The sequence below is a fragment of the Podarcis filfolensis genome (assembly GCF_964270895.1).
Source record: "Podarcis filfolensis genome assembly, chromosome: 5".
In the NCBI taxonomy this organism is placed as follows: Eukaryota; Metazoa; Chordata; class Lepidosauria; order Squamata; family Lacertidae; genus Podarcis; species Podarcis filfolensis.
This window is the reverse complement of record NC_139608.1, coordinates 68,931,737-69,003,825: the sequence shown is the minus strand read 5'-3', so window position 1 is coordinate 69,003,825 and position 72,089 is coordinate 68,931,737.

The window sequence follows — 72,089 nt, the reverse complement described above, 5'->3', positions numbered from 1 at the left end:
GTGACACAAGTGTAACGGTCAGAAGGAAAGTGGGAGGCTGCGCGCGCGCGCCAAGTTCAAATGTGGAGGAGCGCGGGACAGCAGAAAACCCGGATTGGGAGCCAGGTCCTAAAGCCCGAAAGAGGGGGGGGGAGGAGTCGGGAGAATCAGCGTCAGAAGAATCTCGGAGGGCTGAGACTCCGACTAGCAGAAGGACCCAGAGAAAGAAGGAACAGAGGAAAAGGTGGAGTAAGGCTAGAATCGTAAGCTGGTGTCAGGGGGGAGGAGATTCAGATGGGAGTTCTACGGTCTGACGGACAGATGTAGCGTTGCACGCTGCGCGTCTAGAAATGAGACTGAACTTCAATAAAGACTTTTAAACTTGGGCAAGGAGCAGCGTTGGTCTTGTGTGAGCTGGGACCTTGGGCAGCGCTGACAGTAACTCCCATCCCACTAAACTCTGCAAGCTCACGGAGATAGGTAAAGATGACGACTGAGGAAAAAGTCAAGCAATTGCAGGAAGCGGTGTCAACGCTCTACGCAGAATTGGCTGCGTCTAAGAAAAAAGAAGAAGACACAGCTGCGCTCTGCCAGGATCTGCAAGCCAGGTGGGAAAAATGGGGAAAGGAGGGGCAGCTGGGAGCCAAGCCGGAGGGAGTTAGCCTCGGGAAAAGGGGGGCGAGCCTTGTGACCCATTTTGACGGGAACCTGCAGCAGTACCCTAACTTCAGAGCAGAAGTAGTCTTCGCGCTCAATTTGCTTCGGAAAGATTTTAGAGATGAGGAGGAGAAAGTGGGTTTCATAATAACTCATCTGCATGGGGAAGCTAAGTCGTGGCTGCGAACCTTGCTACGCGAAAATGACCCCGCCCTCAAAGATTCAAGCACTTTTATTGGAGCCATGGACGCTTGCTTTAAATCAACGGTGGATGTGGATGTCGCTAGAAGGGAAATGCATGGATTGCGACAAGGAAGAGCGACGGTGCGCCAGTATCATTCCCGCTTTTTTGGGTTAGTAAATGTGCTGGGCTGGCAGAAGGATTCAGCTGCCGTCAGGGATCTGTTCTGGGAGGGGCTGAATGGAGCCGTGAAAGATGAGCTGGCCAGGGGGGAGAGACCCCAAAATACAGCAGAAGTAGTCCAAAGGGCGCTCGCAATTGGGGTGCGCCTGGAAGAACGCCCGTGGAGCAGGGAGGAGGGGCGAAGAGCAAACACGTCAGCTAGAACGACTCCCTTCCTACCCAGAGAGACAGAGCGCGCTCAGTCCACGCCTCCTCTGATGAGTGGAGAGGAGCCAATGGAAATCGGAGGTGCAAGGGCTCAGACAGCAAGCAGAGCCCAAACACCAGGAGCAGTCAAGGCGAAGGCTCCTAGAGGGAGCAGGAAGTGTTACATCTGCGACAGTGCACAGCACATGGCGAAAGAGTGTCCCCAGAGGCTCCAGAAGCACACTGCAGCCTCAGCAACTGTTAAAGGAGGAATTCAGCAGGGAGTAGAGCAGCAGGGAAAAGGCGACGCCTGGTTGGAGATGGAGGCTCTGGGGCTCAACCAGGCGAGTCAGTGAAGCAGTCCCCAGAGATATTGCAGCCCACAGACCCCCTCCCACCCAAACCAGTGGTGCAACTCACTGCATCGCTCCAGCTGCCCGATGGGCTCACCCTGGAGGTCCCTATTACCATTGACTCTGGTAGCAACGCAGACTTTGTAGGGTTGGACTTCGTCAAGCAGCATCGCATAGCACTCCTGCCAGCCACGACGCCCCTAAATGTTGTCACGGTAGATGGCAGGAAGATACTGGGAGGAGAGGTGGTACAGCAGACACCGCCTCTGGTGATGCAAATTGGGAACCACCGCGAAGTCATCAGTTTCAACGTCACCCACCTGTCGGACACGCCCATAGTGTTGGGCATGAGTTGGCTGGATAGGCACAGCCCGGCACTAGCGTGGTACCAGCGGCAATTGACCTTCTGCTCTTCCTACTGCGCAGCGCACTGCATCCAGACCTGCCAGGAAGAAGAGGGGCAAGAGGATGCACCGCAGCTACACCTAGGCATGGTGCAAGCGGTGCCCAACAAGTACAAGGCCTTTTTGGAAGTCTTCTGCGAGAAGGAAGCAGACAAGCTGCCTCCCCACAGACCCTACGACTGCAAGATTGACCTCCTGCCAGGGGCGACGCTGCCGACTGGGAGACTGTACTCCATGTCTGAAGACGAAATGCAAGAACTCAGGGAGTTCATAGATCGCAATTTGAAGCGGGGATTCATCCGGGAATCCAAAGCAGTGGGGGGCAGTCCCGTGTTTTTCGTGAAGAAGAGAGACACGCCCGAACGCCGGCTTATAGTTGATTATAGGCTCATAAATTCCAAAACAAAGCCCGCAGCATTCCCCATGCCCAAGATCGACGACCTGCTCGCAACGGTGAGGAAGGGACGGATCTTCACCAAGTTGGATCTACGAGGGGCCTACAACCTTATACGCATGCGGGAGGGCGACGAGTGGAAGACAGCCATGTTTACGCCTTTAGGAACCTATGAATACAGAGTCATGCCGTTTGGTCTCCAGAATGGCTCCCATTGTTTCCAAGCTTTCATGCACCACGTGCTAGCGGGACTCCTCTACAAGAAGTGCGTCTGCTTTTTAGATGATATCCTGATCTTTTCGGACTCGCAGGAGGCGCACGAGGAGGACGTCAAGGAGGTCCTGCAGAGACTACGGGAGCACAGACTTTATGCCAAACTGGAGAAGTGCCAGTTCGACACGACAGAGGTGGATTTCCTGGGCTACAAGCTGTCCGACAAGGGACTTGCCATGGACAGCGCCAAGGTCCGCTCAGTGTTGGACTGGAAGAGCCCGCGCAACCGGAAGGAGGTCCAGAAGTTCGTCGGTTTCGCCAACTTTTATCGCAAGTTCATCAAGGGGTTCGCGAAAGAGACGGCGGCCATCACGGACACCCTCAGCTCCAAGAAGAAGAAGTTCACCTGGACGGACCAGGCGGAGCAGTCCTTTCGGAGGCTCAAGCGTCTCTTCGCGTCCGAAGAACAGCTGCTACACGTAAACCCCAGCAAACCGATGAGGGTTGAAACGGACGCCTCGGACAGAGCGGTGGGGGCGGTCCTGTTGCAGCAAGATCCGCAAGGGGACTGGAGACCGTGCGCATTCTACTCCAGGAAGCTCAGCACGTCGGAGCAGAACTACACCATCTGGGACAGGGAGTTGCTGGCCATTCATGCAGCCTTCAAGGCGTGGCGGCACTTCCTCGTCGGAGCCAGACACACAGTGCAGGTCCGCACGGACCACAAGAACCTGGAGTACTGGCGCACGGCGAAGTTCCTGAACCAGAGACACATCCGCTGGGCGGAGTTCTTTGCAGATTTCGATTTCCGGATAGAATACATCCCGGGAGACAACAACGTCATGGCGGATGCGCTATCCAGGAAGCCGCAGTATCTCGAGGAAGCGGCACCGGCAGCGGCCAAACACATTTTCGCACCAGAGGTGTGGGCGTGCGCTTCAGCCGCAGTGGACCTGGACGCAGTCCGTCGCGCGCTACAGGCAGATTCGTTTGCGCAATCCAAGATGGAGGAGGTGCGAAACGGCACAGCGAGGGACGACGAGTTCCAGATACGAGACGGACTACTCCTCCACAAAGGGGCTCTCTACGTACCGGGAGACGACCTTCGCGCGAGAGTTTTGCAGCAGCTGCACGACGCGCCCAGCGCTGGGCACTTCGGCAAGGACAAGACGGCGGAATTAGTAACCAGGGACTTTTGGTGGCCCAAGGTGCGGGGAGAAGTTGCGGATTACGTTTCCAGGTGTGACACCTGCCAAAGGGCCAAGCCAGTACACAGGAAGCCGGCAGGTCTGCTGGAACCGCTGCAGACGCCGCTCGAACCATGGGAGAAAGTGGCCCTGGACTTTGTTACAGATCTGCCCAGTTCGCGCGGCAAAACAGCGGTACTCGTGGTCGTAGACCTCTTCACCAAGATGGCGCATTTCATTCCGTGCGCGAAGGTGGCCACAGCGGAACAGACCGCCAAGTTGTTCATAGACCACGTGTTCAAAGCTCACGGCCTGCCGCGGTCCATCCTGTCCGACCGGGGCCGCCAATTCATCTCGAACTTCTGGCAGAAGCTGCTGGGCATCCTGAACGTCAAGATCAACTTAGCGTCGGCACGACACCCGCAGACCAACGGACAAGCGGAGAGGGTCAACGCCATCATGCAGCAGTACCTGCAATGCTACGCCAATCAACAGCCCTCGACCTGGGTGGACTACCTACCGCTAGCCGAGTTTGCCTACAACAACACGAAGCACGGGTCTACAGGAGTGACACCGTTCTTCGCCAACAATGGGCGCCACCCCAGAACCTTCCCGGGGTTGGAGACCGAGGCAGAGGGGGAGCCACGGGGGGCAGAGCACTTAGCCGCAGAGTTACAGGAGGTCCATGAGCAACTCCGAAGGCACTTGGAACTCGCGAAACACGCCTACAAGATGCAGGCAGACAGGCACAGGAGGGTTGGGGAAGACATACAGGTAGGGGACTGGGTCTGGTTAGCAGCTCAGGCAGTGCCGGCCAGAACGCTAGCTAAGAGGAAGCTAGGACACAAGCAGCTGGGACCTTACCAGGTCGCGGCACAAATCAATCCAGTGGCCTACCGGTTGACACTCCCGGAGGGCTCCAGAATGCACCCAGTCTTTCACAGGTCAGTGCTCACGCCTTACAAGGCGCCCCACAGGTTTCAGGCGCCAGGGACCGCACCAGCTCCACGTAGCCCATCGCCAACAGGGGAGGGACCACAGAGGGCGACCCCACTCAACGAGGTCACACAGATTTTGGACTCCAGATGGGGGGAAGAGGGAGTTGAATATCTCCTCGCCAGGGAGGGTACTCCGGCCAGCGCCAACGAGTGGGTGCCGTGTTACGCCGTGGAGGAGCACTACCTCAAAGACGAGTTCCATGCGATCTTCCCACACAGACCCATGCCGGAGGAGTATTTCGACGACTGGCTTTTCACACCCACACTGTCAGCCAGCACGTTCCAGGGTTTCTCCTCAGATGAGGAGCCGACGCCGGGGAAGAGCTCCCCGGAGGGGTCGCTCTCGGGGTTTGCCACGGACCGCTCCTATTGGTGGGACACTCAACCAGAAGTGGGGTGGAGCAGGGAACTGCTGAGGGAGCCCTTGCACACAGCCTCACCCGAGGGACCGGGTGGAGAGGAGGACATGGACGTGTGGGGGGAGGATCTTGGTTTTGAGCACGACAGCAGAGAAATGGAAGCAGAGGAAGTCGACGTCGACGAACCCATCGTGGGGGGGCCTGATCCCGCTGGCCGGTTGCACACCAGGGGGAGAGAACGGAAGCCAGCACTCACACCCCCAGCGCTGGAGCACCTGGAACCCACACCCGAAGAGGGGGAGGGGGGAAGGGGGGGCTTCGAGGGGGGGATGGATGTCAGAGGCTCAGGAGCAGAAGAGCAGGGGAGAGAGCAAATAGAGAGCGGAGGAGAGGAATCAGAGGGGAGCGTAGGGGAATATGACAGTGGACCGAGAGATTCCATGAGCTTCTCCAGCGAATCTGAAGATTCCCAGGAGGGGGCGCCTATGGTAAGGGCGAGGCGAATCCCAGAGGGGACGATCCATAAACAAGGAACCAGAGGGGAGTTCCAAGGGAGTAGCGGAGCTGTAGGGCCAGTTCCCCCACCAGAGCACAGTGGGGGGGAAGAGTCACGTGAGTCAGGACCAGCTTCTCCTCCATCGGGGAGTGGGGAGACGGAGGGAAGGCCAGGTCCAGCTAGCCTCCCCGAAAGGGGGAGCAGTGACACAAGTGTAACGGTCAGAAGGAAAGTGGGAGGCTGCGCGCGCGCGCCAAGTTCAAATGTGGAGGAGCGCGGGACAGCAGAAAACCCGGATTGGGAGCCAGGTCCTAAAGCCCGAAAGAGGGGGGGGGAGGAGTCGGGAGAATCAGCGTCAGAAGAATCTCGGAGGGCTGAGACTCCGACTAGCAGAAGGACCCAGAGAAAGAAGGAACAGAGGAAAAGGTGGAGTAAGGCTAGAATCGTAAGCTGGTGTCAGGGGGGAGGAGATTCAGATGGGAGTTCTACGGTCTGACGGACAGATGTAGCGTTGCACGCTGCGCGTCTAGAAATGAGACTGAACTTCAATAAAGACTTTTAAACTTGGGCAAGGAGCAGCGTTGGTCTTGTGTGAGCTGGGACCTTGGGCAGCGCTGACAACAATCAAGCCTCATGCCCTACCTAGCCTTGCAATCCAGTAGGATAATGGATTGGGAAGTAGGTCAAGCACATGCCCAATTCTCCTTTTTATATGGGAGTTATGTGAAACAGGCCCACCGTCACATTAGTCCAGGAGATTCAAATCTGGTGAGTCTGTTTTGCAAGTCAAACTCACTGAGGCATCTCTAGGTGCAACCTCGTCTAAATTGTGCTGCTTACCCCCACATTCAAGCCCACCACCAGTTGCTACACACAAATAGTTGCTCACAACTATTAGTTCACTTGACCGTCACAAGCCCTGGGCTAAAGCGCTATCTGTATATCTGTATATTCAGTAGAATGCATGACTCTTACGATTTAACATTTATTAAGTTCCAACAGCGGGCTGTGGGCTGCAAGATGCAAATGAAAGGCAGCAACACTTTAAACATTTCAGTAAAAAAATAAAATAAAATAAAACCCAGCAACAATTAATATTATCTGGCTTGGGTCTCTGCAGTATTCCACAAAGAGATACGGGCAGAAGCAATAATGAGGCAACTCCGGTCTTGTAAGCACTGTGTCCAAAATATCCTCCTATTTAATCAGATACAGTTTAGATCTGCCTTTGTTTGGCCACCCCTGTTTGTGGCAATCATTTTCGGAAGATCACCAAGGGAAAGGAGTCCTGGCAGGCAGAATCCCTGACTCGGTTTAATACACTCCTTTATGGAAGCGTTTGGTCTGGTTCCAATGTGACTGGCCTTATTGAAGTGTCACTGGAAAGCTGTTCATGGTGGTGGCAACCAAGGCAGAAATGGACTTGAGAACCAGCTACCTGCAGGGCTTCCTGTCAGGACTCGATCTCCCTTTATTAGCCCTCATCCAGGGCTAAATTTATATAAATTTATTGTTAAATTTATATGCCACTTACTTGCCAAAATGGCTTCTACTGGTTCAGCTCCTGCATGGCCTCACCTGACTCTGATGACAAAGAGAAGTAGAGCTTACTGCTGACACCTTGCTCCAAATACAGTGATGGCCTCATTCAGTGGCTTCATAAAGATTGGGGTGGGGAAACTGGATCTAGTCAGTGGACCAGATCCTTATTTCCCCCCACCCCTCATGGGTCAAATTTGACAGGTGAGCAGGATCACTCACCTGCCAATTACCTGATGTGGCAATGAACTAGGTGGCAGGTTTTTCTCCATGCAAGCCCTGACAATCAACTGCTTTTCAAGGCTTGCAAAGAACTAAGCATGGCAGATATTAATAGACAAGATAGGCAAGGGTAGACAGGCAGTTGGTTGGCCTTTTCTCTATCACCGATCCCACACAACCTGACAAGACACTGTGTACATGTCCCTAGGATCTGTAGTAACAGCAGCATCAAATTCAGTACAAATTCAATGAATTTAGTCTTCAAAGTGCCTTGCAAACTTGTCACAACAAGCTTCCGAGGGTTCTATCACTTCCACTCCTGGGTCAGATTTAATAGCCCTTTCAGCATCCGAAAAAAACTCTGTTGGATGTCTATTCAAGGACTCGGTTGCAAAGTGAGCTTTATTTGCTGCTGTCACTGCCATATAGTAGGCATGATAATGTGCTCTTACCCATCTTTGGTTGCAGTCCCTGTGACACTTTTGTCACTCAAGCTGTTGCCCTGCTTGTTTCATCACCTGGAGAGTTCCTCAGAATATGAGAGAGTCGAACAGATTCCACCATGCTAGAGAGGGCGCTTTGGGGTAATTGTCTAGCTCACTGTTCCACAGTGATAGACTAGGGGCTTTACATTTGCACCACATTCTAGGGGGCAGACCATATTAATTGGTCCCCCACCCCCTGCAGGAGTCAACTCAAATCTTACCAGAAGGTAGTCTGGCTATGACAACAGAGTTACTGCACTTCCCTAATTCCAGACCACCAACTCCTTGGCCAGTTGCAAGGACCCAGTACAAAGCATGACCTGCCAAACATGTTGGGCCACTGATGTACTGAGACACCTTCATGGTTGTCTTGGTGACCATGAAGTCCTGAGCTGCCAGCCATGACATGAATGTTGAAGTCCCTCAGGACAAGTTCCCATGGGTTCTCCAGCATGACACACTGGACAGCATCTCTGCCAGCTTGCTCAGAGCTATTGCAGGGCAGAAAAGGTTGTGGTAGACGAGCAACAGCCCTATCCTGTCTCTCTAACCCAACATCAGATGCAATGCTTCACATCCAGTCCCTGAGCAGACAGGTCTGCTGACAAGGGGGACTGAATCTCAATGGATTATTGTGCCTCCCAGAAACCTAGCTTATACTGTTGCTGAAGTGACTACCAGGATGGACAAAGCTGTGAAAAATCAATGCCACCCCACTCACCAACCCAGGTCTTAGAAATATGGAAGAGGTCAGTCCTCTCATTAACAAAAAGATCATGGATGATGTGAGTCATATTACTGACCAGCTCAGTAATAGCACCAACAAGCTAAAGGCTGGTTGATACAACCATGAAGTTGATTGGTGGTGTGGCTCCTCCTCAACACTCTCTGACCTCCCATGCTGTTTCTTCCTCTGCAGACCAGTTTTTTAATCGCCTCCCCCTCTCCTGCTGCCCTGACACATATCTTCTATGTAATAAATACTCACCCTTCACTGGTGCGCCCACAAACAATACCCCATAGCAATAATATAATTTACAAAAATATAATTCAGTAATGTACAAGTGCAACAACATTAGCAGTATCACGACCATCAATATAAATAAGTGTGGCGACATAAATAGCAACGGCAATTGATCTTAGATGCACTGGTCTTTGATCGTACAAAGTGCCGTGCAGAAAGAGCAATTGATCTCTCATATATATATATATATATATATATATATATATATATATATATATCCGTGATCTTATAAGAATTATGTGAGAGACTTACATCTATGATCCTTATTTGGATATGCTTTGCTTGTTGGCGTTTTATGTTACTGTTTACTGGAAAATAACTTAAAAACCTCTTTCAAAGAAAATAACCATCTAGTCTAGCTTTCTAACCTCCAACAGTTGCCTTGACAGATGACTTTGGGAACTCAAAAGCAGGGTATACTCAGAAGCATACTGCATGCAGGTTCCATTTAGCCATAACTGGATAGCTCACTACAAAACAGCCCAATAAGGATTGAGCAGGCTCAGTGGTCACAGGTTGACTGTTGAGGATGGGAAAATGGGGGATAGGGGATGGGGAATAGAATGGAATCATATATCCTGAAGAAGGGCTTGGCTGGCTAGCTAAAACTTTGCACTGCAACTTTTGTTGCAGGCCCCACTCATCATAGCTCATCGTTTTTATTGACAGGCTATCCTGCATGTATTTGTTCTGTCCTTAAGGGGGGGAAAGGGTAGCTATTGGCCTTCACTGCATCCTACGGCGGTGCTTTTTCAGTAGTGCTCACACATAGGACAATAATGTTTCAACTGACTTTTAACATTCTCTACTATTTTTGCACTGTTTAAGGATGTCAACGCTCCCTATTATTGTTTGCATTCATTTAGCATGAAATGCAATGCACATCCATTTATAACACCCAAAGTCATCAACAGGGGAAAGCGTGGGCCCTCTTTTCCAAATTTGTCGAATATCTGCCAAATTTTATATGGTGCTGAGTGATACATTTTGTGCTTGACCATCCCTAACATGCACCCACAATGTGAAGTAAGGGACCAAACTAGAGGGAGATTCATGATCAGATCTCCCACTTATTTACATTTTAGAACCTCCCCCTTATGCTGTTTTCCCAGTAATAATTACTACTCTTATATACCCCACCATGGTAGCATGACCCCTCTCTGCCCCTGCTGGTGCTGTGACCCCAACCCAAACTTCCCCATTGATTCCATTTTACAAAAATGTAACTAGAAGGGGAATCCAATCATGAATCTCCATAATCCCATCTAGTTTGCTAACTATCAACCCTCAGAGCGACCAGGCAGGCATGAATTCACATATCTTCCTAGGCTGGGTGCACCTAGAACAGCTCCCTCAAGATCTCAGCAAAAGAGGTCCATGTGCTGCCATAAATCATTAAAAAGAAGTCACTACAGACCCACAGAGGAATTACATCATCTTAATTCAGTCACCTCTTTTTAAAGTTGTGTTGATATATTGTCATGAAGCCAAACAATCTGTCTGTTGCCTTTAATATACACACACACATCCACCCCTTTGTACTCGCAAACAGAGAGGGTGCATTATTCAGTATGACATATGGCTATAAAAATCAACTACTCAATCTCCATCTCCATCCCTTTCCAGGGACATTGGTTTATTGTGTGACCGAGATGGCATCATGAATTGCAAAAATCTGGCTTTCAGCACAGAATCGGGAGCATCCATCAGACACGTTGAGAGCCACGCTTTCATTTGTTAAAGACAACAACAACGGGTTTCTAGCCCTCATGGTAAATGGGAAAGACCCAGAAGGTTAAGAGAGTCTCTGCTATTGTTTTTTTTGGAGTAGAAGTGTTCTCTGAATAGTGTACCAGGGACTAGGAAAGGGTTTATTTAATAATAATAATAATATCAGAAGTTGCACCCATCTTAATAAAGTTAAGCAAGCCCAGGTCTGCTCAGTACCTATGAAACCATTTACCCACCACTGAACTTCATGATAGAAGACAGGTGAGATAGAAATCAGAATACAATTTGTCTATCTGCAACAGGTGTGGGGAAGCTTTGGCGCTCCAGAGGTTGCTGAACTCCAATTCCCATCATCCATGACCACTGGTAATGATTGTTGAGACTGATAGAAGTTGTAGTTCAGCAACCTCTGGGGGGGGCAAAGGGTTCCCCACACCTGATCTACAGTCTGATAGAACTGATCACAAACATTTGATTGATCAGATCAAACCATTTAATTATTTTTTTGCATAATTTAATCGAGATTTGCATGGTGCTCTCTGAACTCCCCTCCACCTCTCCGCATAGTGAATTTGCTGAATATCACTTTTTTTAGTTGGTTGACTAGCAGCACACCAGTTTGTCTCTCCATCACCAGGAGTATTTAACATTTTAGATGGTTCCATGTCTTCCTGACCCATTCTTGCACATCACATTATTTCAAACCTATAAAAGCCTTGCATGCATATGTGTGGTTCTCATACCTGCGTGGTCGAAAGCCCAAGTGGAAGCATTTCCATTGTTTACCATTTTTGGCATCCTTCTGTCTCAGGAGACAACAGAGGAGTGCACCTTTGTAGAAGACATCTGAAGGCAGCCCTGTATTGGGAAGTTTTTTATGGTTGATGTTTTACTATGTTTTATATATGCTGTAAGCCACCCAGAGTGGCTGGGGGAACCCATTCAGATGGGCAGGGTATAAATAAAAGTATTTATTATTATTATTATTAATGAGGTTGGAAGGTTACCATGCCTTCTGTGACTGTAGAGACTGATGTGGGAGAGACATGTTTTGTTGCAGCTGGGGCAGATGAAGGTGTCCGGTTGTGTTGCTGCAGATGCACCATGGCATTTATTCTCCCTGTACTCCTCCCAGTGGTCATTCCTCCTCTGGTCACTGCTAGGAATACATGACCTGATTGTACCTATGTATTAAAATTAGGAGATTAGAAGTACATACTAAGGGGAATCTATGTTTTATGCTGTCAAATCCATTGTTGCAATCATGAGAGCTAGAGACTTTGAAAAATAAAATAAGGTAAAGGTAGAGGACCCCTGGATGGTTACGTCCAGTCAATGGCGACTATGGGGTTGCAACACTCATCTTGCTTTCAGGCTGAGGGAGCTGGCATTTGTCCACAGACAGCTTTCCGAGTCATGTAGCCAGCATGAGTAAACCACTTCTGGCACAATGGAACACCCTGATGGAAGCCGGAGCGCACAGAAATGCCGTTTACCTTCCCGCCGCAGCAATACCTATTTATCTACTTGCACTTTCAAACTGCTAGGTGTGCTTTCAAACTACTGGGTTGGAAGGAGCTGGGACAGAGCAAGAGGAGCTCACTCTGCCATGGGGATTCGAACCACTGATCTTCTGACTGGCAAGCCGAAGAGACTCCGTGGTTTAGACCACAGTGCCACCCGTGTCCCTTTTACCAACCTTAATAAAATAATGGAAACTGGAAATTCATATAATTCTAATAACCTGAGTTTGTAAACCTCATATAGGTGCTTGGGAAGCACATCATGGGGAGACATTTGCTGCTTATGCTATAACATTTTCCACATTTCTTGTGCATTCATGACAAGAAAATTGGTCTTTCAAACGCATGTTAAATGCTTGTACCAATACACATACACATTCAAATATTTTGCAGTCATTAAACCGAAGTGTTCGTCATTCTAAACATGCTCTGTGCCTTCCTCTTACATCCTGCCATGAGCCTCTGTTTAGGACAACTCTCTCTAGACAACAAATGTTATGTCTTACCCAAGATGTCCAGATCACTAATATTTTAGTGTGCCTCTGAGTATTAAATATGCATAGCCAATTCTGAACACATCATGCTTGATGTGGGCACCCAGATAGTTCTTCTTACATAATGATCCTGTGTGTTTGTGCAGCAAATTGATTAGATGCTTACAACTTAAAATGATTTATTTCTGAACAATGTAGTTAAGCCCGTGGATAATCTGTCTCGCAGAGACAGATTCTTCCCCTGAAGGGGTCTCAGTCGCAAATTAGACAGTCGCATTGCATTACTTCCACCGAGTTAGCAGCCAAAGCCTCTCTCCTGTCCCACCAAGTGGATGGGACAGCAGACACACTGATCTACGTAGCACGATCCGGATTGTCCCAAGAGCTGGGTCCTAAATCTCCCAAATCAAAATGGCCCGAGGTGGGAAGTGGTTGAGGGAGCAAGGAAGACGCAAGCAGACGGTGAAGCAAGACCGTTCTGAATGGTCCAAAGTAGTGGGAATTCGTCACTCTGATAAGCTCTCTTTCTCCCCCTCCTCTCTTTGAGCTTCACCATAGAAATTCCCTAGAGAAATTTCACCATGTTCAAGCTAATCTTCTTACAAACATTGTTATTTATTTATTTTATTTTATCTGACATGTGTCAAGCAGGCCTGCTAAGCCTATTAGATCTCTAGGGAGGCTGGGGTCCCCCTCCTCCGCTCCCCGCTCCGCTCCGCACAACCGCCTTTAAAACTGCCTGTCTTCGTGGTTGGCTGCTTTGGACATTTCTCCATCACTGAGAACAGACCAATTTTCTTATAATTAGAACTGGGCCTTACTGGGCTTAGAAGTTAAAGATGGAATAAACACCCACAACTGTAGCTGCTCCTCTGGATGGTTTGAGTAGAATGAGTGACTTACACAGTGCAATCCTAAACATTTTAAATTAATTCATTAGCATTCTGGCTAGCTGGCAATAATGAGATTCACCAGGCAGCTTATAGCACACCAAATATCAAAATACTAGAATTTTGTAAAAGAATGTACAGAATTAAGAGGATGTATAGAAGAAGAGTTTGGATTTGATATCCCGCCTTTCACTCCCTTTAAGGAGTCTCAAAGCGGCTAACATTCTCCTTTCCCTTCCTCCCCCACAACAAACACTCTGTGAGGTGAGTGGGGCTGAGAGACTTCAAAGAAATGTGACTGGCCCAAGGTCACCCAGCAGCTGCATGTGGAGGAGCGGAGACGCGAACCTGGTTCCCTAGATTACGAGACTACCACTCTTAACCACTACACCACACTGGCTCTCATGATTCATCATGATGTGTATACTACAACTCAGTTCTTTCTTTCTTTCTTTCTTTCTTTCTTTCTTTCTTTCTTTCTTTCTTTGAAAAAGGTGGTGTTACTCACCTCAGAGTTGTTATAGTAAGTGCCACACTTCTAACATTTTTAAAAAATGTGCTGGTACTGCATAACCTCGGGTACTCCCAGAATAAAACACTGCTTCTACTGATTTGAAGGCTCCTTTGCTCATGCTTGTGTGCAAGCACTCAACTCAAGTGCAAGAGAGAAGGACCAGCAGAAATGGGGCAATCCTAAGGTATGCACAGTACAGTAACAGAAAGAATCGTCTCCTTGTATAGGTCACTTCTAGGTTTCCACTGAAACCTTCATTTTGATGAAGATGTGTCCTTACACATCAATAGGAACGTCCAAGATTTTAACATAGCTGGGATTGTGTCTCCAACCCTGTCCCACCCACCCCAAACAAAAAATTTAGTGGCACAAAGAACAGATCCTGTCCTTTGTAATTTGGTTATTCACGTGAAACATTAAGAAAACTCATCTAATGCAAATTCTGAAGGAAATGCGGCATCAACCTTTTGCAATTCAAAATGGAGGAGGAAAAACAACAACGAATCAGGCCAATGAAGACTAAGCATGCAAACTGAGTGTTGAACATTGACTGACTACAGAAGGGGTGGAGGTGTAGGAAACCCTTTTGAGAGAAGGCATGGAATGGAGAGATTTGAATCTTGAACTGAAGCACTTAGCATGGCAGTGCTTTGTTACAAGGCCTCACTTGTTCCAATACAAAAGTGAAAAACTCACAGCCCACTTGATAGCATTCAATGGCCCACTGGTGGTGGCGATCTTCTCCTGCCACCTTTTTTTGCACTCCAATGGCATCTCACTGAGAAGTACATACAGAGTAGCAGTCCTTGATAAAATAGCTCTATGAGTGGCACTCTTTAAAAATACTTTATGACAGTTTAAGAGGTGGCATGAGAGGAAGCAGAATTAATGGAGAACATACCATAATGTCGCATTTGTCAACCATGTATGCTGTAGACAGTGGCAGAGTTTGGGCTCTCAATTGTGCCCTGTGCCTCTCATGCTCCATTCTACAGCATTGTTTTGGTGCCCCATGCAGCACAGCGTCCAACTTGCCCTTGCCTGATCTCTGAAGTCGGCATGGCTACCAGAAAATATCTGCATGTCCAGAAGTACTGAAATGTGTTGTTGTTGTTTTTGAAATATCCTTACCCTTTCGTGCTGTACTAAGAGGAGATGAAAAAATGTACAGTCAAGTGTTAAAAAACCCATTGACACCAGTTCTTGTGGGTTCATCTTTCATAACGGCTCTGTGATTAGATGTGGGAAGATAGATGGGGAGATGGTTGGACAAGTGAGCAACATTCTGCTCCTGTGCCAGGGACCTTTGTTTTCTTATTAGTGTGCGCACAGGGTGTGGATGAAGAGATAAATTGTTCATTCTGGACAGAATCATCTTGGACAGAACGAAATTTATCACTGACCAGAGGAAGGGACAAGATGGAGAAAACGATTCTTTAAGTGGTCATCTTGCAGAGGAAATGTCAGGTGATCACCCTTTAATGGAAGATTAGAAATACAGAAAGAGTTAATGATAGATGCACTTGCACGCACACACACACACACACACACACACACACACTGCTTCGTACAAAAAAAAATCAGTAGGAGCTTATCGGGCTGCAGCAGAGTTGGGACAATTAAACACATGCCACACAGCCTCGCAGTTATTGAATTTAATTTGGGAGTTGTTCTGATCAGTGCACGGAATAAGGAGACAAGGATCTCTCTAAGCTCGAGTTCCCTTATGGATGAAACAAGCAAGGAAGCAACAATAAAACACTAACCATCTATTGCCAGAGTAAAACCTTTCTACCTTTTCTGTTTACTGCTGTGCCTCCGCTGTCCTCTGCCACCTAAATGCCTACCACAGTCCATTATTCATTATGGATATATTTTTGAGCCAGGTCTGAGCCTGCCTGCATCCTTTGTTTAATGTTCATGAATTATGTTCAATGATGCTGATGATTTGGGAACTGTTTCTTTATGTTTGCTAAGCTATTATAGCCTTAGTCAATCTTTTAGAACTTGGTCTTATGGGCAATTGTTTCTTTTCAGTTATGTAGGGACTGTCTGTGGTTCTGAACCAACTATGTACGTACTTAGTTGGGGGAGCTATGAGTACTTTACAGAGGACAGTCTTCTGTTTGAAGGTGTCCTCTATTTGAAGAGCTCTCCAGTCCTAGTCCTGTTTAATGAACCCTAGGAAGTGAGAGCAGGGACCTTGAAGTTGCCCGTCAACAGTTTGCATCAGCGGTTGCCTGCTGACAATCTTTCCCGTTACATATTTCTTCTGTTTGGTGTGTTTCTGTTTGAATCATCACAATTCCTTCTTAATCCACATCCATCCAAAGGATGATGTGGCCGTCCAATCCGGACGGTCCGGGGGCAAGGCATGGGCTAGTTAAACTGCCCACGACTGAGGACTCGCCCCTGTTTTCTCCCTGCTTGGTCAGTTCTCCCGCCCTCCTGCCCTCAGGTTAGGATATTTATTTCTTGACCTTGCTATGGACCTTGGTTGGTCACCTTGGTTGTCCAAGGGGCCTGGTAGGAATTTTTCCCCACTTGGCAAATTGGCACCAGCCATTTGTTTTTTCACCTACCTCGTAGCAAATTGTCACAACTTTGTAAGTTTTGGCGGTTTGGCATTGGAGTATTAGGTTGAAGGGGAGGGGAGGTAGTGGCCATCACCTACCCCTCCTAATTCAAGGGTATTCAGTTAAAGGAATCTGGGGGGCGTGGTCTCTGTCCGAAGCCCCAGATGGGAGGCTAGGGCCATGGCACGACCCCTAGTGGTGATCCTGGGGGAGTTCCTAGTTGATGTGCATCAGCAGGCACCTCCCTACTGGTGGTTAACGCTTCCAAGACTCCTGAAGATGGGCAGGAGTCAGATATAGTCTTGTGGTTTCCAATGCCTAAGCCAATACAGCTCACATTCTGTAACTAATAAAGTTGTGGCCTTTTTCACCCATTAACCTAAAATACTGTTTCATGTGTCTTTATTCCACTTCCTGGGAGGGTTTGGGACCTTGCCACGCAACATGGGCAGCTGGGAAAGCTGCAGAATGTAGACCACCAGAAAAACTCTTCAACCACTTCAAAAGTAAGGAAAGCACAACAAAACTCCTCCTCCCTACCCATGAGCATTTCATTGAAATCTTCCCTCCCTTATTTCAGCATCCACTTTGTTTTCTCATTAGCTGATGGAGAATGGTTAAAGAAATGCAGTAGAAAATTTTGGCAGGGCACTGATATTTATCTATGTAGCTTATTTAAACAGGAGGGGGGCAATAGAAGTCAACGTTTGCTCCTTTTTATTTCAGGTAATTCAGCTGACATTGTTATTGTAATACAATATTATAATTGTAATACAATCAGAAATAGCCTTTCCAAATGATATCCCTTTACCTGGAGCAAAAGAAAAAGGGAAAAAACCCAAGAGAAGCATTTTGCTTCTTGTGAGCATAGCTTACAGCATCTCTGGAGCTTGCAGAGCCATCAACCAAAGCCAAGGAAACTGAAAAGATGTAAAAAGAAACCTTTACAAACAAAGACTGGCCATTGCTAAGCCCCACTTGTGCCTCTATTGAGCAGCTGTAACAGAAAAGGCTGAGAAAATCTGATCAATACTCGACAAAAGTGTGTTAGAATTAGAGAGGCTCACAAATGCCCACTCACCCTGATTTTCTCCATGGGAAGCAGACTCGAGCAGCCCATCTTCCCCTGGTAATAATACAACCCCATAAATAAGTGGCACTTAGTTGCGGAGTAGCAAGAAGCCAAATGGCCCAGCTCTGTCCCTGCACTTAATCTCGTAGTGTTTTTGTATTGCCTGTAATAACTCCTTCCGGGGGGAAAAGCCTGTCTCTCTTGACTCTCTCCTTTTTTTGTGCCTATTCGCTGCTCTTCCCCCACTTTGGGCAGAGTTCAAAACACTTTGGAGTCACAATCAAGAACCCTTTGCATTGCCAAAGCATTGGACAGGCATTAAGCAACTAGTCATAATGGACATCAGTCCAAACCTGGGTAATTTTTTGCTTTATGGTCCAGCAGGCAGATCTGGGTGTTGAGTGTTGGAGTTTTGGCTTAAAGCCACAACTCAGCTAGGAATGCTAACTGGATAGGCTTGGTCAAGCGACTGACTCTCTCATTTAATTCACAAAATGTCTCACCAGACATGATATCTGATTAAACCATGCTGATTAACTAGGAACAGGGAACTCATACAAAAACTGCTTCTTTTCCTACTTGTGCTTTGGAAATGTACACAGCCAACCTTTGCTCATTTTCTGGCCACTGCAAAACACTTTATATACAACAGTACGGTAAGAATGCCCATCTTTGTAAGGGTGGGGATTGCTCTAGAACTGTTCTCTAAAGGCTACAGCCCTTCAGCCAGACCTTATCTAGATTTAGAGGTTAGCATTCCCTGCTGTACAGCACAGGAAATACTTCTGGCAGCATCTGTGGACCACACAGTTTGGGCCCTCCAGCAGTATCTTGTAAATAGCCAATTGTAGAATAAGGGTGACTCTCCCTGCTCCCAGTTCCCCAATTCTCTCAGGTGGGGAGAATTCGTCACCTTTCAGTCAAGATGCAAACAAATACTAATTGTAGTCTACCATTGTTTCCTACAGACCAAAAATAGTTCCCTCCTCCTTTCCTCTACTAACTAGTCAAGATACTCTAAATGTTGAGAGAGGCCTCCATCTTTTCTTGCTGTTTCTGAGGAACTCTCAGAATAGCTCGAGGAAATGTGAGAATTGGAAAATGGCCTTTTCGTTTTGCCACATCACCTTGGACCCATCTCTGATCATTCCCACACGACAAACCTGGACTTCTGCATCCATTTTCTGGCCGGTTCTCTACTTGCATTCTTCAGAACTTGAGTTAAGATAAATTAAGGTCACAGCCAGCTCTTTAAAAGCCATTTAAATGTGGACTTGGGGGGGAGGGGAGGGAAAGTGTAAGCTTAAAATCTAATTTATCTAATTGCCTGGGATGCGGAGGAGGAGAAGCTGTGCTATTTCCCTGTGTCCTGATTTAAATAATAAATTATGGTGGCAACAGGCCAAGCAAGAGCGCTGTAATTCCCTGGAAAGGGGCATGATGAAACGTCTGGGTGTGCGGAAGCTCCCCTGGGAAGAAGCTGAGTTGTTATCTCTTGTCACTGTGCAAAGTCAGCCCAGCCAGTTCCCAGCGTGACCCTGCCTCCTCCCTCGTCACAGGGTGGCTTTAATCAGGGAGGGCAAGAATGCCAGCAGATAAAATGTGTGCTCAGAGGCCTGATTTCAGCAACTCATTAAAGGCTTGGGTCTCAGGGTGCGACCAGGGTAAGACTAAAGATGGGAGGCCATGAGGGTGGGGGGAGGAGATAAGAGCAGGCAGGCTTTCCCTTAATTAACCACAGCCCAGTTATCAAGGATTTAATGCAGGGGGCAGAGGGGGGGAAGGGGGGCAGAGGTGCTGGAGGAGGCAGGTGCAAGCATTATCACTGGGGAACAGTCTTAAAGATATGATTGGAAAATCATTGGCTGGGTTAACGCTCTTCTTCTTAAAAAAATAATAATGTTTTCTTGAGCAAGCAAGGATCCTTTAGGGCCTTAATGGAAAAAAAGAGAAAGAAATGAGGAACAGCAACATCATCTTTGCTTGGTTGGGAGGTAATGAGTTCTCGTTGTTACTTTACTAAAGGGCTTGCCAAACTCAGTGGGAGGGATCTAGAGCACCAGTCCTTTGTCTGCTATTCGCCGTTCTTCTGTCTGTCATCAAGGCCATTTCAAACTGGCTACCCCACTCTCTCCCTGTTGTCCTCCTGCTGGCAGGTGAAGACTGTCTTATTCCAACAGGCTTCCGGGAACTGATTGTGTTTAAGGTTAAGGACAAAGGTCCGTATAGTTAAAGCCATGGTTTTCCCAGTAGTGATGTATGGAAATGAGAGCTGGACCATAAAGAAGGCTGATCGCCGAAGAATGGATGCTTTTGAATTATGGTGCTGGAGGAGACTCTTGAGAGTCCCATGGACTGCAAGAAGATCAAACCTACCCATTATGAAGGAAATCAGCCCTGAGTGCTCACTGGAAGGACAGATCCTGAAGCTGAGGCTCCAATACTTTGGCCACCTCATGAGAAGAGAAGACTCCCTGGAAAAGACCCTGATGTTGGGAAAGATGGAGGGCACAAGGAAAAGGGGACGACAGAGGAGGAAATGGCTGGACAGTGTTCTCGAAGCTACCAGCATGAGTTTGACCAAACTAAGGGAGGCGGCAGAACACAGGAGTGCCTGGTGTGCTCTGGTCCATGGGGTCACAAAGAGTCAGACACAACTAAATGACTAAACAACAAAACAACAACAACAAAGGTTAAGGAAACGGCTGGTGTTGTGGTGCTTATGCGCTCTCTCTCTGTGTGTGTATAGATAGATATAGATATGACTTCCCCTGCATGCAAAAACAGCTTCCTGTGGATTGGGCAGATGTGGCCAACAGAGGGTCCAATGGTCAAGAAGGAGGTTTCTTCACATGCTGTAAAGGGAAGTGAAGGGCAGATGTGGCTTGTCAACGTAGGAACCTAGGAAGGTAGCCCATCTCAGAGAAGGAAAACTCTCATCATAAACCTCTGCTGTCTTGTGGCTCCCTTTTTCATTTGTGAAAAAGGCTTCGAGAGTAAATTGCATGGAAAAATCCATACCCTCTGCATTGCGGGACATCTTGGCGAGAAGAAAAGACTAAGGAGTAAACCCTACACGAATTCAGGGTGGAGTTCTTAAGATGGTTGGATGGTGCCTTGTATGCCTCCTTCTGGCAACTCCTGCAGCCAAGCAGGTGCCAAATGTACTGCTCTGCTTTCCTTTGGATCGCATAAGTGAGGCCAAGAGAGGGGTCTTGTCTGGGCAGCCCAGCAGCTCCATTACCCAGCAGCTTGCCCGCCGGAGGCATACTCCATTGTCTTTCAAGAAAGATGGATGCCAACAATGTGTGTGTGTGTGTGTTTACATTCTATTAGTTTAATTTTTTTATTATTATCCCTCCACATTTTTTTCAGTTGTTTCTGTTTTATCTGTTGAGTTCCTGTCTGGAGAAAAGGTGAAATATCAACAACAACAACCATTTTAGCACGTGGTGCTCATAGGAAGTGCCTGATGACCCCTATCAGCTCATGGAAAGACAAGTGAGATTCCAACACCATGAGATGCAGCTTTTGGCCAGGTCACCACACATACTGAAAAAGCAGCAGCTGGTGGACAGGTCTAAAGGTAAAACAAAACAACTCCAAGAGGAAATAGTATAGACAGGCTATTAAATAAATAATATCTAGCGCTGTTATTAAGACATTTGAAAGGTCACATCCCTCAGAATGGATGAAGACCTGGTTGTTAATCTGTTAACAATAGCAAAGGTGGCTATTGTGCAAACCTGGAAAAGTCCTGACCTTATTTCCTTGAATAAATGGCTTTCTAAAATCTGGGAAAGGGCAAAGATGATGATGTTTGAGTAACTCTAAACTATTTGAGTACCTAGCAAAGGACTAGATCCTTCTTGTGAGTCAGCGCCCCCTCCCGCACCAAGAGTTGTGAGTCTTAGGCTTGCTCTTTGCACTCCTTACAATACAATCATAGGCATGTCTACCCAGAACTATTTCATAGAATGGTAGAGTTGGGAGGAACAGAGTTGATCTAGTCCAACTCCCAGCTCAAAGCAGAATCTGCAATGCAGGGTGCAACTCAAATACAAATAATGCAGTTGTTTTCCTTCAGAATTCAACATCTGTGCAACTTTGTCATCTGAAGTAATGGGAGTTGTATCTAGGACTCGCTTGGAAGTTTGTTCTGTGCAAATTGGCTGCATTTCCTAAATGCAAATACTTAGACATTTGCTTTACTATTTTCTGGCAATATTTGTCCAGCTCTGCTCTTGTCAAATAATCCTTCTCTCGTTTCCCTCTTCAGTTCTGCTTCCCCTGTCCCGTCTTCTGCAGCTCAGCCGAAATGCAGCCTTTGAGAACGGCTACTGCATTGTTGGTCTCACACTGATCATAGAGATGATACATTAAATGTCAACACTCATTGTTTCATATCTTCTGCACTCCTAATTAGATAATTAGCAGAATCCTATATTTAAAATCCTCAGAATCATCTACCCTATTATTTCCATTGTCAGCTGTTTCAAATTGCTTAAACTGATAATGGTTTTATCTTTGGGGGTGAATTAAAGGACTGGGATGGAAAAGGTAAGGGAAACCATGACCGCTATGTCTCTTACTTCATCTAGGAGTTTAAAGTTATTAGAGTGCAGATGGAATCTCCACATTGTGATGTAAAGGTAAAGGGACCCCTGACCATTAGGTCCAGTCGTGACAGACTCTGGGGTTGCGGGGCTCATCTCGCTTTATTGGCCGAGGGAGCCGGCGTACAGCTTCTGGGTCATGTGGCCAGCATGACTAAGCCGCTTCTGGCGAACCAGAGTAGCGCATGGAAACGCCGTTTACCTTCCCGCTGGAGCGGTACCTATTTATCTACTTGCACTTTGACATGCTTTTGAACTGCTAGGTTGGCAGGAGCTGGGACTGAACAATGGAAGCTCACCCCGTTGCAGGGATTTGAACCGCCGACCTTCTGATCGGCAAGTCCTAGGCTCTGTGGTTTAACCCACAGCGCCACCTGCGTCCCTCTACATTGTGATGGAGTGCCAACCTTATCTGAGAAGAGCTGAAAAGAGAGCCAGTGTGGTGTAATGGTTTGAGTGTTGGACTAGGACTGAGGAGAGCAGGGTTCAAATCTCTACTCAGCCATGAAGCTCACAGGGTGACCTTGGACTGTCCCTGCATCTCAGCCTAACCCACCTTGCAGGTTTGTTTGGAGGATATAATGGAGGCGGGGAAGAGAACCATGTACACCATCTCAAGCTCATTGAAGGAAAGACAGGATATCAATTTAGTAATGGATAAGAAGTGTGGGTTTTTGTGTTCCCCCTTAACCATTTCAAGTCATGCCTGTCTGGATGTGGGAATTGAAGGCTGAAGGCTCAGAACCAAACTAGGCAGGATGCTGAGAGGCATTTAACAAGGGTTTGTTTTGTTATATATATACCCTGAAGTGAAGCAATGACAGGCAGCAAATCTGATCAGCAGTGAAAGGGATGCTTAACCCTTTCTCCTTGAGCCTTTTCACCAATGAAAATCTCTCTTGCGCATCCCACTCCAAACTGCTTCCCTGTTTTCAAAGAAAAATGAATATGGGGTCTTCCTGGCCCAGTGTAAATTGGTGCACGCAACCTAAACTTAGCAGCTCCAATAAAGGATGATGGAATTGTGTAGCTGTGGATATGTGTGTGTGGTCAGAAACTTGGCGCCTTGTTTGTGTATCTCTTGCTGCCCTGCCAACCTCCCTCTCATGCCATTGAGCCAGAATAACTGAGCCCCGCTTTCTTCTGCTGTTTATCAAGTGTCACTAATTAGGCCTGATGTAATTCAGAGGGGAACTTTTTCTCTACATGTGGTTTAAACCCACATGTGGCTGTGGGAATGGAGGCTGAGAAACTGGCATATCTTGGCTGTGTATCAAGGGAGCCGATTAATTATAGGAGCTAAAGATGAAGCAGACGAGAGTATGGGGAAGAGAGGGAGAGCGAAACTGGAGGAGGAGGAAGAGTGGGACTTGGCATTGATATATGACCCTAATGCATTGACCCATTGCATGCTGGTGTAGAGAGAGCTATTGATTCACCACTGCAGCCTGTTTGCGTTTTGTTTCCTCCCAATTCCAGTCCGACACTTTTAATTTAAAATATATATATATAAGAAAGTGGCTATTGATTTCATGTAATTGATACGGTAGCAGCTCATCTTATTCTAATCAGCGTCAAGGGTATTAGATGAAGATATAAGTCGTGTGTGCTTGCAGAGGGGGGAAGCAACGGAGTGATGTAAAATGGTTAATCTTGGTGTCATCCTTGTAATTCAGAAATTGGGTTTCCATTAGCAACTGTGCCGTTCTGCACTTGGGAAGAAAAGGCCCCAGCGAGCAGCCTCTGACCACCCATCTCCCTGTCGTGAGTGGGACAGAGTACCCTAGAAGGCAGGGACCACTTGAGATGTCCTTAGCCTGGACTTATAATTAAGAGCACCAAAGATGGAGACGTTCATCAAAGGCTGTATTTGGATGGCACTCCCCCCCCCATCCTCACGGTGTTGCCTTACCTATTCATCTTTGCACTTTATCAGCTCTTTCGCAATATATAAAAGCCACTTCTGGAAATCTCATGGAATCTTCTGGAAGTTTAGCCCCCATTTCCATGTTGTTTTTTGGGGGGAGGTCTGTTTGCAACCCCGTTAACTTGGAAAACCGTGTGAGTTTTGCACTGACGAAATTTGGATGTTTGTGCTTTCCGATGAACTTTTCAATGATATTGCATACAGACTGTGTTTTTAACAAGCTCTTGTGATTTTTTAGTATTGTGTTTTTAGTAAACCAGTTTAGAACTTTTTGTAGTGGCAAGTGGTATATGGTAAACCTAACCTTCACACATGAGTACAAAACTGCAAAACTGAGTTACTACAGACCAGATATTCTAGTGCCTTATTTGGGGTGGAAGAGAGCCTTTTTGTTACACAGTAGAATAGTGATCAATTGTATCTTGTCCAGAGATCTTCCAGTAGATAATGCATGCAGATATCCACTTCTAACAAAGGAAGTTCACCATCCTTTAGCAACGTGTTGATAGAGGAGATGGCTTTACCTGGCAGAATCTGGACAAAGATTTCACTAGCCATTTGTGGGGTGTTTAAAGTGTTCAGAACGTGTGTACTAGCCACAGGCAGTCTGTCACTGAAAACTCACTGCCAAACACAAGCCCTGTTCAAACCCAATTCATATCATTGCAAAATAGAAGGGGCGGAATGCGAATGAGATCAGAATCCATTTGCTTTTATCAGAGGAACTGCGGAGATGGGAGCATTAACCAGAGATTCCAGATGGTCTCTGATGCTTGTGACTTTGTCAAGAGCGAATTTCTGTTTAATTATTATTTGCTGATGTTTTGAGAGTTAATTTTATTGCATACTGTTATATTCTAATAGATTGTTGAATATTACTTTATTTGATATAAGTCGTTGCATTTTAAAGTTATGCTTGATTATGGCTTTTTGTATTGGATAAGGCATGTTCTTTGTTGCATATTTTGTACAGTAATATAGAAAGGCTGTATACAAATGAAAATGAAATGAAATCAGTGTATTTTACAAGATGCATGCAATAAGGGAGAGAGTGACCCCTGCTTTTTCCCCCTCAAGCGGTACTCCTGGCGTGCATCTGATGGTGCCTTTACAAAGGACGATGTCAGAAGCATACAGGAGTGTGTGAAATAAGCTTCCTGCTTCCCCAAAGTTCAAAGGTAATCCAATATTATTCAGAATGGCTCCTGCTGCCCTTTAGCTGTTTTTGCCACCCAGCGTGTTGGCATAGCAGTTCCTTCCACCAGCTGCCTGGCGGCAAGCCTTACTTTGATGGCTAAGCTATTCCCAAAATATGACATGACAAGGTAGGAGAACAATCTTCTCTTTGGGAGGCAATATCACAGTTCAATATGTTCTCTGTTTAAGACCTTTAAAACCAATAATTTCTCCTGTGGAATCTGGAAGCAGCAACACAAGGGCAGCAGTTTCTGTTATTGTACACTCTAGCTTATGGGATATGAGATTGCCATATAGACATGGTTTCCTTTTCTAGCCTCTGAAGGACAAGTTCTTGCCCAGAGCCAGTGAATGTGTTGGGAGGGGGGAGTGCTGGACACAGGGCCAAGTTCCCACACTGCACATAAATCACTTTGCAAACCACAAATCCACAACACGCACCTTGTGTTGAAAGTACTCATTACACCACATTGAACAGTCGAGGCTTTCCCCCAGAGAATCTTGGGAGCGGTATGTCATTATGGGTGCCAAGAGACCCCTGCTCTCCTCACAAAGCTACAATTCCCATAAGAGGAGGGATTGACTGTTAAGCCACTCTACAAATTGTATCTCTGTGTGGGTAACAGGGGTCCTCTAACAACTGTCAGTGTCCCTAACAAACTACAGTTCTCAGATTCTTTGTGGGAGAAGCCATGACTGGTATAAGAGTGCATTAAATGTGAGGGACAGATGTGGCCCAAGTGATGACTTGTTGGATGTAGTAAAAAAATGTAGTATAAAAACTGACAACTGGGAAACACTGGCCTGCGGGCACTCCAGTTGGAGAACAGCCTTTACCAAAGGTATAATGGGCTTTGAAGATGCTGAACTCAGGATGAAAGGGAGAAAGGTGCTAAGAGGAAGGCATGTTTGGCAAACCCTCACTGTGTTCAACTCCCACCCGGACACCTATGTCCCCACTATGGAAAGACGTGGGGATCCAGAATTGGCCTCCACAGTCACTTACAGTCTCCCTGTTAAAACTATGTTTGGAAGACAATCTTACTCAGTTACTAGTGTTTGCCAAAGAAGGATGTGAAATACCATCTCGTGTTAAACCGCCAGTGGCTTGTACCACATTATCCTGCCTTGGCCAGACCACACATGGAGTACTGTGTCCAATTCTGGGCACCAGAAGGACATTAACAAGCTGGAATGTGTGCAGAGGAGCGTAACCAAGATGATAAAGGGTCTGGAAACCAGCCCTTATGAGGAACGGTTGAGGGAGTTGGGTATGTTTAGCCTGGAGACTGATAGGAGATATGATAGCCATCTTCAAATATCTCAAGGGCTGTCACATAGAAGATGGAGCAAGCTTGTTTTCTCCTGCTCTGGAGGGTAGGACCCAAACCAATGGCTTCAAATTACAAGAAAGGAGATTCCTATTAAACATCAGGAAGAACTTTCTGATGGTAAGAGCTGCTTGACAGTGGAATCGTCTCCCTTAGAAGGTGGTGGAGGTTTTTAAGCACAGGTTGGATGGTGATCTGTCATGGATGCTTTAGTTGAGATTCCTGCTTTGCAGGGGTTGGACTAGACAACTCTTGGGGTCTCTTCGAACTCTAAAATTCTATGATTCTATGAGGGGAGAGGGATGGAAGAAGTGGCATCTCCAACTGCTGGTGCTGTCCTCTTCGTGAAAAAATGGGGTGATGTTGGAAGATCTCTGGGGTTGTGGTGGCCTTGCAGGTGCACCTCACCACTACTGCCTTGCCCTGTCCTATCCCCGTCCTATGAATACAGTGGCACAGGGAAGATGCTATTGCCTCTGTCCCCTCATACAAGTCACCACTGCAATACACCAGAAGTGGCTAACCTTTGGCACTCCAGATATTCCTGATCTACATCTCCCAACGACCCCTAGCCATTGTCCATGAAGACTGGGCTTGAGGAGAGTTGGAGTCCAGCATTTGGATGTCCACAGTTTAACCCACCCCCACCTCCACCTCACACATTAATTAATACAAACGAAATCACCACAAACCTAATGATTTCATTGGAGCTGGTCATCAAGTGGTGATTGTGTTTAGGAAAATGTTAACTCTCCTCTTAAATAAAATATTCATATGGTGGGAGCAACAACGTAATAAATAAACCAATAGTTTTATAAAATAGCGCTATCCAACAATGAACAGTAAATATGAGGGGGAGAAACGACTGTGAACAGCCGTGGCAAACAGTTATTGCAGTTCTAGCTGGGATATGATCCAGCAGTTGAAAGCTAATTGCAATGTTCACTTCATGTTCACTTAGGTGGACCAAGCTTCTAGATCTGTCAGATTTTATATGGGACGTGGTTCTACCATCTTGGGGACATAAAAGGTATGTACTGTCCTGGAGAACTGGCATCAAATGCTCTCTCTAACCAGCTTTGCTGCTGGTGGAGATACCCAGTTATGCAAGGGTAAATTTTGAATTTCTTGTACAGTGGTACCTTGGTTCCTGAACTCAATCCATTCTGGAAGTCCATTTGACTTCCAAAACGTTCGCAAACCAAGGCGTGGCTTCTGATTGGCCCCGGAAACAATGCTGGCAGCCGAAACGGATGTCCAGCTTCCAAAAAAATGTTTGCAAACCGGAACACAGGTTTGCGATGTTCGGGAGCCAATTTGTTTGGGAGCCAATTTGTTTGACAACCAAGCTCCCACTGTAGTCTTCATGACAGCCCTCATACCCATGCCCCAAGAGTAAGAAAATGCAGACCTCTGTCTGTCTGTCTGTCTGTCTGTCTGTCTGTCTGTCTGTATAATTCCTACACATGGCAATTAGCAGTTCATGGCATAATGCCTGGTTTGTTTGGGAATCCTGTACGTCATTGACTAGGGTATGTGACTGCAACTATGCATAGTTATCTTGGAGTAAGTTTCATTGAACTCGGTCATGCTTACTTCTTGTTGCAAAGGTTCAGCTTTAACAAAAGACCTTCAGCCACCTGAAATGCCACCTTTCCCTTCTAGAGGCCTTCCCTGAGGCCCACAAGTTCCCATTCCCTGCTGAAATTAGGCTGGGAAAGGGGATGGAATATGCTGTGTGCTTGCTTGCAGTGTGTAAGTAGTGCCCACAAGTTTTCCCAGTTTACAAATGTACCCACAGGCCCCAAAAGTTGGCAATCGTTGTTTTAAACTTTCCTTCTAAGCATGTCAGCTCTTTTCTTTCTTTCCCGATTCAAGAACTGCAAACACTTTCTTTAATTTCGCAGGTGAATTTTTGGTGGCCATGCTCGAATTACAGATGCAGGAATACACACATACACACAGCCCTTTAAGTATCACTTACAAAAATGGCCTAAACATATTTTATTCAGTGACACCCTTTGATCCTTCAGAAAAGGTTGCATTAAAATAAAGGGAACATGGATTCTCCATTAACAATTCCTCAAAGCCAGGAGGGAAGAAAAGAGTTTATTAACGGCTAAAGAAAAGGTTTCCCTTCATAATGAGCCTTCCTCTCGTATTGAAGAAAAGCCATCTCTTTCCTCTCCTTTTCTAATAAATGGCTTCTTCGGGGTTTAATTAACTTCTCTCCACTCTCCCTTTGTGGAGAAATGTCACCCTAACCACAAGACAAACTCTGTTTGCTCCTGTACCTTGGAGAGCTGCGATGTCAGATAACTGGTAGCTGTGCTGGAGCCTTCCTATCTAAACACAAATGATAGGATTAGGGATACAGGGTTTTAAAACCAATAGCAAGGTCCAAGCCAAGATTTTTTGTCCCTTGGTTATTGTTTTTAAATGCTGGGGGCTGTAGGACCTTTGCCTCCTGCTTTCATATGCAGCAGGGAGCCTATTCCATCCCTTGCCATTGGGATTTTGGCAGAAATGGTGACTGTGGGGCAATTGAGGAGCTAGATTCGGATATTTACCGGTATGTATCACATTCCTCCTCAAAGCTTAGGGGCAGGGCAGGTTGGTTCTATTAAATCCTCACAACACTTGTTAGGTAGGTTAAGCCAAAACTAGTATTAAAGTCCCCCAGTGCTCTTTTTCTAGAAAAAGAGGTGCCGGAACTCACTATGAACGCCTCCCTTGTTCCCTTAGAATAGCAATAGTGCCCACCTGAGAGGCGCCGGAACTGAGTTCCTGTAAGTTCCAGCTGAAATAAAGTCCTGGTGTTCTCCATCTGTAAAATGGGTCAATGTTTTTGAAAATTCATCAAATGCTTATTAAGTTGGCTAGGCAAGCACATTATATATTTGATGGGACATGCACTCTGCACCTGGGCACAGCTGCCTTTGCAATCTGCTCTGCATGCAGTTTTCATTCTTGTTTTGTGCTTGTGGCACAGTTTTAGTTTGGATTGTGTTAGATTAATCAATAGTGCTTGTACAGTATATCATCTGTAGGGCTCGGCAGCAGGGGACTTGTAAGCACAGGCAATAATTGTACGCTTTTAGATTAAAAGTGCATTTTCTTCAGGCTCTAAGCCCAGATCCACCAGGCTTACGTTCAGAGTGTAGGCTGAAGTCCAAACCCTTTATTGAAGGAAGTGGAGGTCTCCCTTTACTTCCTCTACCCAGCCCCAAGCTGCCTTTCTCCCATGGGGTGATGCTGGGGGTCACTCCTCAGGGGCAAGGCTCCTCATTCCACCCACAGAAAGTGCAGGAGGGTGGAAGCACTTCCATGGGAATTCCCACTGCTGGTAGTCCATGGCCCTCAGATGGGTGGTGGTGGTACCAAGAGAGGGAGGGTCTGAGCCCAGCCCCCTTGACAATATTGCATTCAATCCAGGTCTGACTGCTGCACCAGCTCTAGGCTTGAAGGGCAGAGCTGTGTATATGATAGCAGCTATGCCATTCCATCATACCCCGCTATTGCTCAGCCAGGGTTGCTCTAACCCTGCACCCTGGATATGGAATCATAATGGTTAGCCCTGGAGACACACAGTCAGGTTGTGTATCCATAGCAGTGACCACAGGAAAAGGAATGACCCCTGGGAGGAGCGTAAAGAGAAAAAAAACACGATGGTGCATCTGCAGCAGAACAACTGGATGCCTTCATCTGCCTCAGCTGCAACAAAACATGTCTGTCCCATATCGGTCTCTACAGCCACAGCAGGCACAGTAATTCTCCAATGGTTTTACTTCAACCCTGATAGGCACGCTCCTCTACTGTCTCCAAAGACAGACAGATGTGTACATGCTAGTGCAGGGGACCCTGATCTGGATCATGGCTATGGCCTGGGGGGAGGAGGATTCTTAAACCCATTCCCCTGAACGGAATAAGGCCTTCCCAATCTAGCTCTACCACCATCCCCACACAGTGCTGCCTGTTTATGTTTTTAAAGACCATGCACATCAGGACTAGCATCATGCCTGGCTTGGTCCTTACCTGCATAAGGGTGCTGAGTCAAAAACTTAGGTTGATATTACACAGTTCACTTTGGCCTGGATCAGGCCGAAATCTACTACTTCTTTTTTTTCAAGGTCCCCCCCCCCCTTCCCTTGGAAAATGCATTTTCTGTGCTTTCAGGAGTTGAGGCTGTTGCTGTTTGGTTTTTTTTTTTAAAAAAAGATCTTCTATAAAGAAACAATCAATATAAGTAAAATTGGGTCATTGCATTACTGAGGAGTGAATTGCAGGCAACAAAGCTAACATCACCTGCACTTTATTGCCGCTGCTGCTGTCATCCAAAGGCAGCAGGGAAATGGGCAGCGGGGAGGTATCCTGCTGTCTGGTTCACAGAGACTAAATTGGGGCTCTTTGTACCTCTGGTATGCAGGATAAAGTCCCATTCATATTCCACAGTGAGAGAAAACTAGCTAAATGCGAGAAAATGTGTCAGCCTATTGCACAGCAGGCCTGCATATTTTACCATTCTCAAGTTAGAGAAAAAGTGCCAGCCAGCCAGCACTGGGGGTTCCTAATGAAGTACCTTATTTTGCCTCATTCTAAGTGCAAACCAAATGGCATGCAGATTGAGCAAGGCAGTAAACTTGCACACCGAAGCTCATGCATGAACCATGTACAATGTTCTTGGGGTATGAGACTGAGTTTGTCCATTACTGGCTTGCCAGGTTAATGTCTGTGTGGTGTCTGAGGCATATTATCCTCTATCACACACCCAATGTGCATATGGGTGTGCGTCTTGGCACCCCTTTCAAAGCTTAGGAACATTTAGTGAAATGGAGGTGCACACAGCCTGCTCCCCTTCAACCTGCTTGAATTCATTTGGCCCATGTGTTCCTTGTGGGGGACAGCACAAGCACAGACTAATTCTGCTGGTGTAAGGACAATTGAGTTCAGCTGGAATTTCATATTTTGTGCACTTAAAAACTCCAGCAACCTAACGAAGAAAACCCCAGAAACTCTGGACTGTCCCCAAACAGGTGAATTGGCTCTGAGTTTTGATAAGAATATTTCTTGTTGATGATCAGAAACAAAAGTGGCAAATGCCGGGTGGACAACCTGCAAGGACAATGACATTATTAGCATCCCAGAGCAGCAGGCTCAAGAAGATTTTGTCCATGTGTCCATTCAGATTCAGTCAGTGGGGTTTTCAGCAGCGTTTTAGCAACTGGCTGGAGGAAGCCTGAGGCAGATTCTAATCTCCAGCAGTTAGCAAGAGGGCTTGTTTACTCTGTTCCCTGCCAGAGTTATCGACTGCACAATGACTGATCGATAGCTGGCATTGCTGGGTGCAATTTTCAAGCCTTCGTCAGTGGGCTTGGCACCATTACTTTGGGAAAAAATAAAATAAAAGAGCACCGAGGATTGCGGAATGCTAAAGCTAACAGAATGGGCCTCTTTGAAGAATAAATTCTCTCCTGCTCTAAAAGCAAGTAGCACAGGCCTGAAAACCCTGTCTGCATTTGGTGCCTATTAGATGCCTGTCAGAGGGAGAGAAGCAGCGAGGTCGAGCAAGGTTTGCACATTAGAAACACCACTAAGAGAATTATCAGTAAGTTCATGCAGGGGTACCGCCTTATTTGCACTTAGAGCATATATGGTGGTAAACCTGTCTAGACTGCTGCAGACTGCAGATGAGGGCACATGCAACTGTGTGCCTCTTGATATGGACGGGAAATATCTGCATGTAGGAAACTATCATGTCTTGCAGAAGGCTAAGATCATACAGCTGGAGAGAACCGTGCATCCTATAAAGTCTAACCCCCTGCTAAAGAAATGCCTGACCTGCCTTGAAGACCTTCAGTGACCCCCTCTTTAGGTCAAAGCTTCCATTATCCAACAGCTCTTGCTGTCAAGGTAATGTCCAGTCAATCTCTACCTTCCTGTAGCTGGAACTTATTCAATCTACTGCTTTGTAGCAGCAGTGAACTAGCTTCAGTCCTCTCCTATGCAGCAGGTCGTTAGGCATTTGAACCATGCTACCATGCTCCCCTGGAAAAGACCCTGATGTTGGGAAAGATTGAGGGCACAAGGAGAAGGGGACGACAGAGGACGAGATGGTTGGACAGTGTTCTTGAAGCTACAAACATGAGTCTGACCAAACTGCGGGAGACAATGGAAGACAGAAGTGCCTGGCGTGCTCTGGTCCATGGGGTCACAAAGAGTCGGACACGACTAAACGACTAAACAACAACAACAACACCATGCTCCTAGGGACACGGGTGGCGCTGTGGGTTAAACCACAGAGCCTAGGACTTGCCGATCAGAAGGTTGGCAGTTCGAATCCCTGCTACGGGGTGAGTTCCCGTTGCTCGGTCCCTGCTCCTGCCAACCTAGCAGTTTGAAAGCACGTCAAAGCGCAGGTAGATAAATAGGTACTGCTGCGGCAGGAAGGTAAACAGTGTTTCTGTGCGCTGCTCTGGCTCGCCAGAAGCGGCTTAGTCATGCTGGCCACATGACCCGGAAGCTGTACGCCGGCTCCCTTGGCCAATAAAGTGAGATGAGCGCCGCAACCCCAGAGTCGGTCACGACTGGACCTAATGGTCAGGGGTCCCTTTACCTTTACCTTTACCATGCTCCTACTGCCCTGCCTTCTCTTTTCCATTGTCAGTTCCTTCTCCTCCTCCTCACAAGGCTTGTTTTTCACACTCTTGACCATTTTGTTACCCTCCTCAGAACCCAGTCTAGTTTGCCTACACTTTTTGTAAAGTGTGGCTCTAAGACAAGTTGTTCTAAATGACTAATGTGTACTAAAGTGGAACTGATCCTTAAAATCTTCACTAAAAGCTTGCTTGAAAGCCTCCTCCTTGATATGCTGGTTTTCTATGTGTGTGGCAACGCGGTGGAGGCAAATCATTTGAAGGCACATTTAGTCACACGAGTCCCCACCTGCAATCTAAAATGGTACTGTCCAGACCCATGGGGTTTTTTTTTTTGTTCTGTGTATGAGAACCAGCCAGCTACTTGCAGGTGGGACTATCCCACCCCTATAACGCTCTCAGTGGAACATGTGATGGGCATAAGTCCCCCATCCTTGTCCTCTCTCCGTCTTTAACAAGCATAAAAAGGTTTGTCTGAAGCAGGAGAGAACTTTCTTTAACCTTGTCCAGGCTATATATATATATACTGTAAATAATAGTTCTGTACATGAGTGGAAGGAATCATATTGGTTCACTGTAAGCATGTACCGGCATGCTTACACGCCTGATAAATGAAGCTTTCACACCAATCTATTGTGCTTTGAGAAGTAATGGGAAACTAAAAACCATCTATCTCATACTGTATTTAAGACTAACATTTAAAATAGAAATGTCTCGGGGGAGGGAGGGAAGAATCCAACAGTTCAGTTGGGTAGCTTGATAAAAATTCATTCTGTTGTGGTATCTTTGGTTTGCAAAAAGTGTTCCAGCAGAAGACTCCATCGTGCCACATCTTGGTAGAGCACTATCAAAGAAACCTCCCTACATAATTGCCCCAGCTGTGTTTCTTTGACTAAGGTGAAAAAACCATACAGTCCTGTTGGACTAAGTGCTCATGTTGCAATAGTTTCCAATCAATCCAATATGAAGTGCCAGTATCCTGTTCTATAGCTATTGTGACAACAGCTTTTCTCTCTAATATATAACATTGTAAGGATGTTGTCACGCTTCAGTCCATCTGACCATAGGCAGGTGGAGTTGCGAACTACAGTGTGGCAAGCTGCTGGGTTGTTGGGCGGTGAGTTTGCTGGACCAAGTGAGGAGGGGAGGAGGGATCTGGAGGACAAAGATGCAGGCCCAGGTGAGGTGAGGAAGTGGGAATCAGAGGATGAAGAAGTGGGGCAGTGGTGCTCACCTGACCTGAGAGAGGGGTGAAGAGGTCAGCATGCTGCAAATGCACCAGCAGAGCCAATCTGGGACTCCCTGCCACTTCACCACCCTCTCCTGGAAAGCAGCAGAGACTCAGCTGTCAGCTGCTAACTAATCGCACTGATCCCATGCAGTTTAATTTCCTGAAAACACTGAGAGGTTGTTATTCTGTCAATCTGCTATATGGCATTGGCAGGCCAGTGGCTCTGTAGGCGTGCATGGTCTTATGTAGAGAAAAGTTTGGCAACAATGGAAGAAGAAACTCTGAAAAAGTAGTGCCAAACTGTTTTGGAACAAATCTGGGTTCTTTTGGCAGCCCTAACATGACTTGACATGAGCTTGATTTCCTTGCTTGAGTGATGTAAACTCTTGGCTTCAGTTAGAAGTCCATATATCCACCACACTCCCAGCTCTCTGGTCTAAACTAAGCATCAAGCCACCCAGCTTCCTCTTTTTCACGTTGTTTCAAAGCCATTTCTTCGGCACTTGACAAAGTACTTGCCTCGAGTTAGTCAATATCAATTAGCATACTTATTAAATGCAAGTATTTGTTAGCAATGGCTTTCTAATTGCCCTTGCAAATGCGACAGTGGTCTCTGCAAATGGCGCAGGCATTGCTTTCAAGCAGTAAATTGAACTCGGGTGATTGTTAAGGGTGAGGAGCCAAAGAGACAGATTTATTAAGCAAGATGCATTTATTCAAATTTTGCTGTAGTTTTATTATGTTTGGGAAGCTGTAAAGAGCATCAGTGAGGCTTACTCCATAAAGGTCTGCAGGATGAGATAGACAGAGGAACCTGTCATTAAGGGCATCAGCAAAGGCTGGATTAATTATAGACTACAAGGGCTAGTTCCAGAGACCCCATTTCTCTCTCACATTGCCTTCCCCAAAAAGAAGTGTTCCCATTTCTCACATAACATCAGAAACACAAAAAGAGGAAATCCACACATTGTGTACCTTCTCTCCTGCCAGAGGCAACCTGGCTCTTAGGAAGATGTACTTTTAAAGGGCAGTAGTTAGTCATATATAGATTATAGATATTTGTTTCTGTCCCATGTACGGAGCAAATGAGATGCCTAAATTGTTGTACTTCCATAAATATGAATATTTATATCTCTCTCCTGCTTTATAAAGGATTGCTGGTACTTGCCCTTATGATGATGTCTCCTTCTGGGTATGAAATCAATTAATCTCTTATTAGTCAAGTAAGGCAATTGAGGTCTGCACCTTCCCTTACCACTTTCACTTTTTTAATGACTGCATAATGTCATGGACTCTGCTTCCAATAAGTGTGGTCAATGAGCTGCTTAACATTCTGAGCAGTTATCGCTGTTCCATGTGCTTGTATTATACCCAGCAAGCGTTGTTTAATAGATCCACACACGGTGTGCGGCAAAACTGGTTGATCTGGGTTGTAGGAACATAAGTCTTAATAACTTTTGAATGCTACCCACTGCACCTACCTGTGGCTAGTGAATTCCCCCTGCCCCCAAAACCAAAGCCTAACATACCCACCAACTATTACTATTCTGTATATTTGGTATATTCAGTATAGTGTGGGTCTCCTTTGCCTTCAAACACCGCATGTTATCAGGGACAGCTAAACCTGTGGCCTTTCAGATGTTGTCGGACTACAAATCCCATAATGCCTGACCATTGGCCATCCTGGCTGGGGCTGATGGGAGTCCAGCAACATCTGGAGTGCCACTGACATGGACGGAAGTATTTCAACCAAAACACTAGGACTGGAAAAGCTGCAGCCAATAAAGAAAATTATTGCTCCACCGAAAGGAGAGCCCATAAGCAGGAGAAGGGTAGTAATTTTAATTTGCTGTCTGGATTTGGGTAGTTAAGCCTATTCTTATTGTGCCATTTTTTAAAAAAAATGTTGTTACCCCTTAGAACTTTCAGGATGGAGGCCGGGTAGACATTTAAGTAAGAAAAAATTGAATGAATGAATGAATGAACACAGATCCAGGGAAAGGGTTGGAGCAGCCATAAATCATCTTTCTGAGCTTAATGAAGCCTCTGCCAATACATGTGGTTAAGCATAAATGAGAGTTAATCAATAGAGTAAGTTAATTAAGGGTATCTGCATTTTGTAGATGCCTATATGTAAGGGGTGGTTGGGGAAGGGAGAGAGGTTAATGTGTCTTTAACGGAAAGACTCCGTAAAATACGGCCTAGACACTGATCAGCTGCAGAAAGAGAGGCTGCAGGAGAGTAATGAACCTGCTGTTGTTCCCAGCCCCACCGTTCGTCTATCTGACAGAGCTCGTGACAACAGGCACGGCTGCCTTTCCTCCTGGTTTCAATAGGGGATTTAAAGGGCAATGTCAGCAAGGAGATGGCACCCGTAGTAGTTGGAGACAGGGGAGAAATTCCGTTATGTTCTCACTGTAATTCAAACCTTTTGAATCTGCTGTGCCTCAAATGGTAGGCAAACTCCAAAATTCGCACTTATGTGAATTTTGCAATGCACGTCTCCAACCCAAAAATGTGTGCAAAAATATTGGGGGAGGCATATTCTATTATGTGTGCTATATTAGGGGAAACTGAGCCAGATCTGGCCCATTTGGAGGTAGGTAGGTTCAGTCCTGGATCAGGGTGATCTGGGGCTGTCAGGGATCTCTCTCTCTCTCTCTCTCTCTCTCTCTCTCTCTCTCTCTCTCTCTCCAGCTCAGTCCTCCAATACCTGTGGTAATAATACTGACTTATCAGCAGTGCTTCCTGAATATTTTGAAGTGGAATCTGTCTGTAAACTTACACAGCCTTTCAGAATCCACTTGAAAACTAATTTCTCTGTCAGAAAGTTCTTCCGTATGTTTAGTTGGAATCTCCTTCCTTGTAACTTGAATAGATATTCAGATATATATCTGAATATAATTTAAGCATGATACAACTTCAGAAACACTGGCCAACTTTGCATTTTTCCTTTCTCCTCCCAATCACCATTCCTTTAATGTCATGTAGTTTAACAGTATAAGATGGCAGGGACTCTCTTAACAATGACACATGCAAGCTACTTTGGGACTCTGAGCCTTTTTAAGCCATAATAGGAGGAGGAAACTGTTCTCTTAAAGGGGCCATGCAACATTAATGGTGGTTTGTCAGTTGGATGAAGGGGGGGGACCTCTGGAAACGGTGGGGTGGGTGAGGAAACCTCTCATTGTGCAACCCACTCAGAAACCCTTTGGGGCCTCCCTATAGATTGTGACCCCCTCACTTTGAGATACACTTCTTACAATGTTCTCGTAAAGGTTTATATCAAGATTATGAATGTAAAGCACTTGGAACCTTTGAAAGTGAATTTTATTAAAAGAAGGCATCTATTTGTGGTGTCTGATTAATTGTGTAAAAATTACCACACTAAAGTTCAATAGTGCACTTTTCATCCAAAGAATGAAGGACATTTCCTGCGGTGAAAGCAAATGTGTTAAAATTCCGTAGTGTTGGCTCAAACAAAAAGATATTGTTTGAGCCAAGCTTAAAGGCCACATTTTGACATGTTCTTTTTCAGCATAGGAAATGTCACTCCATTTGTGTTTTGTACCTGTACTATCCAAAGGGATGTCTTGAATTATTCATCCCCTGCATTAATTCTACTCCACATCAAGTCAAATGTAACTTATGGGGAAATTATCTAAACATTTGCACGTCTATATGAAAACATTAAAACTAAGCTCTGTAGCCAGGGGTGGGAATGGCAGGCTTGTGAAGTAACTATGTCATCATTTGCTGATACAGAGCTCACTTCTCATAGATTAGCTAAAGGTGAAATGCTATGCCTGTTTACTCGGAAGTAAGTCCCCTTCGGTCCCAAGATAGGGAGTGTGGGATTTTGTCTGAGAGAATTATGGGTTAGCTGCACCAGTGCTTATCTCACTCAGACTAATGAGCAATAAAAGTCATTCTGCAGGAGCAGGATCATGTCCAGCAGGCTGACACTAGGTTCGTGCACATCTACACTGAAGATGGATCCAATAATGGTGCAGAATGTTTGTGAGCATATCTGAAGGTCAGGTGTACATGGAAGTATATATTATTTACTTACCGCAGTTGAAATACAGTGGTACCTCGGGTTACAGACGCTTCAGGTTACAGACTCCACAAAGCCAGAAATAGTACCTCGGGTTAAGAACTTTGCTTCAGGATAAGAACAGAAATCGCACAGCGGTGGCACAGCAGCAGGAAGCCCCATTAGCTAAAGTGGTACCTCAGGTTAAGAACAGTTTCAGGTTAAGAACGGACCTCCAGAACGAATTCAGTTCTTAACCTGAGGTACCACTGTACAGGTGTCTCCCCACTTATGTGGGGGTTACCTTCCCAGGTACTGCACATATGCATGAAATTGCATATAGTGAGGAACACCATCTGAAAAACTTGCAAACACCCTCTAAACGTTTGGAAACCCTTGGAAAAACCCTTTAAAAAACAGGCAGCACCTACCAAACAGGCACGAATGGTGGGAATGGTGGCTCATTGCTGGAGGACGATGTAGAAACTCTGCCCAACTCCACCAAAAATCCACCAAAAAACCTCCAAACTCCACCAGGATTGCTCCCACCAAATCTCCTTTCTCTGACACCTCCAGGCCTCAAAGGCTCCCAGGATTGCTAGCCATTTCCCTGCTCTTTTTGCACCAACCCCCCCCCCAGTTTTTCTGCTGTTTCTGGGCCATTTTTGCCCTTTTCATGCCTTTTTGAAGTTTAAATCGATTTACTTAATTATTTCCTGGTGCTGCGCATATACGCAAGCACGAGTCGTAACTGGAGAGACCCCAACGACAATTTAAAAAACCATATAAAAATCAAACCACAATATCAATCAATAAATAAAAGCTAGAACCCTGAACACAAATGAACAATCACCAAACGGAAATATTTTAACCATCTTAGCAACATAGGAAGCTGCCTTTTACTGAGTCAGATCATTGGTCCAGCTAGCTGACTGCTAGTGATATTCCAGGATTTCAGAGAAGTGTTTCCCATCCCTATCTGGGAACAGGAAAGAAGGAGCTGAACCTGGATGCTCTACTCCTTGCTATGGACCTTGTTCAACTTTTTGAGAGTGCCCCTAGGGGGGTAAGTAAGACAGCCCTTTAAGGAGAAGGGAGAGTCTAGCACAGAGAATGGTCAGCTGCCTGTTCTAATTTAGGGGACTGTGATTTTGTACAAACTTACACGGCAAGCGCAACATGCAAGAAGCCCTTTTTTAAAAAAGAGAGGATGTTATGGTGTCTCCTTGGTTTATCCCTTGCATGGACGCCCTTCAAACTTCTGATCACAGTTCAGTCAAATACATATTTGGCTGCACAATCTACACATCCAGACAGTTTATTTTCTATCTTCTATTATTTTATTTATGCTTTTCAGGTTTCTACATTTCACTAATTTTACAAACATTTTAACATTTCAAAATTTGACTTCCTTCCCCCTCTTTCTGCGGTTCCTTAAATTTATTTTTAATATCTTCTGCATATCCAAATTAACTTGATTTGCTCATTTATTCATCTACTTTAAATATATACTCTTATAAAATTGCAAGTTATTAAATAATCCTGCCAATGTTCTTATCTGTTTACAATTTATCTGTAAATATTCAATAAACCACTTCCATTCTTTTACCTTGTTACCTTGGTTTCTTATTCTTCCAGTATTTTTTTGCCATTTCTGCATATTCCATAAGTTTTTGTATCCATTCTTCCTTTGCTGGGACTTCTGCTTCTTTCCATTTTTCAGCGAGTAACATTCTTGCCGCTGTACATGAATAAGTTTCTATACAGTTTCGGTAGTTCTATCCCTATAATTCCCAAAATAAAAGCTTCTGGGTTTGTTTGTTTTTACAAACGTTATTTTAAACATCTTTTTCCATTCATTATATATCATTGCCCAGACTCTCTCAACAATTAATGGGTTTCTACTTAGGCTATTTTATTCTAGTGTCCCACAAGTTTATCTATTAACAGACTTAAGACTGCTGCAGTTTGTGACTTTTCTTTTTCCCTTTATTATGATCTTGTTGTACAGTTATTTGTGTTTTTCCTTTTAAAACAAAAACAAACCCCCTGTTTTTTAACTTTATTTCAAAAATAGGACCCCATGTTTAAAAGGGAGAGAGAGAGCTATTCTTCATCATCAACAATTGGGGGAGAAGCATAGGATGCTGTCCACCTGGTTATAGGTGGCTATAAAGAGTGGTTCAATATAATGCCCTTTTCTGTCACTTGGAATATATTTCCGCTTGCTTGAGATGACCTATTAACCTGCTTGTGTCTCTGTTTCACTTAATAGCCACTTAATCGGGTCAATGCTAACCTGTGTAAGTGTATGTTTTTGTGGGGCTTTTTTTTAAAGAGAGGTCATTTATTTGTTCTTTTGTTTTTGAGCTTGGAAAGAAATGCAGCCCGTGGAAGTTGATACTGATTTATTTTTATTATTTTTTTGCTGCAGAAGAGCATTTAAGTGTAAGGGCAGAGTGCATTCCCGTGTTTTCAGGAGGCAAAGCCTCAATACGTAAATATTTCCAACTTTTTTTGAGTCTACATATTGGTATGTTGTAGGAGAGAAAGGGGTGGGAGGGGAAGAGCCAAACAGACCTGTCTTATACTCACTTACCTTGAAGTAAGCTCCATTGAATTTAGTGGGCCTTGGAGGAGAGATTTTGACACAGTGTTCAATACAATGCTGTGGATGTAGCCTATCTTGACTTCAGTAAGGCTTTTGACAAAGTCCCCCATGATATTCTTGCAGCAATACTGGTAAAATGTGGACTGGATGAGGTTACTGTTAGGTGAAGTTGTCGCTGGTTCACTGGCTGAACCCCAAAATTGCTCACTAACAGTTTCTTGTCATCCTGGGGGAAAGTGACAAGTGGGGTGCTGCAGAGTTCTGTCCTGAGCCCACTGTTGTTCAGCATCTTTATAAACAACTTGGATGAAGGAATTAAGGAGGTGCTCATTCAATCTGAAGATGACACCAAACTGTGAGGGGTAGTTAATGCCGCAGAAGACAGAATCAGGGCTCAAGATGATCTTAACAGTTTGAAGAAATGGGCCAAAATTAACAAAATGAATTGCAATAGGGAGAACTGTAAGGTTCTGCACTTAGGCAGGAAGAACCAGCTGCACAAATATAACATGGGTGACATCTGGCTTGCCAGTTGTACAGTCATACCTCAGGTTACAGCCGCTTTAGGTTGCGTTTTTTTTGGGTTATGGACTGCTGAAACCCGAAATGGGTTACTTCTGGGTTTTGGTGGCTGTGCATGCGCAGAAGCGCCAAATTGCAACCCACGCGTGCGTGCGTGCAGACGTGAGTTGCGAACGCTGTGGGTTGCGAACGTGCATCCCGCACGGATCACATTCGCAGCCCAAGCATCCACTGTACATGTGAAAAAGATATAGGGGTCTGAGTAGACCAAAATGAGCCAATAGTGTGATGCAACAGCAAAAAAAGGATAATGCTATTCTTAGCCGCATCAACAGAATTATAGTGTTCAGATCAAGGTAAGTAATAGTACTGCATTATCCTGCCTTGGTCAGACCACACCTGGAGTACTGTGGCCAGTTCTGGGCACCCCAATTTAAGAAGGATATTGACAAGTTGCAATGTGTGCAGAGGAGGGTGACCAAGATGATAAAGGGCCTAGAAACCAAGCCTTATGAGGAATGGTTGAGTGAGCTGGAAAAGAGGAGACTGAGAGGAGATACGATAGTCATCTTCAAATATCTCAAGGGCTGTCACATGGAAGATGGAGCAAGCGTGTTTTCTCCTGCTCTGGAAGGTTGGGCCTGAACCAATGGCTTCAAGTTACAAGAAATGAGATGGTAAGAGCTGTTTGGCAGTGGAACAAACTCCCCCAGGAGGTGGTGGACTCTCCTTTCCTGGAGGTTTTTAAGCAGAAGTTGGGTGGCCCTGCATGGAATTGGACCTCAGCGTTCCTTCCAACTCTACAATTCTATGATTCTACAAAATTCAAAACTGGTTTTAATTTGCAATTCATATGTAGTTAAACTGGAAAAACGTATGATGCTCCCATTAGCAAATATATACATTTGAAGAATAGTTGTGCTCAGACAGAAGAGCTCCTTAATCAAGACTAACTGAACGTCCTCATGAAATAATTATTGCCCAATCAATTCCTTCCTCTTTTAGTGTGCTAATACGCAGGTCCCACCCCTGTCACCCACATGGAAACAAACGGGGAAACTTGGTCAGGTGACCAAACCCCTCAGATGCAGGTTTGCTCTGGGAAGCATTTGCATTTCTAGTTTTCTGCGTGACAGATTTGATTTAATATGAACACAGGATTGATAGACTTGATTAATATTAATTAAGAGAGGCTTGTTAGCCTGTCCATGATTGATTAAAATCCACATGTAGGCTTCCAGTGGGAGATTAAAGGGAGATCGGCAGATCCATTCTCCCCTCTTGAAGCCTCATTTGTAAACAAGCCAGCACAGAGCCTGCTATGGACCTGGGCCAGTGCTCAAATTACTCTTTTCTGCTCTTCATATGATCAAGAATGCCCCAGGGCAATGTAAAGATGAAAACATGTCCAAACCTCCTCCCTGCCCTGCTCAAACCAAGTCCTTGATATAACTGACCTTGAATGAAGTCAGGCTCTGAACTCTCCCATGGATCCTCAGCGGCCAGCTGACTATTCAGTGCATACCCCAGACAAGGGGTGAGGTAAATAAAAGAAGAAGGTAAAAGTAAAGGACCCCTGGATGGTTAAGTCTAGTCAAAGGCGACTATGGGGTTGCAGCACTCATCTTGCTTTCAGGCTGAGGGAGCTGATGTTTGTCCACAGACAACTTTCTAGGCCATGTGATCAGTATGAGTAAACAGCTTCTGGTGCAATGGAACACCGTGACGGAAACCAGAGCGCATGGAAATGCTGTTTATCTTTCCGCCACAGCGGTACCTATTTATCTACTTGCACTGGTGTGATTCTGAACAGCTAGGTTGCCAAGGGGAACCCTTTTTCAGCCCAAGAGACACACTCCCACCCAGACCATCTTCTTCAGGGTCATATGCCGGATGGTCGGGGTGTGTGTGTGGAGGATGTAATTGTGCAGCAGACTATATTCCACCCATGCAAAACCCAGGGGTTTCTGCACACTCTACTATGCCTGTATCCCTCCATCCAGGCAAGCCCAATCCACAATAAAATGCTGACAAACCTTCACAAAGGAAAAAGGAAAAACCACAGATTTCCTGCAGAAATGCGGAGAACTAAATTTAGGTTTTCAAAACACAGAGAACTGTCATCAACAGATTTCTCCATCCCTGGATTGGAGAGTGGGAAAAGGTTCAGAGAGGGGCAACAGGAACAATCGAAGGGATGGAGAAACTCCCTCATGAGGAAAGTTGGCAGCATTAGGGACTTTTTAGCATAGAGGAAAGGCGAGTAAGAGGTGACATGATGGAAGTTTATAAAATTATGTGTGGCATGGAGAAAGTGGATAGGATGAAGCTGGATGCTGGAAGATCCAGGACAGACAAAATGAAGTATTTATTCATGCATTGCATACTTAAACTATGGAACTCCCTCCTATAGGCCACCAACATGGTTGGCTTTACAAGAGGATTGAACAAATGCATGGAGGATGAGGTTAGCAATGGCTACTGGCCCTGGTGGCTGTGCTTTGTCTTCCTGGTCAGAGGCAGAAATGTTTCTGAACAGCAGTTGGTGGCAAGTACAGGAGGGGAGAGTGCTTTTCGCTCCCCTCTCACCTGAGAGTTTCCCACAGTCATCTCGGTGGCTACTTTGAAGACAGGATGTGGAACCAAGATGGGCCATTGGCCTGATCCAGCAAGCTCTTCATGTATACTTATATAGTAAGTGGACCTGTTCCATCAGTATTTGGACTTACTGAAAATAAGTCTGGAAAGGGCATAATTAGCAACCTCAAGGTATAAAAACGTATCTTTCTCCTTGCTTAGAAGCCGCCACTGCAGAGCTCACACTTCCATCTCATTTGGAGGGTTTACCTCCCAGCAGAAAAGTGCTTTATTTTATTTATTTATTTATTTAATATAAAAAATGAAGGGTGAGATTCTGTAGAATCTAAATATGCCATGTGGGTCTCATAAAGGCATCAAGCAGGCTGGATCCAGCCAATGTGGGAGGTGTTTGTCACCTTTGGTATGGAGCTTTTAACTGAATGGCCCCCTTGGATTATTAAAAGGTCACCAGAGGCAGCTGAGGTCTTTCTTTTCCTATTACGAAGTGTGGCACAAAAACACATTTGTAATAAATTCTTGACAGGTGCTGCTATGCATAGAGATCAAATAACAGGCAGCTGTGAATTATGAGGCTATAATTTCTATAGAAGGGTTCAAGTGACATCATAAGTGAAGCTAAAGCCACCTTGGAATAGAGCTGGAGATCAACCTCATCCTTCAAAATGCACCTGGCCTTAAAAAATATTTAATATATTGGGCATGCCTCCAGTAGATGGAGAATGAGAAACACTTCCTGCTCTGTTGTGGCTTTAATTTTCAGTCCTCCTGGAGCACCACAATAGCCAGACCCTTGGAGAATAGTCTATGTAGGTATGTAGCTCTGCATATTTATTTTTAAAAACCGAATACAGGAGTATACAATATCACACGCTGATACTACAATCAGACTAGGTGGTATCAGCAGGTAAGTTTTGAAGCCATTTAGAGACAGAATACTGTAGAGGTTGCACTTCTGCAGCAAGAACCACAGGAAACATGGAAGTCCACAGGGCTTGGTGGTGTCTTATGGAAGCAATGAAAGGCTAGAAAAGAGTTTCTTGCAGCAGGTGGGCAGGCAAGGATTCAAGTAGCCCTGGAAGAGTAAGCAGCAGCAAACTTCTGGAATCCAGAGGACTCAGCATTGTCCACCAGCCTTTTGGGCACATTTGTCAGCTGAATAGAGGGCCATGTGGACCACAAACACACACATAACCATGCGTATGCCACAACCTGTTCTGTTGAGTACAGTACAGTGGAAGGCTTCGTTGAAGCTGAATTTCAGCAGAGCAGGACCAAGGATTCTGCAAGTTCCAGGGAGAGCGTCTGTGGCTGGATGTACATCGGAGGTGCTGCATTGGCAATTCCTGGTTTGGGATGCTGATCAGGGATGGGATACTCAGGTAAAACATACTTTCAGCCAGAGAGCTGCCCATAGGACATATGAGCAGTCCTATGGGTTGGGCTCCGCTCAAAGTCTAAATGCTTTCCATAGCAGCCAGATGAAGTGTGTGTGTGTTTCTCCTCATCACTATTCATTTAGCTCTGTGACAGAGCATTCCGTTCATGGGCAACACTTGTGTTTATCCAAATGCTTTAAGTGTGCCAGCTTGTCAGTTCCATAGACGCAGCTGCATATTGCATTCATTTCTCTTCCACCGGCCCATTTCGCTGAGGCCTGTGAGCTGACCTTTTAAGTTTCACTTCCTAGAAGCGTTCTGTAATGGCTGTAGCCGGCTAGCACCCTATCATCTCAGCAATTTAAAACACACAGTAGCATCCATGAATAAAATGAATATATGCTTGCTTGGTTTGCGAAGAACCTCACCATGACATAATTAGGAAAGAAATGCTCTGAGCTAAAACGGTGGCCTTGGTGCTGTTTCCCAAAGGCAGGCCTGAGGCTCCTTCCCTTTCTTACCCAGGAGAGATGGGCGTCTCCTTATGGATGAGTGTCCGGAGATTGGGGGGGGGGCTGGCGGATCGTATTGCATTGTGCCGCCTTACGTTCTCGTGGCCCCCTTAGCCTGCCTTGCTTTGTGATGTAGCCTAACATGATGTGACACCCGATAATCAGCATAATGTGATGCCGCTCACTGGAAATTTAAAACAATAACAAAACAAAAGAGGACTTGATTGGATCTCGAAGATGAGCTGCAGCTGGAGTTGAATGCACTGTGGCATAGATTACAAGGAGCAAGGGCTGATGAACCAGACATGCTTTCATAACAGGAAAAAGGGGGAAATTTGCTTCCTTGCTTTTCTCATATTTTTTTTTTAAGACTTCAGTATATTTCCACTCCTTGAGGAGCATGGGGTATAATTTACAGGCCGAGACAGCTTTGTGTCTGTTAGTGGACAAAAAAACCCCCAACCTTCACAAAGGCAACAGCTACAGTCCAGCTAATCATAGTGAGCCCCACTGAAAGCAATGGCACCCATGTTCCTCACACCAAAGTTGGTTTACATGGCATGTGGAGTCCAAAGATATGTATGTTTTCTCAAAAGTAAAGTTTCTCCATGCTGGATGAAGGTTTCTCAGCCCCAAGTGAGGTTGCAGCCTTACAGTATAAGCCTAACCATGTCTACTCACAAGTAGGTCCCACTGAATCAAATCAGGCTTACTTATACCCATATAAGTAAGCAAGGTTAGAATGGCAGCCTTTGCCATGGTTAAATTTTGCTGGGTTAGGTCCAATGTCATTGAATAGAACTTGAACTGACACAACAGGCATCAAAGCTCAACTGGCCAAGGACAACATGTTCTGAAACATGACTACCTAGTACGGGTCCCATTGTAATAAGGACTGCCAGCTTTTGTTTGATTCTGTGTTGGTGTCAACAGAAGAATGGATGAGAGCATGTCTGCCCAGCTCTTTCTTCAGGCACCATATTATCCATTCAGGACCAACAATGGTCACAGTCTACCACATGCAGGTTTTCGACCTGTTTAGCTCATGATCTTGGCATTTGATGTTGAGGGACAATAGCTGGACCACCTTGAGCCGCGTTGCCTCCACAATCTTGGGAAACAGTGGCTGAAGACTCGTGATAAAGTCAACTGAGACTACCCCAACCTGTAGGGGAAATCTGTAGGGGACAAATTCCAGGGTACCAATAAGGATGTCTCTGTTTCACCTCTGTTCATTGCAAATCAATTCCTTCACAGATCTGAAAATTGCAGTCCCTGAATGGCACGCCTGAGTCACACTGCAGATATCATACATTTTGGTGGGCACCTCATTAGTAAATAGTAATGAATATGTAAAATGCTACAACGCATTTGTAGTCCTGAAAGCCTAGTTAGGTGTCTTCATTAATTACCCTCTCTTTGGTAGCTAGAGTAGAGAGGACCATCAGAATATCCTCTCTCTTTACTTCCACATCCTTGCAGAATCAAAGAAACCAACTTTACATTATTCCCATGAGGACTTACCTGGGTAGTGACTGCTACGACTTTATCGAAGTGCTTGTGTTATAGCTGCTCGATTAGAGCAACTGCTGAAATGTCACAATGGATGCATATTACGGATGAGGAGCCCTTGCTAGGAGCCCCATGCTCTCCTCCTCCTACTGCAAGGGATTGGAGGGGGAGGCTGCAAGGAGTCACAGTATATCAAACTAATCAAGAAGCATGTCTAATCTACTGGAGATGCCACTGACCTGTTCATTGCTTAGAACAAAACATATTCACCATTACAATATAAAGGGGGCATAGTGGCTGCAGTTACATGAATGGGAGAATGTGCAAAGAGTCAGAGGCTGACTCTTTGAGGTATGGCCACCGTGCACCTAATCGTTCCAAGACTTCTTTGAGAGTGATCACAACACATTGCAAGAAGGCTGGAGATACCAATACATTTCAAGCCATGTACTCAAACCATACAAATTAACTTGCGCAAATAATTCCTACCACCTAATTACAGCTTCTAGTTTTCAGATTTATTTATTTCATTTCCGATTTAGCATGGGATCCATAAAAGTATGAATAACTCTTGCAGACACCTCGAGATAATATGCATACTTTGTCCTCCTGTGTAATAATAATACAGGCAATCCAGGGTTCACTGAATACATACGGCACAGGCAAAAACACAAATAACCCAGGAAGGAACTAGGCTTGGAAATTAATCTACTTTCCCTCATGTCCATGCAAATACCTGATATGCACATACTCTATCTGCAAAATTAAGAGCATACAGCTGTGCACACAAAAAATGCACATGGCTCTTTGTCTTCAGCATGCTGCTGCTCCATCCCTTAAAAACGCAAACATTAATTATACAATTGCATGGCCTTTCAAGCTCTAGCAGTCTTGGGGCAATGGGTCTTATTTAGAGAAAAGGTTGCCCTATCTTAGAGCCAGAATTTATTTTCTTTCTCTTCCAGCGCTGAATGCTGTCGTATAGAAAGGTATACCAAACAAGAAAAGCCTTACAGATAGATGGGACCAGGTTGAACTGGCTCTGCCCACAATATCAAGCTGGACACCTGAAAAGCAGGGCAACTATGCTAGCTGCAGTTCGGTTTACTCAATCTTCATTTCACTTCTCACTAAAAAGTCCAGAAGTTATTTATAAACAGGAGGGGGGTGGAATACAGGGCTGAATCCAACGAAGTTCCACTCAGAGGAGACCCACTGAAATGAATGGACCTAAGTTAACCACATCTATTTATTTCAATAGGTCTTATGCTGGATTCAACCTAATATAATAAAATAACATAGTAACAACAACCCATCTGGCTGGGTTTCCCCAGGCACTCTGGTTGGCTTCCAACACATATAAAAACATAATAATGTCAAACATTAAAAACTTCCTGACACAGGGCTGCCTTCAGGTGTCTTCTAAAAGTTGTGTAGTTCTTTATCTCCTTGACATCTGATGGATGGCGTTCCCCAGGGAGGGCACCACTCCCGAGAAGTCCCTGTAACTTCACTTCTCTCAGTGTAGTTAAAACAGATGATTATGAAATGATATGATATGATATATGATGATACGATGTGGTTGTGTGTAGAACTATGAGTCACTATCTGGAGTGATGCTCTGTGCACCACCTCTTTCAGAAGCTAGGGACAGGAAGCTTAAGGAACTACCTTATATCAGGTCAGACCAGTACTGACCACACTCAGTACCATCCACATTGAGGAACAATGACAGGACCTATGCAGTGGTGGCCCCCAGGGTAATGGGAACTCACTCCCAAAAAGAGAAGGCAGGGAGGCTGCAGAGCACAGACTACTCATGAGATGATTTGCAGAACAAAATTAATGGAACTCGCCAATGCCCCACAGCCACCTCCAAAGCAAGCTAAGTGCATCAAAAACCTGGCAGCCCCCCCTATGAGAATTTCACCAGACTTTTCTTTCTCCCTTGGGTGATTTTCAAATGCAATTTCTTTTCTCATTAGTTGATGGAAGCTGGTTGAATGCAACACCCTCCCCACAAAGTAAAATCCTGGCACCGTACTACTGCAGGACAGATTTCAATGTTGGGTTTTGAGAATTTTGTTTTTCTCGGTTATGGAAGGAAAGACAGCTGAAAAGTCCCCCATTTATCTTGAACAGTGTTATTCAGGGTCAAGATGCCATGACAAAGCCTCATAAAAATCACACAATGATGGAGAGCGACAATACAGCATCTTAATATGCTGCTGGGGACCTGGGTATCGAGCTCCTAATAGCAACTTGACATTATTATTTCATCCTGCATTATAAATAAATTGGAGGCCAGTAGATATATATATATATATATATATATATATATATATATAGTTGAAGTTGTATCTATAATGTTAAAAGCATCCTTTGCTGTGAGAGAAGAGTGAATAATTGTTCTCTGATCACCACTTTACTTGGGACCTACATCAAATTCCCTCCCTCTGCAGGATGTAAAAGCATTGAGTTTGGAAAGCTGGCAGCTTCACAATATTGCCTTAAGATTTTTCAACAGGGTTTTGCACAAGTATCCCTCAGTGTCAAATCTCATGAGCACAAAATGGAAAAACCGGAAACTAAAAATTCTTAAAATGTGGCTGTGTCAGAAAAACTAACAGAGAGGTTCCATTCATTGAATAATACAAATGATCTAGATGATTTTGTTGAAATGTGGCATCCTCTTATAAAACACTTTACTGTTGGCTCTGAAGAACGGCAACCACTGAAATCACAGGCCGGATTTTGGCAAACTTAAATAGACTGATTTGTCTTGGAGAGGGGAAGGGGTATGTTAGGATATAAGTTGGGATTTTGTATTTGTGTGTTTTTCCTTTTTTGTAATAGTTATATATTGGAAATCAATAATTCTATATTTAAAAAAGGAAAAGTTGAACAAAGCTGGAGGAAAAAACAAAAACAAAAAATCATTTTCTGACAAAGTTGGATACGATTTGCTCCCATGGACACACCTTCTGATGCAACAGGGCCTGCCAAATTTCAGAATGATACTGGCAATGGTTCTTCCACAAGAGCAGACTTTACTGTTTAGGGGTGAAAACAATAAGAATCAGGGGTGGATGGGAAAAGCACATATCCCCAGGAGAGACTGAGATGGTGATTCCCCTACTATCTCAAAGGTCTTTGATGATGGTGGACTTCTGTTCCCCATAGATTTTGGGAGATACAGACTGTTCTCCCTGGGAGAAAGAGCTCTCCCCATTGACTTGCATAGGGGAGGACATAGATCCATGTGAACAAAACATTTTTAATCCCTCCCCCTAATTACTGTGATCTGAATGCCCTGGGGAAATAATTCACTGTGAATAAAAACTAGACCTGTCTGTCAGAATGGAAGAACTCCCCACCTCTTCCTTCCCTCCCTTCTCAAGCTCTGGGTGTTCCCCCAGCCAGTTTTGTTTTGTTTCCCAGAGTTTTTAAAAAATGGCTGTGTGCTTTTCTGACAGCTGCAGTCTCTCAGAAGCTCAGCAGTTCCTTGAGAGACACTGTGTTAAACGATGCAACCTGACTTGGAAACATGTGTACCTTCCCCAAATCAATCTGATTTGCCTCATAATTTGGGGTACGGACAGAACTGATGCATGCGTCTGGCAAATAAAAGGAAGACAAAGATGGCAAAAGCATATGGAGGGAGGGACAAAAAAAGCTCCTCACCCCCACCTCGAATCTACCAATACTCTTTACAGATGTAAAACAGGCAAATCCAGCCTTTAACATTGTGAGGATAAACTACTCTGAGAGTCCTCTTTAACTCTCTGTTCTTCCAAGCCCCCCTCTTGTCTAACTTGTCGATAATTCTCAGTGGGACATGGCCTTTTCTTTAATCCTCAAGGCAAGAGGGGTGAGGGAGGATGAACCATCAATTGATCCACATCACTGTTAGCTGCAAGTTTGGGTTTGGACAACAGCCACTTGCGCTGAGCCTGACATGTTCGGAGCAGCTGTGCGTCAGGCGAGGTGAGGAAATGAAATAATGTTATCAGACAAGCATGTGGGCCAACAACCAAGTAAGGCAGACAAGATGTGTGGGGGGGAAATCCATATCCCATTCCACCTCATCTCTTCATTTACTGATGGCTTCCCATGTTGGTGCTTGCAGTGGGGGAGAAGTGTGTAGACATTGGGCTTGCTAGGTGCTTGGCTTGTTTTCGTCCGTAGCAGAGGGAGAGAAATGAGTTTCCATTGACTGCAATCAAGATTGGCTGATTGACATCCAATGCCCTTTAAAAATGTGGGGGGTTGGGGGGTTATTGGGCTGTTTTTGTTTTGATTGTGTGTTTTCTGTTTTTATATTGTGATTTTATCTTGTGAACCGCCCTGAAACCCTTGGGTATAGGGCGGTATACAACTTTAATAAAAATAATAATATTTCAAGGTGTGTATATTGAATGGTTGTTCTTTTTCTGTGTATAGTTCTAATTCAATGTGTAGCAGGGTTTTTTTTTAAAAAAATCCTACGTTTTTAATTGTTCTCATTATTATCTGTAAACTGCCCTGAGTCAGGGGAAAAATGAGGTATACATAAATATTATAATAATAATGTAAATAGACAGAAACTTGCCACTTTCCCCTTCCCAGTTTATCCCAAGCTTCCCAACATATCACCTTGGAGATCTTAATTCTATGCTGTTTCAGCCAACAGCAGACTCTAGCAGCAAACTACCTCTGCTTAAATATATGTAACAAAATGTGAAGTATCATTGTCTATTCCAATACTGTTTACAGGGACTACCAAAAGAGAAATTTAAATTTCTTATAGCAAAATGTTTCAGCTTCCACCCTCATCAGTCGCTCTGATAAAAATGATGCTGTTTTCAAGGTGGAAGTTCTAGAGCTTTGCAGAGGGAATGCTCAGAAGGCCTTCATTCGCTGAAGTTAAGCAATGAATATTCTGATGCTTTCATTACTCTCAGTCCGTAAAGCTTTCATAGTCCACCTTTAAGAGTTAAAACCTTCTCAAGTAAGGATGGACGAATCTGTCAATTTTGGTTTCTTTCAGTTTTTTGTTTCTTTCAGTTCATTTTGCTCTATTTCCACATCTGCATGAAAATTCATACACTTTTTTTGGGGGGGGAGGTGGGACATTTATCCTAAGATATACATTTTAAAAGCATTTTCCACTGATATAACACATGGCTGTGCATTATTTTCACTAGCATCTGCATTATGCACATTTCCCCCTATGATATGCTTGTTCGTGCACAGCTTCTGGTCGGAGAACTGGACTGCAAAATCTGGAGGAGCTCAGTTTCCAAAGAACAGCTGTGTTTGGGTTTGGGGAGTGCACGTTTGGCGGGTCCATATGAAAATGTGAACTGAACAAATTTCTCCTCCACTCCTACTCCTGAGGCAGCTTTCTGTCGTAAAATATTAAATACAACCATCCAGCCTAAAACTAAAATTCTAATGCATAGCTACAGCCAGAGACTCCTATATTTACAGCCGGAGCCTTTAATTGCTTTCTTCTCTTGGTCTGTGCAAGGGATCATAAGGCCTTGTTGTGTGTCATTCAGAAGCTCACAAATCAATGCAATGTGTCCCATAAAGTCTCTGAAGGGCCTTGATCTCCCCACATACCCTTATGCCTTAAAACAGTCAGCATAGAATGACTGGAGTGGGGAAGCTTTTTCAGCCTGAGGGCACCATTGCCTTCTAGACAAGCTGCCCGCAGTGTGTGTTGTCACCTGCCAGTGGTGGGTGGATTCAGAAGCAAAAGTGGGCACAGTCGTGAATGCCAATTTCATCTTTGTATAGTAGACTAGTTTCTACGTACACTCATCCGCCCATCTGTATCTCCCATGAGGGAAGCAAGAGTCATTCTCAAGGCTGGGGAGAGGCTGTTTGGCTTGGGGAGAATCCCAAAGGCCAGAAAGAGAAGCCTGGGGGGGGCACATTTGGACTCCATGCCTGACTTTCCCCACCTAACAGGAGCAAGCCAGCAGGAAATCACACCAAACAAGCTGGAGTTAACTCTTCATTAGCAAAACAGGATCTGCACAGGAGTGTAAGGCCTAAGGAGCACAGGAACTCATATTCAGTAGTTCTTGCCCCATGGATCAGTTGCTGAGATGAAAGGTTCCTGCCTCCCCACAGCCAGCTTATGTCTCCTCCTCTCTAGGGTTTTTTCCCCAGGCAATCAGAGACTGTGCTTGCATGCTTGTCTTTGCTCCGCCTGTTTCATGCCTCTCCTGGTCCTGGGAGACCAGGGAGGAGGGGAGCTTGTTGCAGCAGGAGGAGGAGACACCTGTGCCTCTTCACCAGCCTGACCCATCTCTGCTTCTTGACCTCCTTCCTCTTCTGCTTCAGCTTCTGTTTCTGGACTTCTCTCTGCCCCAGCCTCTTCCTGCTCACTAAACCCTGTTGCCTTCTCAGCTTCCAACACCTCCCTGCCCCCCAGTCTTCTCCCTCTTTTCCCTCTGACCACTCATCATCTTCCCACCACCAATCCCGGGCTCCGAGCCTTCTTCCCCTGGGGGTTCTGTAGCTGGTTCCTCTGCGTCCAACCAGTCCACGACACCATCCCTGACACAGATCCTTTACGATCAGAAACAGAGAACAAAATTAACTGCTTGGTGTTTCACAGGCTCCAGCGGCTGATGTGTCTAATTAAAAATCATCATAAATCTTTGGTTTGACATGTGCATTATCATGGAGGAGGCAGTGGAGGTGAAGCAGGAGATACAGCTGGTCAGCAGAGGGGGAAAGCCACAAAGACTTACGGCTTACATGCCACTTGGGAGTGGGGGCTGGAAAAGTTTCTGGAGGCTTAGGCTGAAATTGAAATTGCCAGAGAAGGCCTGGTGAACAAAGATGAAATGAAAGCAACATGCTCTCTGACAAGCCCCAGACCTAACGAGCTGATTACTTTATCCCAGTAAGTGGAGTAGAATGCAATTAGTGTCCCTTTCAATTTAGCCCCCACTCACAAATTAACATCACCCAAGCAGCGAGGTTGGGAAGAAGGAAGAAAGGGGGGAAAGGAGAGGCATTGATTTGGATACATATATTATCAGATGGATTTAATTGAAATAATGCAATTTGCGCAGGCTGCAAAAGAAAAAAGCCTTGACAATAGCAATGCCCCCTTTGGGTTTGTACATGGGCCAGCTGAGGCTCAACCAAAACATAGCTGCTTCTCCAAATCAAGGCAAGACCACTTTTAATACTCATATACAAGGCACCACTAGGAACCCAGGAACCTAGTCATGAAGACTAGGCTGCATCAAAAACTGAACAAGATTAACATAGAATTGTAGAGTTGGAAGGGACCAAAAGGGTCTTCTCAACCACCCCCCCCCCCAGCAATGCAGGAATCTTTTGCCGAACTTGGGGCTGAAACCCACAACCTTGAGATTAAGAGTCTCATGCTCTACCAAGTGAGCTATCCCTGACATGATAGTCACCACCAACGTCATAATTTTTTAAGCAGTTTCAGCATGGAAAATGCTTGTCAAACTTACCGCAGGCCCCCTCCAGGCATCCCTTTTATCATGCATGATGGGATAATTTGTACACATCATGGTAGCAGGGCAGTCATACATGGTCCCAATTTCAAAACGGTTTGCACTTGCACAAAGTTTGGAGCAGACTTATTGCTTCATTTCCAGTCTCCCATGGTGTCATGCTGAAATCCCTTAACTTTTCATACTCAAAAAGGTCCCTTTTATTTGTGTCCCACTTTGGTTGCACTAAAATGCAAGAGTGCCCCTCCAGATGGCAATAATGCGATAACAGTATTGCAGGACAACTAATAACATGGAATGATGTGCAGATGGCCCAGTATAAATCTGCTACTAATGCATTATTATTGCATCAGTGGCATGCTGCAGAACATACTTGCGAAATACAACAAAGAACATCACCACCACCACCAGTCTGGAGGGACCCAGGGTCACTCTTGCAATCTTTTAAGTAAACTAATTCCAAGCTGCTAAGCGTTGAATCTGGCCCCATGACAAATCAACAGTCAACTCAGATCTCTGAGTGGAGGTGTAGGATGCTGACTGGGTCTCTCGCCTGTCAGCAACTGTACTGCAGCATTCGGCACTAACTGCAGTTTCTGGGCCAAGCACAAGGGAAGCCCCATGCAGAGTCTAGAAACAATGGCCCACTAAACATAGGAAATGGAAAGTAGATAAAAGATGCCACTTAACAGGGGTTTGGAGCTTTCATTGCTTTTGTGCTGTCCTTCCTGTGCCAGGTCTGCAGATCTTGCTAGGTCCTTTGCACTGTTAATCCTAATACTGGCAGTTTTGCTACCAGACCCTCTTACAGCTTTATTAACAGCCTGACATATAGATGTTTAGCAAGTGGCACATTTTTCCCTGGCCCGCAGAGAAGCAGAAAATGATTCACCTGCTTTTTCCCCCCTGGGGTTTTTTTTGGGGGGGGGAATGCGGGAGTGAGGCCAATAAAAAGGTGCCAACCCTTAGGCCACAGTTTTCCAAGCTGTGTGTCGCGACATGATTAGTGTGTTGACTGCAGTGTGTAGGTGTGTCGCACGAGCGCTCCCAGAGCTCCTCCCAAGCTGGGAAGGGATTAGTTTAACTTCTGGTTTGCTAGTAAAACTGAATTACTGTGTCGTGAAATGATGCAAAACAGAATTACTGTGTTGAGAAATAATGCATGCCCAAAAAAGTGTTGTCACCAACTTGAAAAGTTTGGAAAGCTCTGCACAAACACACTGCTTGGCATAATTCCCTGTGTGAAGGATTGAACAGAGCAACCCGCAGCAACCACTGACAAAATGGGTGATGAACAGCCACAAAAGATTACCTAGAAGTGTTCTGGCTTGCGCACAGCACTCTTCCCAGGAGGTTTCAGTTTTAATCCATGTCCTCACATCCTGGCCCTCTTGTGTCGAAATCAAGCAACTATTCTGAGCACAGGAACTGCTGTAGCTTCTGGGAGGAGAAGTATTAAGAAACACCGGTCTGGAGCTAAGACAGAACCAGAGATGAGGGAGAAATTTGATTCAGCTGGCCTTTAAAGGCAACCTTGCCAAATCCATACTTTCCAAATTAATAAACAAACTGAAACACAGCCATCCTTCAAACTTTGCACGTCTCCAAATTTTGCAATGCTGTTCCTCAGGAAAGTAAAGTGTACGAAAAATATACTGTGGTAGTATCCATAAGTAAAAATAACACCCCAGGAAGAAAAGGTGCTTTGCAAAAATGTGTGTATGGGGCAAAATTACATACAAAAATGTGTACATTAGAATACATTTTAAGGAAATTTTAAAATTGCGAACTTAAACACACACACACACACACACACACAAGCCAATGCGGAAGTGTGAAGATTTAATTGGAAAAATGAGAAACATAGAATGACCGAAAATTGACACATTTGCCCATTCTGAGAGAACCTGACAGCAAAACTGTATCTGATGACGTTCTTAATTCTACCCCATAAATTATGTTCTATACCTAGCCAATACATGGGAGTTTCAGAAAGGAAGTTTTGCATATGAAATGTTGAAGCTGCATTTCTGTTTCCCCCCAAAAGATGACTGAGAGAGAGAGAAATGTTGTTAACTGCTGCCTGCACCAGAGGCTTCCCACAGAGAACAAACTGCGTTAGGAATTAAGTTGTGGCTTCTCTCTTTCCTCCCTGTACCTTTGATATCAGAAGTGTGTAATAATATCCTGAGGTGAATGAATATCACCCTAGGTGGATTTGACCTTTGCATCCAGGCCTTTAATCATCTCCTCATGTCACGCTGCAGGGGGATTTTTCACCCTTCTGTTTGCAGCGTACATTTTGAAGGGTTTCGTTCCTGTGAACTGATGCTCCGGGCATCTGGAGCCAGCCACCAACCATTTCAAGAAAGCCCTTGCAGGATGTTTTGCCTCTTCAAAGAGTTTGTGAGGAGCTCTGGCTGACAGAAGTGAACAAGCTGATGTGCTGGGGCAGGGGTATGTGCAGCGCACACAGTCGAAATCTGTGTATTTAGCAGTAAAGAGGGTGAGCAATGACCTAGAAAGCCCCTGCAAGAGAATTCACAGAGCCCCCATCTGCAAGGTAGAAATTATGATGATAATGACGTAATGGTTCTTTAAGTAACACCTCCAACCAATAAATCGTGCTTGTCCATGTCCTTAGTGCTTAGCTAAGGTCCTGTATCTTCTGCTTTGAGATGGGGTGTGTGTGTGAGAGGAGTTCTCAAATACTGCAGATCTTTGCTGCAATCCAGTCCTGCTTAGCACTGTACGTCATGAAAAAGCTGGTGTTACAATAAAAATATGCCTTGTGGAGCTGTTATGTTAGCTCATTTAAATGCATTCCCCTCATTTGTACAGTCTGGAAGGTCCCCCAAAATACCCTTCCAGAATAGACTTTGCTCTTATGGTATGAATACACCAGATGCAATATATATATAGCATATAATTTCGGGCTACCATCTCTTCAACACTCTTCAGAGAGACCTACGGGTGACTCCTTTGAAGCTCAAAGTATCTATTTGCAAAGAATCTGTAATCCAATATCTGCTGAGGGGTGACAGTCCAGAAACTACTGAGATTGTTTCAGGATACTTAGTTGAGATTTTTAAAAGTCAAAACTACTTAATTTTACTTAATGGTGGCTACTGAGTCTTTTATATGTTTTATGTGTTTAATAGGTCTGGAGCACCAATGTTTTATGGATGGATTTTATGCCTCTCCTGGTCCTGGGAAATCAGTGGTGAGGAGAGTTTGTCACAGCAGGAGAGGGAGACATCAGTGCCTCTTCACCAGTCTGATTCATCTCTGCTTCTTGGCCAGTGTGGTGTAGTGGTTAAGAGTGGTTAAGAGCAGTAGTCTCGTAATCTGGGGAACCGGGTTCGCGTCTCTGCTCCTCCACATGCAGCTGCTGGGTGACCTTGGGCTAGTCACACTTCTCTGAAGTCTCTCAGCCCCACTCACCTCATAGAGTGTTTGTTGTGGGGGAGGAAGGGAAAGGAGAATGTTAGCCGCTTTGAGACTCCTTAAAGGGAGTGAAAGGCGGGACATCAAATCCAAACTCTTCTTCTTCTTCTTCTTCTTCTTCTTCTTCTTCTTCTTCTTCTTCTTCTTCTTCTTCTTCTTGCTTCCGCTTCTGATTCTGATTCTAGACCTCTCTCTGCCACAAACTCTCCCTGCTCACTAAACCCTGTTGCCCCTTCAGCTTCCAACACCTCCTCCTCCCTGTTCTCCCTCTGACCACTCATCGTCATCCCACCCCCACTCCCCGGGCTCTGAGGCTTCTTCCCTTGAGTGCTTTTGCCTGACTGAGATGTATCTTTGAACTGTGATAATGTCCCTTGCTTGCCTAGATGGAAGATGGAGAGATGTTGTAGGAGCAGGTGTGGAAACGTCTGGCTTTTATGTAGCTGGAATGTAGCTTATTTTACAAAGGAAATAGTCACATCTCTTGTTCCACTCACTTTCCTCCTTTGACCCACCTACTCCCCCCCCTTCCGTCCTACTCACCAGTGGCATGTGACCTTCAGAAGGTTCCCCATGAGACAATGCAGCACTTAGGCTGAAAAATGTCTCCCTGATCAAAAGAGAGGGTCCTCCATAGGCCTGTTTAAGTCCAGAGTCTAAAGATCACATAATTGCAGTTCTGTGTATAAAAACTTAAAATGACTTAAAATATATCAGCCTGCAATTCTCTCTAATCATATCTTGTGCTTACTAAAAACCCAAAGATTTGAAATGCAAATCTACGAATATTTACTCAGAGGCAAATCCCACCAAGTTCAATGGGACTAACTCCCAAGGAAGCATATATATAGGATTGGAGCCCTGGGTACACAGAAAGAGCTCTAGCAAAAATGAATCTTCACAGATTTTTCTCACATCTCACATTAAAGGATAAATAAGAATCGCGGGGAGGGAGAAGCTGTGTGGAAACGACAGTAATCCCTGAAAGATCAGAATGTGGAATGCCACAAAGCATCTTCATAAACTTACCTATGCTTTCTGGCTTTGTTTGCTGCAGGAAGAAAAAAAAATATGAATATTTCATGCAGTACATGGTTCAAAAGAGCATTAATATTGCAATCCGTGGGAAAACGATGTACTAGACAGACAACTCCATTTCTAGTTGTAAAACTTTTCAACTCTTAAACATTTCTGGAGCTTCAAGTTTCAGTCTACTTCTTATCACAGCTTCCATTTTCGAAAGTAACAAAAAAGTCCTTTGAATGCATTGGGTGTGCATGTGCTGAATTCAGGGCAACCAGAGGACAGGACAATTCTCAGAGTGGTTTAGCAGACAGCCTCTCTTCCCTGGGAAGAGTCTGCGAACTGTAGTACTGTGAGGGGAGTAGGGGTCTCCTAACAGCTCTCAGCACCTTTACTAGGGTTGCCATAAGTCTGGATTTTCCTGGACATATATGTAATACTGTAGTTGGCTGAAAATCCAGGAAATGTCCAGGAAAATCCGGACGTATGGCAGCCCATGTCTGCAGTGCCTTTTGTCCATAAAACCCGGCATTTTTTAAAGCGATTTTGCCCAAAAAGCCCAACAACTTTGTTCAAAACTAAAGAAAGTTCAAAAAAACCCACACCAACTTTGCCAAAAAAACAACTTTGCCCCAAAAAAACTCAACCACTTTTCTCTCTGGATTTTCATTGTTTGAAATATGGCAACCCTGCTTTAACAAACCATAGTTCCCTGGATTCCTTGGGAGAAACTGCTACAGTCCAGAGTGGTGTGATACTGCTTTAAATATATAGTGCAGAGGGGCTAAACATAACGTCAAGAAATTTGAAGCTGTTCTTTGTACTAGGCTGTGGATGCAGAATAAAAATTGTGAATGTATATACAGTAATTGCTGTGCCTGAAATAGCTCATTTTAAAAACATACAGCCTGATCGTGAGCCTGCTACAGATACTAATGGGGAAGAAAAATCAATGCAGTTCACATTTAAAAGTGAACTTATCTAATCCACACTTTTGAAAAACAATATGTGAACTGAAACACTGAAAATTGCACTTCTCTGAATTTTGCAGAGCAGTTCTACAGTCAAGTAATGGGTGCAAAAATTGCATATACTGGGCTAAAGTGTGCACATAACTGTGTGTATTAGTGATATTAACATACCAAAATGAATTAGGGGAAATTGTTTTGGAAAAAAAAATGTGTATATTGGGGAAAATTACATATAAACGTGCACATTCAGAGACATTTGCACTAAAATGCTGATTAATTTCCATGAGAACTTTTTTTTTAAAAAAACCACATTTGCAAGATGGTGTGCAAATGTGGAGACTGAAATTTAAGACTGGAGGAGGAAACCGAAATGGACAGGTTCGCATATCCCTGGCTATAGGAGTAGAACTTGCATTTGTGAAAGTCAGCTGACATCCTGTTTCTTGGTCTGGCTGCACTTGACAGCCAGGCTATCCTGAAGGGAGATGCACTGGAAGAAGGGCTCGTCATGCTGGAAGAATCCATGAGTCCAGAAAGACTTGTGCTCTAAGCATAGTTAGCTGCCACTGCAAACTGAAAGTGGCCCCATAGCTGTGAAAGAAATGCAGTTCTGTGGCCCCACAGTCCTGTAAAATCTCGGAGTGGGCATGCAGCAGGTCTCCCCCTGCAGATCTGAAAGAGTGGGGAGGGAAAAGAATGTGGAAGGAGATCTTTCCTAAGACACACAGGCTGTAGGCAGTAGAAAGCTTGAAAGGTAATCGTTGACACTTTGGATTGGTACTGAAAGTATTTGGCTCCACCCCATTTCTCTCTGTAACTTTGGGATATTCCAGAAATTACAACTGCAATTCTGGTCTTTAGAAGTCTATTAGTGATGTCTGTGCCTCTTCCTGGTTGTACGATGGGTATGGGTGAGTCATAGATGCCCACGCTGATTCCGGTACTTGGAGGAAACGTCTCTATTTGTAGCCTCTATACATTTTCTGAATCAGTGGCTTGGATTCTGACGTATGGAGTGTTTGTTGTTGTGCTGGAACAAGGGAGGCTTATGCAAGCAAAAGTCTGCCGTGGATGCAGAGAAAATCTCTCATTATTGGAGAGTTAAAAGGAAAATGCTTTATGAAGCCATTTGCTACCCAGCTCCTCTCTCTTCATGGATGAGTCATGGACATTTAACGTAATCAAAGATCTCTGACCAACTCGGAGTCTCTTTGTTCATTCTGTAACTTTAAGCCCCCATCCAACAAACAGCAAAATGCCTGTGATCTCAAAATATATTTGAAAGCCGTAATGAGTAACTAGCTAATTAAAGAATCTGACTAACCAGTTAGTGTATTTTATCAAAACAGGGATCTGGATGACATGTGTGTTGTGTGTGTGTGTTCAATTGCCCATTAAGCAGAGTTCATTTTAAAAATCCTTCAGCTGAAGCACTGTCCATGGTTTCCACGGGATTTTAAAAGATGTTAGGCCTGCATCCAAGGCATATTTCTCGCTCACAGACTACATGAAAGGGAGGAGCTGTACCTCAATGGTGGAACACATATGTTTCTTATGAAAAGTCTCAGGTTGAATCTTCAGCATTCCTAGGAAGGGCTAGTCAAGACTCTTATCTGAATCCCTGAAGAGCTGCTACCAGTCACTGCCAATGCTATTGTTATAGAAAACAATACAGGTTGCCGGAACTCACCATGGACACCTCCCTCGTTCTCTTATAACGGCAGTGGGCGCCCACCTGAGAGGTGCCAGAACTGAGTTCTGGTGAGTTCCAGCTGAGAAAAAAAACCCTGGTTACTGCAGGGAAGGAAATGCTAAGCTGGCTTGGCCAATGGCCCCAGTCAATCCATGCCAGGGCTGGGAAACCTGTGACCCTCCAGATGCTTGTTGGACTCCAACTCCCATCATGCCTCATCATTAGCTGTGCTGGCTGGAACTTGATGGGAGTTGGAGTCCAGCAACTTCTGAAATGCCACAGTTCCCCCCAGCTCTGGTATATGTGGAAGAGAAAACCAATATCCATTCTTGCCATTGCAAATTTTGTATTGCATTTACAGGCTGGTTTTAAGGGAAAATCCACTTCAGTCTCTTGTATGAAAATGTGGTTATTTTTCTCAGTCAGAGAGAGAGAGAGAGAGAGAGAGAGAGAGAGAGAACCTCAGCAAAAGAAATTACATTTGATAATGAATGCCTGGCATGAAGGGGGGGCAGGAAGAGCTTCTTTCCAAATTGTGTGGCTATTGTGTGGTGGGGCAAACAGCATTTTTTTCTAAAAAGGTATTTTATGCAGGGTGGAGCATAGCATGGTCCTGCAAAAAGATTGTATTTCCACCTCTGCAGGTAGAATTCTGCTCCCAGAAGCCAACCCTCCCTCCTTTCTTTCTTCTGTTTTCTAAAAACATCATTGCATACGTATCTCCAGCAGGAACATCATGCTGATGTTATTACTGACAGAAAAGACACATGCACAGCCCTCAATCAATATTTGTGCAAAGGGAAGGCTCATGCATCGCAGAGCTGCAAATTAACCTCTCGTCACATTTTTGCGCTTGCAGACAGGACCTCCAGGAGCATTTTGTTCCCAAGGGGGAAGGCTGGGCATGAGTTTCCAAACCCAGAAAGCAGCACCTCCCAACTCCATAGCTCCTGGAACCTTTTGTTTTTCTCTCTCAGGTTGGGATGGCAAGGGGAAGAAAATGAATGTTGTTAATTAGCACCCTCACTTTTCCCACACAGCTTCAAGCGTGTCAGACAGCGGTGTGAAAGTAGCACCACTGAATAATAGCAGTGGAGAAAGGCTGCAGCCCTGCACATGCTTACCTCGGAGTAAGTCCCAATATTTTTAGTGGCACTTTCTTCTGAGTAAGCATGTATAGGATTACACTGGTAAATCCAAAGAAGATTGGGTACCTCCCAAGGAGTTGATAAGGATACCAAATAATTACTTTTTTAAAAAAGAAAAGAAAAAGAACTTATAAGGTTGTAGCCACTAAAGTCCAAAAAGAAAATGTTTTTAAAAATCCTGATGTCTGACTAGAAAGCAACTTCCTTTATCCATGAAGGCATTTAAGGTCCACACATTTAATGTCTCCCTTTCCTCTCTGTTGGTTACCCAACTCCAAATCATCTCCCTAAACTTGTTTTAGAACTGGGTGTGTGGAGGAAGGGAAACCCAAGAAGAAGAAGAAGAGTTTGGATTTGATATCCTGCCTTTCACTCCCTTTAAGGAGTCTCAAAGTGGCTAACATTCTCCTTTCCCTTCCTCCCCCACAACAAATACTCTGTGAGGTGAGTGGGGCTGAGAGACTTCAAAGAAGTGTGACTAGCCCAAGGTCACCCAGCAGCTGCATGTGGAGGAGCGGAGATGCGAACCCGCTTCCCCAGATTACGAGACTACCGCTCTTAACCACTACACCACACTGGCTCTCAGAACCACCAGTTTTTAGAGATGGGAGTAGGGATGGAGGAGGAATTCAGTTAATCACACTTTCTGAAACAATATGCAAACTGAAACACAGCCTTCCTCTGAAAGTTGCACGTCTCTGAATCTTGCAATGCAGTTCTCCAGACAATTAATGTGTGCATAAATGCTTATTTTAAAAAACATGTTGAAAAATACAGATTTTTGTGGAGGGATGTCTGCAATGGTGTGTCCAATAATATGTCTAATAATACACAGAAATTGAGATGCACATTTTTCATGGCTATTAAAAGAAAACCCTGCACAAAATGGGGTGGGATGGACCTTCGATTGAACGCCAGCGAAAATGAAATGGGACTTAGCTTGTGTATTTCGAGCACATGTAAAGCACACATCTTCAAGAATCCCAGGAATCATTGTTTGTTGAGGGACCTGGGAACTGTAGCTCTGTGAGGGGTAAACTACAGATCCCAGGATTCCTGGAAGGGGGTGTGTGCTTTAAATGTATGGTATATACAGAGCCTTAGGCTGATCTGTCCATCCCTAGAAGCATGTGGCCTCACCTTGTTGACAGCTGCACAGACAAGGTGTCTCTTGGTGAAATGAGGATGGCTGGAAGTTTTTATCCCCCTCCCTCCATTCTTATGCTCATCTTGACTTGCTCATCTTCCCTGCACACCAAGATTCCTTGTCTTTGCCTCTATCTCAACATCCATTTCATCAGAGAGGTATCCATGCAGGATTTGTTGGCAGTGGAGATAATCGTTTACGTACTCATCCAAGAGATTTCGAGGCAGGGCAGTGCCAATTAATCTACATTAAAGAGAAATTAGCCAAATATTAAAACAATAGAAGAAGGACAAGAGGGGGGATATCATCCCATAATGTCCTCATTAGCCAGAGTGGTCTTGATGAGTGTTCCATCATGTGACAGTAAGTGTCTGGTTTCACTTCATTAGCAATGAGGTTAATTACAGGCAACAAAACAGGTAGATTTGCTGTCCTCCCCCTCTCCCACCCCTAACCATTGATGGGTGGGAATTCAAGCTCCTCTTACCAACTAATGGCTCCTAATGCTCTTCTATTTGTAAAGGCAAGACAGGTAGAACCGGGCCATTTGTCAAAGTGCCGTGACAAGAGTGCATCCCATTGGGTGCTGGGGTTCAAAACAGAAGGCGCAGGGGCAGGCAATCAGCTGCTCTTCAAATACCAAGGCAGTTGTGGTTCTAGAGGAATCAAAGAAAGATCTTGAATTTACATCTGGTGATAGAGCAATAGATAACTGGTAGCTGGCAAGAGGATTCCCCACATGCAGTTCTGGGCTTTGCTGGGTTGCTCCCTCCAGCCAACCCTCAGAGAGTGTCCCTCTGGCCCAGTTCTGATGTAAGTGCTGTGGGCTGATGGAACCATGGAGCTGGATTTCTTATAAGGGTGCACACTTGTTCTTCTTTGCAAAAAGTATGATTTGTGTGTACAGGTGAATCATTGGTCCCAGAGGAAGGGAGAGTCAAAGGAGTTGGAAGAAGAAACTGAAGCACATCTACCCTCACTTAATCTACTGGCCAACACTCCCAAAGCTCATCACATTATTGTGTTGATTCACGTACCTTGTTCCTCCTCCTCTAAAGCATCTTATTTATATTAGCAAAGCCACTGAAATAACACAGATGGACGCCCGAGAGAAAAGTCTCCTTAACACTTTACTGAGCAGAACTAAGCAAAAACAGTGTATAATTTGAGGAGAAAGGGACAGAGAGGTTTTGCCTTAGTTTAGGTACAAAGCAGGAAGTTGTTCAACCAAACGTACGAAAGAAAAAAAACCCCTCAGAACTACACTGCCAATTGGGGCACATACTACCTCAGAGAATATCATGCAACCCTGCTTGGTTGCTAAGCAACCTCTTGGCTTGTTGACTTTAACACTAACAGAATTAACCCTTAACTTACAAACTGAATGAACCCTGCTGTTGCACTTCCAACAATCTGTTGGTTCTTAATCTTCAGATCTGGCAGGATATGCCACTCCTAGTTCCTTTCCAGACATCATCAGGGTAGGATTTCTCACCTAGGTTTTAGAGTAAAGATATTTCTGACCAACTGTATTTTAGCTACTCTAAAAAACACACATCTCCCACTTGCAGTCATTCTGTCCCTAAGCTCCCAATAGGTTTTGTCCATGCCACAATTTCTACTTATCATCTTCTTAACATTCAGCTCAACATTCAGTCTAAGAAGCACTGAGCTAAAAAATTGGCAGAATCTTTGTGCCACTCTTCCCAGAGCGAACCAGTTCATATTGAAATTCTCCCTGCTATTTAAGGAATGCAAAATCTTCCTGCACAAAGAAAGCTAGCAGGTGATGTAAAAGTGTTTGAGCTAGGCCTTCCCATTGACATGCTTCTTTCATATGGTGGAGCATTCAAACCTGGTATCTCTCACTAGCAGTCCAATTTGATGCAGAGCTGAAACATGTGATTCTGCTGATCATGCCACTCACTCAAGGAGGGGGAGATTCAATTTGTTCAAGCAAGGTTTGGCAATTTATTGTAAATGTATGTGAATTTAGTATTTTCTCATTGCCTAGTATTGATCTGAAGGGGACGATAATGGTCTCAAGGAGAAAATATCGGTGGATCTAAAACCAGGATGTGGCAACACCACTGAGGTTGCCCATTGCTTTCATGTGACTGTGAGTGATTTCAAATATTACAAAAAATATGTTGGGCATTTCTTGTAGGGACAGTGCTTCGATGCCTTGATCATTTTGGTTGCCCTGCTGTGTGCTTTTCCAGCCATCACACAGTAACTCACCACCAGATAGGTCGATGTCCATCACTCAAATGAAATAGATTTCACTTGGAAGAAAGCTTCATTACTGTATACTTAATTTGAATTCACTCTCACACAGAACAGAACAGCTCTGATTAATGGAAGTAACAGTTCATGTGATCATGGCATTCTTTACCCCCCCCCCCCCGATGCCTACAATGCTGCTTTCAGTGATAGTTTAAGTCTATTCTCTCATCTACTAATGTTCCATTTAATTTATTTTGCTATGCATGAGTACTGTGTTGAACATTCTCCAGTTCAGATTTTCACACTGAAAAACAGTGCCAGGCAGAAGAGAGAGAAGGAAAAATATTTCCTAAAAACTTGTGATTGTGGGACCATTCAATTTTTTAAAATCCTGTTTGATGCTATTGTTTACCCTTGCGGATACTGCAAGATTCCTCCATCCTATTCTCCTTACCTTTCTTTCTAGTTTTAGTTACCTGAATGATGAATTATCTCAGCCAATAGGGGAGATGATGTAGTGAAGGATATGTAGCCAATTGGATTTGGTTATGTGATGACATCATTGACAGCCAACGAAATCAATTCAGAGAGGATGTCAATGAACAAGTGAACATTTCTGCAAGCCAAGCTATACAATCATTATTGTGTAGGTGCATGAATTTTAACTGCGCAGAAAATGTTCTAAATAACAGGGGACCTTTGGGCTTCACCCTAGCTGCTAACTTCACCTGAAACTTTTTTTAAAAAAAAAAATTCTTTTTTGCATGGTCAAGTTTTGGTGGTTGTTTTTAAACCACTGAGTGTGTCTGCCAAATCTTAGAGACACAAAAAATCTGGTTTATTAATGAAAGAAGTGGCTTTAGCAAGGAATGCCAAATACTGTAGAAGAAAACAAAATGCTCCCTTCTATCTTCTCTCACGGTTTCTGACAGAGATGCCTCTGGGCTGAAAGGCAGAAAAGAAAGGATGCAAAAAGCAAAAGACTCCTATGATATGTGGTGATATAAGAGTAGTATCAAGGGATTGCTCCAGTGATCTCAAGCAAGAAATGCAAACTCTGCATGCAAACGGAAGCAGGCACCAATCTGGGCATCAAGCTGACCCCAAGGTTAAAATGTAAATAGTTTGAGCATGTCTTCTGGAAAGGACCCTGAGGGCCAGGAATGCATTCCCAATCCATTAAAACAAACAGAATCGGGAGGGCTAGTTGTGTGGTGGTGCCGTTCAGTGGGATTGCCTATCCCCCTGAAAACCTAAAAGCAGACACTGGCTGATGACTTTGGTACATTGCATTCTTGCTGTTTGCACATGCAAAGCACTTGTTATCAACTAGAGCTGAAAGGAAACACAACAAAAGCTTCTGCATTCAGTGGATTTGCCACATTCACCATCACTGTCCTCTAATTGTGGGAAACAATAATTTTTGTGAGATGCACAGATGCAAAGCTGCAGGTTTGCATGCAGCATTCCTGAATTTGCTATTCTAAATGCATATCTCATCCTCTCTGTTTTAAACTTGCATAAAGCAGCTGCCAAAGCTCCTGTAGAACTAGAGGGCTCAGGTTTGATTATTTGCCTGTGGCCTAGAAGATGGACAATTCATGTGATGGGAGTTGTAGGTTCAGCAAAATTTCGAGGGCCAAAGGCTTCTGCTCTAACGAGACATAATTCTGCCAAACAAAAAGCATGCAAACAACAAGGTTTGTATTCTGTTTTAAGCTGTAGAAAGGTAGTTGCAAACCAAGAAGCTTTAATGCAGTTAATGTGCATACCTTGTTCCAGAAATATATGAATTTCAAAACAGTTGATTAAGCTCAATAATTCAAATCAGCCTCATCTCCTTTTCAATTGAAATCACTGATTTAAGCTAGTCCCTGCTGATGAATGGAAAGGCAAATGAGAGCAAACTGACCAATCAAAGGATTAATTCTCTTCTGCCAATCCTAACCAAGGTACAGCGAAGTTGTGTGACTTAGTGCCAGGTATACAGCATACCAGTCCACCTGCATCTGTCACATGGAGAAGAAAACCATTGGGAGGCTGCCAGTGAGAGGGCTCAGCATGAACTTGGCCAACTACGGTCAAACTGACCAATCAGGTGAACCAGTGGCCATGTATGTTTCTCGCCTTATTGGAAGGGGCTGAGTTGCGCAGCTGCAGGAATGCTATTAAGCGAAGGCTGCACAGTTAAGCGGGGAACAAAATCAATGTCTATTGATCATTTTAAAAGTCCTTATGGATCATTTTTAGGATGCAGGATATGTTCCAGCCTGCACAAGAGGCAGCAGTCACAATACAAAACTAATGCAGTAACCTGCCAGCATGAATGAACATGTCCGCGTTCCTGCCATTTTCATAAGGAAGCAAATCCTCCATCTGTGCTCAATACATGAGGTACAAAACACCCCTGGACCTCAGGACATAAGACAGATAAATATGAACTCCTCAGATTTGCCCCCAGACTTTTCAATCTCTTGGAATGCAATTGGAGGTACAGTGGTACCTCGGGTTAAGTACTTAATTCGTTCCGGAGGTCCGTTCTTAACCTGAAACTGTTCCTAACCTGAAGCACCACTTTAGCTAATGGGGCCTCCTGCTGCTGCCATGCCGCTGGAGCACGATTTCTGTTCTTATCCTGAAGCAAAGTTCTTAACCTGAAGCACTATTTCTGGGTTAGCGGAGTCTGTAACCTGAAGCGTATGTAACCTGAAGCGTATGTAACCCGAGGTACCACTGTACACTTAGCCTTACACTCAAAAAGCTGCATATAGATTTTCTCCATCAGCTGCCAGAACAATGAGCCAGCAACATCCTTGCATTTGCAAAATGGGTCTGTTAAATTGCTTTCTGGCAAGGAAAAGTTCTTTGATGTATTCAAAAATTAGATTACAAAAAAGTGGAGCATTGTAAGAGCATTTGTTGTGAATCTATTTCAATTTCTCACAATACCCATAGCAACACCATGGACTCAAGTCAAACTACTACCTGTTTTTAAATTTTAAAAGTGTGTGTCATGGTATGTCTTATATACATTGGTCCGCAAACTTTTTAATGACAATAATCACTGAAAGCTCTTCCCGACTGTCGCCGTTTGGGGGAGAATTCAATCAGATACCAGCAAATTCAAGCCACGCAATTATAGTTGATTAGGAGGCCTTGGGCCTCAAACCCCAAAAGACTGGACCTGAAAGAGACAAGACTAGGTAAGTCAAAGAGCTGATTGGTGGTTTTTAGATGACAACAGCATTGCTCTCTCCCCAGGTATGCCACCTACCTGTTTCTGCAGTGATATCAGCACCCATAGCCTGCATGCAGTAGAAGTCTCTCTTTCTTTGATGAGTGAGCATTTCTCTTGTCTGACCCAGCGCACAGTCATCCTTCCTTTGCTCGTTTTACAGTCACTGCCTCATGCTGAGTCAGTACACATGCCCTTCATCCAGTCACTGTGTCCTCAGCATAGTCCGCATGGCTACAGTGTCCTTCAGTCCCATGTTTTCTTCCTCCATCCAATTAGTAACTTTAATGATGGCTTGTTTAATGTCCCTGCCAGCAGCACGATTTATTATTGCAGAACAAAAGATCAAAGTGCAGCAACGCCACCCTAGAGCTTACTTTAGAAGTGTGGGACATTTGCAGTCCAATAGAACTGTGCATGATTTGCTAGTTAGCATATGAAGGGGCTAAGGACCACAGAGTCCTACTTGCTAGAGCAGACTCCGTTAGGTCATGCCCTTTCACCATTGTGGGGGAGGAACTAATGTGTTTCTTCTCTTCCTTTCCTCGTTCTCTTCTTCACAATGCAAACCGTGGAGGAGGACATACCTCACGATACCTCCCAGCTTCAGAAACATGTCTGAAGCTATCTTTCTTTATTTCTACCCAAGAATACTATGCCTGCGTTGTTTTTACGACTGCATTGACTAGTGCCTTGGACTATGCAAGTAAAGCATTTTTAAACTTACTTTGTAGTGTGTGGTCTGTTCATTGCAGAGAGAGGGATAGAAGGATTTCAGCTGCTATGTGCAGCTGAAATGGGATGAAGAAGCTTTAATAGCCTAAATTTCTATACTTCACTAAACTGCATAACTCTGCTAGGGGATCTCTCCCACCAGAGAGTCTATTCAGCCCCACACATTGAATATAGGCAGTAAGCTGATTCCTTTGTTTCTTCACCCACACATGTGGGTATCTAAGATTCAATATTACTTACGATTCATTCCCCCAGGGAGGGTGGTGTTTTCCTTCCTCCCCATTGTGTCTTTATCAGAGTCTGAGTCTGGCCTGACTCAGAATAAAGCAGCTCCTACTCTGATTGCAAGCTGGCTTACAAGGAATATCAGATGCCACATCAAGAGCATCATCATTTTTGTGACATATTTAACTTTCAGGACTGTATTTGATGACCAAAACTTGCATCATGCAGCCTGGCAGTGTTAAAAAACTAGAACAGGAGTGGGGAACCTCGGGCCCCAGGGACCAAATGTGACCCTCCTGTCATCATATTTTCTTTAATTAAATGTGGCCCTCCTTGTATCTCCATCCAACCCTCAGGACTCTGTACAGACCTGACCTTCTCTCTAGGCTTAGATTCTGGGCTTCCCGTGCTCTGCATGCATGTGAGCGAGTGATCAAGTAGGCAAGTGGGTGGCAGTGGCAACGACACAGGGAACATGGGAAGGCCTGCCTGGGCCACCCACCTGCCTGCTGGCTCACTCTGTCAGCCTGCTTCACTCCCTTACCCCGCCCGCTGTTGTCACACTGCAGTTTGTGTAACCATGTACTGGCAGCCATGCAAATTGCAGCGTGACAACTTTTTTCTTATAGAAAGGTTGTATTGTTACACTCTACCTCCATCTTCTAGAGGTGTGATATTCCAGGGACTGCAGGTGCACTTACCCAGGGTTTGTGTTTCCTTTTGGAAATGAGGCACAGAGGAGACTGTGGTAGATTTATGATATATGGTTTATTCACACATATATACAACCCGGGTTTCTGATAGAGGGGCTCCCAGCATTACACTCCAAGAGGGTCTTGCCTCCCCCATAGGCACAGCCTGAGATCCAAACAGACATCAACCATGGGTCCCCTCCTGCTTTCTGCTTGTCACATAACTCCTTACTCTCAGCTTCTGGTCCACCCTGCTTTCCTTTACCCTT